Source organism: Chrysemys picta, chromosome 3 (genome assembly GCF_011386835.1).
Source record: "Chrysemys picta bellii isolate R12L10 chromosome 3, ASM1138683v2, whole genome shotgun sequence".
In the NCBI taxonomy this organism is placed as follows: domain Eukaryota; kingdom Metazoa; phylum Chordata; order Testudines; family Emydidae; genus Chrysemys; species Chrysemys picta.
In genome coordinates, this window is record NC_088793.1 from 177,650,987 (window position 1) to 177,713,933 (window position 62,947).

At 44.7% G+C, this 62,947-nt stretch overlaps 1 protein-coding gene across 5 annotated transcripts; it reads right to left on the reverse strand.

Annotated features, from left to right (window-relative positions):
- Positions 1 to 4,072: 4,072 nt before the first annotated feature.
- On the reverse strand, positions 4,073 to 52,851 carry C3H2orf73 (chromosome 3 C2orf73 homolog). Of its 5 annotated transcripts, none has more exons than XM_005307344.5 (6): positions 34,116 to 34,381; positions 33,572 to 33,635; positions 24,869 to 25,100; positions 23,010 to 23,163; positions 5,916 to 6,031; positions 4,073 to 4,850 (listed from the first exon to the last, which is right to left on the reverse strand). In XM_005307344.5, the coding sequence occupies exons 2-6, from the start codon at positions 33,628 to 33,630 to the stop codon at positions 4,422 to 4,424; spliced, it is 990 nt and encodes a 329-aa protein (XP_005307401.1). In that variant the 5' UTR covers positions 33,631 to 33,635; positions 34,116 to 34,381; the 3' UTR covers positions 4,073 to 4,421. The 5 variants fall into 5 exon arrangements, with proteins under 5 accessions (XP_005307401.1, XP_005307400.1, XP_065446770.1 ...); XM_005307343.5 differs by lacking the exons at positions 33,572 to 33,635; positions 34,116 to 34,381 and adding exons at positions 26,410 to 26,561; positions 33,120 to 33,489; XM_065590698.1 differs by lacking the exons at positions 33,572 to 33,635; positions 34,116 to 34,381 and adding an exon at positions 52,633 to 52,851.
- Positions 52,852 to 62,947: the final 10,096 nt, after the last annotated feature.

A 62,947-nucleotide genomic window follows, 5' to 3' on the forward strand; every position in this document is an offset into this window, starting at 1 on the left:
TGCCATGAAAAACCCTTGGCTAAATACCAAAGTAGGCAGATTCCAGTCTTTGGTGGTCCCATGCTCCTTTATTCTGCCATTTTGGATACCCTAGGGACATCTCACTTCCTCCTCCATGGACACAGAGGGCACCTGAGCTGCAGAACCAGTGTGGTCCCATTGCTCACGGGAGGGACTGGATGTAGAGTAGAGGACGGGGGGAGGATAGGGGAATGTGCTGGATAAGGATGAACCAGGGGAGGGAGATCCACTGCCAGGTGTATCTTCATGTTCACTGGAGAAGCCTCCCAGAAACAGGAGATTGGGGAGATTCATCTCATCCAGCACATGGCCCAGCTACTCAGGCTGGATACTGGGCTTTTGCTTTCAGCCTCAGTGTTTATTTAACAAAATAGGAGTGCCCTGCTGTTTATAAAATTCAAGGTGATGAACCAGTTCCTCATGAGCATTTATATATACTCCTCCTTATATTTTACTCTGACATATATAGGAGCCCTAGGAAAATGCTCCTATAGTATACCCCTAAGGGGAAGTGTACACATTATTTGTGTTTTCAGCTCAAGCACACAGGAATAGAAATGTCTAGGAAGTGTTGGATTTTTGTTGGGTTTTCTTTAAGTAACATCATGGGAAAGATTGCAAATTTGGACCTTTATTTTTAGAGATTAGATTTTGTTCTAGAAGGTAGAATTTATTTCAATAATGCTAACAAATCCAGACAACACATGAATAAACTTTTGAAGGTAACTTATCTGTCTGCACAATAAAACTCCTGAATAGGATACAAAACAGGATCAAACAGAGCGACTTCACTAATAACAGACATGGTTATGTCAGCCAATTGGTTAGACAGGACTAATCCATGTGTCTCAGGCCAAATTTATTCACCTCAGCTTAATATTCAGTGTTGATCACGGTGAGAAGCTATGATCCTGAGAGACACTTTCTGGGCATTTATGTGCATTACTAGTACTCTGCAGAGGGACAAATTAAATTCTGAAGAGTTTTTGGCAGATAAGGAAATGAAAAGAATAATGAGACACTTTTCTTATCCAGCAGTTATTCAGAGGTTCGCTTGCCTGTGGGATACATATTGTTTGAATTGCCTGTGTTGTATCTTGCTATTTAACTAATATTTTTATTGACTCTTATAGTTCTTTTGTATTGAGCAATCCTTCTACTGATTTCTAATATTACTTATGCTTTGTATGAGGCTAGTGCCTATCGGCCCCAGCTGAGATCAGGGCCTCATTGTATTAGACAAACCCATAAGAAGATATAGTCTCTCCCTGCCACAGAGCTCTTACAGATGGCCCGGACAAAGGGTGGGAAGGAAAAAGGAAGCACAGAGAGGTGAAGGTGAAAGTCAAACAACAGGTCAGTGTCAGAGCTAGAAAGAGAGCCTAGGGCACTTGAGTCACGGTCCAGTTCCCTAAGCTCTAGACTGCACTGCCTCAGAGATTCTGAGATTAATAGTATATTTGCTTTATTTTTAGTAAATCAATAAAGATTAAAAATAATATTGCTTCTGTTTGTACTAGCCACAGTCTTCAACAATGATGCAACAGGTTTCTGATTTAGGGAAAAATACCCTGGTACATTCTGCATTAGGGTAAAGAATGTGGCTTAACAGAAGCCAAATGTATTAAGCAGGATTTTGAGAGGATTTGAACTAAATGAAACTATTTTCTTGAGTAAGGGTAGCAGACTTGGGGTCTAATATTTTTTAACAGATGAATTAATGTATTTCCAGTACTCTACATTAGAACGTCCCAAATGTTTTCCACAATCAAGACCAGAGCTTAATAGAGAGGATGTCTCATGGATTTTTCCCCTCCTACACAAACCTCTTCCCCTCCAGTTCACAACAGCAGCAATTACAGACATTGGAAAGCTATATTAGGAATCTCCATGGATCATTGTTTCAGGACCATCACTTTGTACCAAACAAACATTCCTACAGGGATATATTCTTAATTCAAAGATTGGAGTTTTAGCCTGACTGCTCCCATTACTACAAATGGAAGCTACATCTCTGCATTGAGCTGAGACTACATTCCTCAGGGCTTTCCCTATACCGTAACCACTCACTTCCCAATGAACCTAACATGAGATCAGATGAAAACCACAATCCTGAGGGGTGATCAGAACATGTGATACTGTTATAGGGCCTGGGCCAAGCCCTGCTAAAGTAAATGGGAGCCTCTCCATAGATTTTAATGGGAATTGGAGCTAGCTCATAATTAAAGACCTACTGAAAAAGATTCATTACAGAATATTTTGACTTCTACTCCAGTGTCTTCTGTTCATACTAAGAACTGTGGTTTTATTAAAAATTTCTACCATCCATCACCCAATGCACACCGATAACACCACTCCATATGTTACAGAAATACAAGGATATTGCAGCTTAAGTGAGCATGTAAAATGACTACCAGATGTAACTCTTGGATACTGACGTCACAGGCTGCTTCATAGCTCTTCGCAAGTGACCATGCCTAGGGAGAGAGGTAAAGCATTACCTGCTCCATATGTGTAGTGGCCAGTCTTGCTTGGCCCAATGCAGTGGTTTTGCACAACAAAGAGCAGGGTAGGGGTATTCTGGCCATGCTTTTTTTCCTCTAGCCCCATTCTCTAGGTCAGTAACAAGAAGGGAAATGATTTAAGGAGTTTCTATGATGGCTGCACTCTACTTGAACATATGTCTTATACTGGGGTGATCCTTCTGGTGCTGGGCATGCTTCCTTTATAGCTAAAAACCACTGGCAGTGAAGCCCAAAGTGGTTGTACTGCAGTCCAGCAGCTGACCCTTCTGTATTAGCATTTTTAGAAAATGTTTCAGTTTTACCCCATTTGTTCATTTCTAACTAATTTCCTATACCCACATTTTGTTTGTCACTTCACTACAAATAGACAGTTCATCATATAAGCAATCAAAAGATGTAATTAATAGAAGTAGGACAAACAAAATTATAATATAATTATATTATGATACAGTTGTGACCAGTAGATAACTATCTATGTCCACAAATGTCAATATGTTATTAATATAGTAATGATGGTAGGTTCTGAATTACATGTCACTACTACAACTAGCATGTACATTAAAGAGCCAGACTCTGCCTCTGATATGGTAAACAGCTGCCACTAACACCAGTGGAAGTTGTGTATGCATATCTGAAGGCCAAATTTGGTCCCTAAAGTGTCAGCTCAAGCAAAAACAAGTAATCAGCACTATATAGTTCATTTTAACTTTTAGCTATAATATATGGGACCTGCCCAATCCTTGGTAAATATTGTTTCAAAATAAGTTCCAAAGAATATTTCCCCAGGTTTTTGCTATTATTCTTTGTGAAAAGAACATACAGGACATATAACATTGTTATAATATCTTCTCAGAGCAGAAAGCTGGACATTAAACTTTTACTGCTGTCACTGAAGTAAAATGCATACATTAACCTCTCCAGTATACAAGAGGAGCTGTTTAAGAACTACAGGTAATAACTTGCTTCACTGTTTGATGAATAACTGTAGGTTATAACTCAAGCCTAAACTTTCTGTGTTTCCCTAAGAGTGTAACTGGGAGAATTCTTGTTGGGAATCATAAGAAGTCGCAGCATGAAAAAAAATAGGGAAATAGTCCAATCAGTAAAAGTTTACCTATCAGTCTCTGGATTAATGGATTTTCTCTAGTATTGGGGAAAAGCGTACAGTAATTCAGATCTCTTCTGCATTTTTGATGTGTAACACACTCAAACAAGAACAGAAGCACAAGTCTGTAAGAAAATGCCTGTCCTCCTTGCTCCCAAAAAGAAAGAAAGGGTTTACTCCAAAATTGTCCTTGTTAACTGTTTAGAGTGGCAATACACATTATTTTTGCATTCCTGTGGGCTACAGCAAATTCTCTCTCTTGACTGCCATTGTTTCCTATGGAAGCACAATGGTTTCCATTTATCACAAGCTGACACCATATGGTGTGTGAAATCATACCCCACACTGCAGCATCCAAGGAGATAATGCATGTCACAACTATATATGTTAAAATAACAGCAATCAGCAATAAAACCAAACATTGTAACTAGTGTTTCTTTTATTGAAAGTACATTTTCAAGAATCATAATCACTTCCAGACCCAAAAGTGTTAATTAACTCAAAGTCAAACTTAATACAGAATATATATGATCAAGATGATTGCGTTCCTCCTAACAAGGAAATCAATTCCACCTTAAAAAAACAACCACCCATAATTCTTATAGGCATATAGTTTTCTACAAACATCAAAGTACAGTGCAGCTGTTGTTTTGTCAAAGGAGTACTGTGTTCCCGCTGACACCAGTGAATTGTTAGCTTGTGTTTAGTATTATTGATATTAGACCAAGCAAATGCATTAGCTTGCACAGTGATTGTAGGCTCTCTTCATTTTAGTTGCTGATGGTGATATCAGGGATTCGTATGTTTTTATGTGCGGGAGGTAACCTATCCAGAGATTTATCTAGAGGACCTTTCATTGCTGGACATAAAGACTCTTCCCCAGCAGGACGGATAACATCCACTTCAGTTGCCTGAGAAATGTCTGAACTCTTCTGTGCTCTCACAGGGATTCTGGGGTATGCCTTGGCTGCTTCTCTGACGTCTGGTTTTGATAAGTGAGTTTCACAGCCTAATGTCTCCTGGGAATTCTGCAGGCAGAGACTGGGTGAGGTCATTTGGCTTTCCACTGAGTTTCCTTTCTCTGTTTTTGGCTGTTCCAGTGAGCCTGACCCTCTAGCACTCAGGAATACTTCTGTTCCCTGAGGAACTATTGGCCCACTCACTGGTTTTATCTCTGTCCACACAAAAGCTCCATGTCGCTGGAAAGGGAAACAAGGTTGACGTTAACCAGGGGAGCATAAGCAGTTAGTAAAAACAGCTGTGATCTGAGTTCATTTATTAGCTCAAGTGCTGGCAAAACATCCACTTATTTCTTGGTCTCTCTACTGGCCATCAGCCTAGGTCCCCTCCCAATAGCTGCAGGCAATGGAATAGTGACTGGCCTGTTAGCCTTTTTTATTCATGAAATGGGGCATAGCAGGAAAACTTGGAGAGAAACAACAAATAAAAGAAAAAATGCATCTTATTTTCTCTGGTTCACAACCATTCTGTCACTCTGAGTGTGTGACTTGCATATAGCTCTCCTGTGCAAGTCTAATCAGCTCAGATTTCATTTCTTGCTACATGGGTTGCTATGGATACAATTCTAAACTGCTGCTTTTGTAGGCCAGGAGATTTATGATTGGAACCCAAATGACTTTGTCCATTAAGGTCGCACAGAAAGGTTCTCTTTTTTTATAAACAGAAGAGGGAACAAACAATAGGCTGTACTCTTCAAAATGTTTCCAACAATGGACTTCTGCATTTTGGGCCTGATTCAAAGCCTACTGGACAATGGAAGTCTTTCCACTAATTTCAATTGCTTTTGGATCAGGCCCTTACACAGTTAATTATTGATTTGTAAGAAACACACACACAAAAACTTGTAGGCAACAAAGACTGACAAAACTTTTGGACATTTACTTATGGAATGGCTTCAAAATACACATTGGGCCTGGTTCCGGTCGCACATCATTTTTACTCCACTGACCTCAGATGTAAGTGAGAGCGGACACAGACCTATTGGAAATCCAAACTGAGTCATATATCATTAGGGCATTTATCTATTATTATAGGTGCCAGAAACCACAGTGTTATGATGCACATAAACACAGAATGACATGTTTAAGTTATAATATTAATGACACTTTTTAATAAATCCTGGCAATTCTAAAGCGTGAGACAATATTTCTTACTTTTAAAACAGTTAGTCGGAAGTTTGTGAATAAACTTACTCCGCCAGCTTCCTGCACGCTATTAATCATACAGGATGCACATTGTCTTACCTTTCCTCGGATGGGTTCATTAGGAGATTTTCTGGCATTGTACTGATGAATAAAGGAGATCCTCTCCTGTAAAATTTTTGGAAGGCTTGTTGATGTTCTAGGAATTGCAAGTGGAACTGAGGGAAAAAAAACAATATTGTTGTAAAGTCAGGGCAATGATGTATGGTGTGGCCTCATGTTGTACAGCACAGAATCACTGTTGAACAGCACTCAGAAATGTACTAGATGTTGCACAGAAACACAAAAGGGGGGGGGGGGAAAAAAGACAGATGCCTGTCCTGAATTGCTTAAAAAATAAATGATGAGCTTGACAGACAAGTGAAGATGTAACACATATCAGGAAAGGGAGGGGCAAAGAGGGGCATGAATTAGTTACATGACTGTATGGACTCAGTTTTACATGCATACATACATCATGTTGATTCAAGGCTTTTTTGAGTGGAAACGAACTCATTTTTCATAGGCAATGCTGCATAAGTGTTTTGTTTTGTTTTGTTTTGAAATGAGTGATTTGGATGTGGTGGCAATGGAAGCCAGACAAATAAAAATGGGAATGGCATTCTGAGTATAAGAATTATCAAAGTCAGATATAGAAAACACTTGTTAGATCACCTAGTACGTACAGGACGGTTCCTGACAATACAGTTTCTAGTGCTTAATATTAAAAAGTCCCAAGTGAAGTTATAATTCTGTATCACAAGAACAATCTTGGGCACAGATTGCAACTGGCCTGCCTGTGGGTGGGTGTCAGGAGGGAATGCAAAGAAGCCTTCCTCCCCTTGTGAGTCCCCACAAGGGGGAAAAAAATGGACCTGCCCCTTTTCACACTGAAACACAGAGTGGGCCTGGCACATCCAGGAAGCAGTCAGCACCTTCTTAAAAAAAAAGTGCATGCTGTAAACTCCTCCTGTGCACCAGAGTACTAAGACCAGATCTCAGGGTAGCTGTTTAGACACTTGCCCACAATTTGATATATTGCTATTTAATTTTACTCTTTATTTAAAATCTTTTAGCCAGTTTTCAATCCAGATGACAGTATTCTGTCCAAGCTAAGTGGAATACATTTGCAGTTACTACTTCATGACACAGACTAAAATGCTATACTGAAATATGCTGCATGTGTACAGTATAAATACATAATTTTAAAGCATAATTTAAGCACACCCTAAATTTTCAAATAGGGCTACTGATTTTGAGTGCCCAACTCGATACACTTTAAAGGGGCCTGATTTTCTGGGAACAAATGCTTCATGCTTTCTGCAAATGAGGCTCCTTAAAGGTATCCCAAATTGGGCACCCAAAATCACTAGTCACCTTTGAAAAATATAGACCATACGTGCACAGTGTTAACATATCTAAATTGCTGCAGCAGTTAGGACACACATTTTGAAAATAAACACTGAATATGGGATCAGAGCTGAAATCTTATGTTTACAGCAAAGACCCTTATCATATGACTTGTACCATATGGGCAGATATGGACTTCATGCTATACGCTACAGGATCAAGGATCACCTAAATTTGGTGGAAATTCAATTATTCTTAAAGGGTATAAGTTAAAAATGATTTTATTCTTTGTGTTAAGAAAAATGTAAAGACAATTGGTTAATTAGCCCTACCTATTAATACATTTAGCTCTTATATAGCACTTTTTGTTTAATGATCTCAAATATCAAAATTTTACAGATGAGGAAACTGAGGCACAGTGGTGAGCTGGCTAGGATCTTTGTTGCACATCAAGTCGGTGGAGAGCTGGGAACAGAACCCAATATTTTCCCATTGTGCCAAGATGTTTGAAGTTGCTAATGTTCCATTTTCTATTTCATCCAGTTTTTACTTGGATATACTCCTAAGAGAACACAACGCATATGGAGGATATTTTAAATTATAACTGTATGATAAAACAGAATGATACAGAAGTTTCACAACAATAAAGGGCCTGATCAACTCCTTCTAACATCAATGGAAAGACTCCCGTGGACTTTGGCGGGAGCTGGATTGGGTCTTTAATCATTAAAAGGAAAACAGTAAAGGGCAGGCAAGGAATAAGGGGGGAAATGGGGGCTGAACTATCCTCTCCACCCTAGAGATGGTCCCTTCTCATCATTGTCCAAGCACACTAGCAGGGAAGTGTGAACAAGTTTATGCTAATGTTGCCAATGCTGTATCTGTTCTAGGGATAAACAGAGAAATTGAGTCTCCGGTGCTGTTAGCAAGGCACTGCTCATGAGCACTAAAATTCACATAAATACGCTGAGGAAATTGTACCCAAAAATGTCAGTACACCAATGAATACATCAATACATTCACCCTGAGGGCTTGTCTACATTACCTGCTGGATCGACGGGCAGCGATCGATCCAGCAGGGGTCAATTTATCACATCTAGTCTAGATGCAATAAATTGACTGCTGAGCGCTCTCCCGTCGACTCCACCTCGCCCTGGTGGAGTACCGGAGTCGACGGGAGAGCGTCAACTTACTGTGAAGACACTGCGGTAAGTAGATCTAAGTACGTCGACTTCAGCTAAGTTATTCACATAGCTGAAGTTGCGTAACTTAGATCGATCCCCCCCTCTAGCGTACACCAGGCCTAACTCAGAATACATTAACACAGTATACAAACAGTGTTCACGGGCACCAAACAGAGGCAAAGGGCAAATCAGGCACAAAGATGATAACCTACTGAGTTTTGGTAGAATCATATTTGAGGAAACAAGATACATCACTGAGTAGACATGGAAACAGAGGTCAATAATGTGTTCTGGAAGATCAGCATAAGGTGGATTTTGAGTCTATGTTTAAGTGCTTTTCAGATATAGCAAGTTTAGATCAATAGGCAGACCAGTTTGTAAAATTAATCTTCCAGTTTTTTTGCAAGTTGCAAACTCTTTCAACTAGTTTTTAGTTACTGGAGGGTTAGGATCCAGCTAGCATTTAGCAGTACATTGTTCTGGCACAAGCTAACAGTATTACATTTTGCTGATGTGTTAAAAGTGGCAAGTTAGCACTCAAAAGATTCTGAAGAGGAATCAATTGCACTATTTGAGGGAGCAGTTTCCGTGATTAAAACTTGGGGCTGGGAGTCTTGCTTGGTTGCTGGTTTGCTGTGTGACTTTGTGTAGGATATATAACCTCCTTAGGGTGACCAGACTTCCCAATTTTATCGGGACTGTCCTAATATTTGCTTGTTTGTCCCGCGTCCCGACCGATGTTAGGTTGGGACACTGGACAAACAAGCAAATGCTCCGGAGCCCGGAAGTGCTCACCCCCCCCACCTGTCCCGACTCTGCCCCCTTCTTCCCCCATTGGCTCCCTCCCCAAATCCCCGCCTCTTCCCCAGGCTCACCATTCCTCCTCCCTCCACAAGTGCTGGAGGGAGGCCCTGGAGATGCAGTGGGAGCGCGGTGCTGTGAGTGAGAGTCCGGCCTGGCCCCGAGCAGGCAGGACTCAGTCGGGCGGTAGGGAGAGTGGGGGGGGCGGCCCATGGGGCCAGGCGGCAGCTGTTCTCCTCCCCTGGGCAGCGGGACTTGGGAGCAGCCGCTGCTGCAGCTTCCACTGCCGTGGAGGGAGGAAGCGGCCAATGGCCAAGTGTGACAATGCGGTTCTGGTGGAACCCAACTGAGAGTGCCAACTCAGGACAAATTGCTCAAACAGGGCAGTTACAGCCCCAAACTGGGGGGTTTTCCACCTCTAAGGCAAACCAAACCAGCCAGACTAAGAGGACTTCGGTCTCACCCCCTGGCTAACCGCAAGTCTCACAAGCAATCTCCTTAGACACCCCAGTTTCCCAGTATTACCACCAGTGCCACTCGTTATGGGGACAAATGGTTATGAAAACCAATACCCCAGTAAAAGAAAAAGGTTCTCCTGATCCCAAAGGACCAAGCCCCAGACCCAGGTCAATATACAAATCAGATCTTATCCACAAATCACGCTGTTGCCAATCCTTTAGAATCTAAAATCTAAAGGTTTATTCATAAAAGGAAAAAGATAGAGATGAGAGTTAGAATTGGTTAAATGGAATCAATTACATACAGTAATGGCAAAGTTCTTGGTTCAGGCTTGCAGCAGCGATGGAATAAACTGCAGGTTCAAATCAAGTCTCTGGAATACATCCCCCGCTGGGATGGGTCCTCAGTCCTTTGTTCAAAGCTTCAGCTTGTAGCAAAGTTCCCCCAGAGGTATGAAGCAGGATTGAAGACCAGATGGAGATGAGGCATCAGCCTTATATAGTCTTTTCCAGGTGTAAGAACACCTTTGTTCTTACTGTGGAAAATTACAGCAACATGGAGTCTGGAGTCCATGGGCCAGTCCCTGCATACTTTGCTGAGTTACAAGGCGTATCTGCCTTTTCTCAATGGGTCCATTGTATAGCTGATGGTCCTTAATGGGCCATCAAGCAGGCTAGGCAGAGCTAATCTCAGCTTGTCTGGGATGTCACCCAGAAGCATAGCATAAATTTGCCATACAGACAGTACAAAGCCAATATTCATAACTTCGACTACAAAAGTGATACACACATATAGACAGCATAATCATAACCAGTAAACCATAACCTTGTCCTAGACACCCCATTTGACCCCCTTTATACAAGATTTGGGTGCCACTACAGGACCTTGGTTGCAACAATGATCTATATGGTCCCAGATTATATCAATAACGTCACACCAAGTTTCCTCCCTCTGGCGCCCGGGCCCGAACTCCCCGAGCCCGGGCCTGTTGCGGGGATCCAGCAGCGCGCACGCTGTGCCCAGCCCCTGGCCAGTCGCGTCTGGGCTGGCTGCCCAGCTGGTGCAATCCCGCGGCAGCCTGGGGCGGAGGCATCGGCAGCCCAGCCCCGTTTGTTCCCCTGTGGGACCCGAGCAGGATGGGGGGGCTGGGGCCTGCTGCCCCCACTCCGGGGTTGCCGCGGGATTGCAACAGCTGGGCAGCAGCCCAGACGCGACTAGCCAGGGGCTGGGCACATGCAGCGTGCGCGCTGGGTTGCCACAGCAGGCCCAGGCTCGGGGGGTTTGGGCCCGGGCGCCAGAGCCACAGCTGCAGCCACCGAGCTTGGCCATCAGCCGCTTCCTCCCCCTGCGGCAGTGGAAGCTGCAGCAGTGGCTGCTCCCCAGTCCCGCTGCCCAGGGGGGAGAACAGCTGCCACCTGGCCCTGCGGGCCACCCCCCTACTCTCCCTACTGCCTGACTGAGTCCTGCCTGCTCACGGCTCCGCGCTCCCCCTACGTCTCCGGGGCCTCCCTCCAGCGCTTGTGGAGCAGGGTTTTGTTTTGTTTTTTTTCTCCTCTGCCACCTTTTTTTTTTTTTTTGAACCGCCCCCCCACCACGCCCCCAATATTTGACCTGGGTGATCTGGCCACCCTAAACCTCCTGTGCTTCAGTTTCCCTAGCCACAAAGGGGGAGTAATGATACCTACCTTCCCCACAGAAACGTTGTGAAGCTTTGTGAATTGTCATTGTGGTTGTAAGGTGCATTGAGGGTTTGGGTGAAAAGAGCTATAGAAATATTACCATTATTTTTCTGATACATTTCACTTAAGAAGCCTGGAAACATGTTACTTTAGGACAATTGCAAAAATATGCATTAAAGTGTCTGTAATATATTTGTGGGGCATGTAGTGGGGTTGCAGTCATCTCTCCCCTTCTGGGTCAGAGGGAGGCCACACCACCTCACTACATTGTCATGATCGCTGCCTAATTTTGGAGGAAATTAGCAGACCAGGCGTTAGCATCCTGACTGGTCTAGTGGGGCTGAACCCCAAATAGTCTATAGGCTCCGGGCCCTTAGGCAGGGGCAGAGCAAACACCAGTCTATGGGCTCCAGCTCTCAAGCAGGGTAGAGCTAGCAAGTAGCCGGTCATTCTAGTTCTGGCAGATGGTAGGCGAACACCAGCCACCTGGCCTACAGTGGGGAGGCTGCCACCCTAAGGGTGGGGTGGCAGGGGCTAGGGGGACCCAGGCCCACCAGACTCCACTGGGTCCCAGCCCAGGGCCCTAACAGTGGCAGAGTGGTCCACCACTGGGTCAGTGGGGAATCCAGCTGCAATACACTGACTGTTTCAGGCAGCACTACAGCCAGACTGGAGTCGGCTGCCCCTGGGCCATTTCCTCCCCTTCCTTGGGGCTGTATCTGGATCAAAGGGGTGTCCTCCATCTCCCCAGGGTAGGTGGCCAGCAGCAGTCCCATCAGCTGCCCTGCAGACACAGGCTCCTCTGCAAGGATGGCATCTCTGGGCTCTGCAGCAAATCAGCAGCCTGGAGCAAGCAGGATGCATCTGTCTCCCTCACTGTTCCAGACCCAACTGAGTTAGAGGCTCCGCCTTTTATACTACTTGTCCCGCCTATCCACTTCCAGTGGGAGGGATGAGGCGGGTCTGACTCCGCCCACCTGGGCACAGAGGGGGATTCCTCCCCTTCTGGGTCAGAGGGAAGCCACAATGCCTCACTACAGGAACCCACACAAATACATCTGTAGCTATCCTCAGATCCCATGATTTTAAGATTGACTGGGGCACATTACAAGCTGCTATACTATTTTCTGTGTAATGCACCAGCAGTCTGTTCAGGTAAAGAATATAGGTATGAACTGCATATCTAGCTTCCACTTTAAGTACTTCATAACTGGATCTGGGAATTCTCTGAATGAAGATTTTATGGTAAGTCTGAAAAATAAACTTATATAAAGAATTACATCAGTTCATGAGTTTATTACTGGAATATAAAATAGCAGAAGCACATTCATATAAAATGTGACAGAAGCTGTGAATAACATTTTTAATTCTGTAGATTGTGTTCTTGTTACAACTGAGCAAAGGTTATATTAGTTCCCTGTAGAATTTCTTGCAAAGAAAAAAAAAGATTATCTCAATGTTTAATTTCTGGTCAATTAAATATGGATGGAATATTTTTATTGGAACCCTGAACAGTGGCATTTTCTATTGATAAGGTAGAATTTGAATTGGCCAAATAATTCAAATGAATATCTCCACTGATTTTTTTTTCTTGTCAATCCTCAAATAAATTAGTGAATATTTTTCTCAGTATTTGACCACCTCTTTAGGTGATCAATAATGTTTGTCAAATATTCACAAATTATTTCTGTAAATTGATGAATTATTCACAAATAATTTGGTGCAGCATAGTAAGTCTATCAATAAATTCAAGAAAGTGATATTAGTTCATGAGTTTTCTACTGGAATATTAGACAACAAAAGCAGACTCATAATAGATTCTATAATATTCCAGTAGAAAACTCAATAATAATGATCATCCCAATTTTTTTCTTCATGTGAAAGAAGAGAAGAGAACCAAATTTAAGACTCGCTTGTAATTTAGCAACATGTGATCTGATCCCACAAACACAGATATGCTTAACTTTAAGCAGGTGAGTAGGTCTGTTGCATGTGTGTAAGAATTCTGCGGGATAAGGGCCATGATGAGGATGACCATAGTATTTCTGTAAGGTGCTCAGATACTGCCATGGTAAAATGCCTAGACAAAGTTTTAGAATACTAAACCATCTACTGCTCTGGGTTTGTGAGCTATCCTAATATAACATGCCTGACAGTCATTTGATGGAGTCTTTGAGTTAGATCCCCAGCGAGTGTAAATAGGTGTACACAAATAAAATTCACAAGCAGGACAAATTAGCTCCAAAGTTATAAATTATAGCCAAAAATCGCTGTTGTCAACTACCTTAGCTGCCGAAATGGCTGTAGGGGGCGGTGTAAGGAGGAGGATCCTTACAAAGCTCAATAGGCAACAATTAGTGCAGTTATATAGCACGTAGGAATACGCTAGCTTTATTATTATTCTTTTAGGTGGCAAAACTGAGATATGCATAAAAATCCCCCCCTATTTTTTATCTCTGTAAAAGTCAAACAGAAAGGAACCGTACATTACTTCCCAGAGAATCTCTCAGCATTTATAACCTTTTAAAGGAATTGAGCCATTTAACACACCAATTCCAAGGCATAATCTTCCATCACTTATAGACGCCTGAATGCCAAAAGACAACTGGCTCAATCTCAAAATGGCAAACATGTCAACACATGGAAACCATCACTTTCCTTATTAATGGAATGGCATGATGTGAAATTAGATGATCTGGGTTTGTGAGCAATAGCCCCACAATCAATCATCCAAAATAAACTGCTTCATATTTGTATTTAAATATACAGGAGGAGTATTCTGAAGGCAGAACTCTAGGTCCACCTATGGGGAGAAGCAGAGGTACTGGCACTCCCCAGGAAGGAGAGAGGTTTCTGCCAGCACTGGCTCTTCAGGCCACATTAAATGTCCTACCTCGCCTGACCCTCTCTCTAGCAGAAGATTGCATTCCATGCACCAGCTCCGATGCTGCTCTGCTGTTTAACACAACCACCTCAGCAGTGAAAGTGGCTGAAGTGTTGGTTTCCCACCCTGCTCTTCGAGGCTTACACAGTGAGGTTCTGCCAGCTGCTTCTCAAAGTTGGGACTAAAGGGAGTCCCTACACATCAAGCATCTTAGCAAGTGAAGGGGGTAGGAGAGAAGGTTCAATAATAAATAATGGGGCCAAGCCTCCACTCTGTGACACTGGTGTGATGGCAGCGTTACTCCATTGGCTTTAATGAATTTACACTGATATAAAACCTGTGTAACCTCCTATTGTTAAAGCACTGCTAATACAGACATCCTTGTGCTTTGTCTGTATATAAAAGAGAGCAGAAGCTGCTAATGCAAGGACAAAGCCTTGTGATAAAACGACAGGGAAATCTCATTTTTTAAAACTGTTTAACTCAAACATGATGCTCAGCACTACAGTACAAGAAACAAAGGCAGCCTTTGCCCCAAAAAGTTTACAGTGTAAAAGGGAAGACTTGCAGTATCTGGTTCCGAACCCATTTACACCAGTAGTAACTCTGTTGCATTCAGTGGAGTTATTCTTGATCGACAGTGGTGTGAGCTCAGAACTTGGCTCACGCAGGATAAGGGATGAAAGCCTGACTCGACTGAGGTCATGGAGTGTTTTTCCATTGATTTCAATAGGGCTAGGATTTCACTCAGGAAGTACTGTGAAATCCAATTGTGGGGATGGCTTTGTATTTTGTTGGGTTTCAAATTCTAAATTCATTTCTTGTGGGCCTCACAGAAGTGAGTTTTTCATTTGAATGAAGACAAGGTAGAAGCACAGTCTGGCAGACAGAGCAACAAACAGTCATGCGATAAAGGATGGATGACTTTCAGTGGGACTTAGGCTACCGAATGCCTAAGTCACTTTTGAAAGTGGGACTTAGGCTCTTCAGTCACATTTAGGCACTTCTGTAAGAGTTAATGTTACCCAAAGTCTACTACCTCAAGAGTTTGTGCTATATTCACTCACTAAGGCCTTGTCTACACTACCAAGTTTTGTTGACAACAGCTGTCTTTTGTCAACAAAACAATGAATGTGTACACACTGTGATGCGACTTTTGTCAGCAAAAATACCCTGTTTCGGCGACAAAATACAAACACCCCGACAAGAGACAAATCTTTTTCCTCTAAATTTGTCTACAAGTGCCAGTGTAGACACCACGCTTGATTTCATCACTTTAATTAGCTTCCAGGAGGTGTCCTATAATATCCATCGTGACCACTCTGGTCAGCAATTTGAACTCCACTGCCCTGCAGCCAAGTAAACGACTATCTGCCCCTCCCCCTTAGATGCCCCAGGGATTTTTGAAACTCCATTTCCTGCTGGCTCGGCATGGAGAGGTCTCATCGCATCTTCCCAGGTGACCATGGCAGGTTATAGCAGCAAACACTCTCCTGCTCAGAATATGGGGAGGAGGCTGTGCAGTCATAGCTGCGCTTGAGCCATAGGATTTGGGATACTACAGGTACATTTCCTGAGGCTTGTGCGAGAAGGGCTATGATCTGGACACACTGCAGTGCACAGCGAAGATAAAGGAGCTGAGGCAGGCATATCATAAGGTAAGGGAGGCAAACGGTCACTCCTGCTAAGACCTGTCAGTTCTATAAGGAGCTGGATGCTATGGTGGTGACCCCACCTCCACCGCCAAGAGCCCCATAGATACTTCAGTGGGCCTGAAGACTGTGGAAAGAGGACCTAACCCGGAGGACGAAGTAACTGATGAAAAGGTGGAGTTAGATGCCAGTGGGACAGGCAGCCAAGAACTGTTCTCCACTCCAGAGTTGTCTAGCCAGTCTCAGCAGTTGCTCTCCGGCGAGCAAGAAACAGGAGATGAAACTCCTGGTAAGTGGATGTGGCTTGTGTTAGTGCAGAGGTGGGTTCAGGGCACAGAAATGTGGGATGCTGGATGTGTTTCTGTGAGCTGGACACTTCTCTGTGTAGCTAATCAGTACGTCAGAACAGGGTGTTGATGCATTCCAAGATCTCCCAGGAATCCTCCAGAGAGATCTCTAGGAAAGTTTCCTGGAGGTACTTGGTAATCCTCTGCCGCAGGTTCCATGGCAGAGCAGCTCTGTTCCTTCCCCCATTGTAGGAAACTTTCACGTGCCATTCGGCAATCACTTCTGCAGGGACCAAAGAGGCACGCAGGCAAGCAGCATAGGGAGCAGGCTGGAAGCCACAAGCATGGAGTAGATGTACCCTGGTTTCCCTGCTTACCCTTAGCAGTGAGATATCTGCTAGAATGACCCCCACCTGTGGAAGAGTGTGGGAGAATTTTAAATTTTTGTCCTTAGTCAGCTGTACCACAATCCTTACAGAGTGCATGTTCTTTTCCCCATGTGGAGCGCCCCACCCCCCACCATGCTTTGGGTGTTTGCAGAGTTTTGTGCTTGCAAAGGGTCAGTGAGAACGTGGTTGTTATGTTGCAAAAGGTGTATTTAACTGAAATGTTTCAAAGCTGTGCGTGAATTTAACAATCCTGCTTCTGTGCACTGTCCCTTGTGCTTCAGCAGATGTGGCCTTCAGGAACACCGCCCCCACACCAGCCGAGCATCTCCGCCAGATAAGAAAGTGCCCAAGACACAGCAAAGACAACATGTTTCGGGAGGTACTGCACTGCTCCAATGCAGAGAAAGGGAATGCAAGAAGTGCTGGGAAACCGAACGGCAGGACAGAAAAGAGAATCAGGAGTTGGCTTTAATCATCCTCTCGGTAGCGTCCTTAACAAACGCAGATGCTGAGGTCCTTAATAATGCTGCAGACTGAGTAGATCCGTGCCCACCCTCCCCTGCAGCACATTCAGAACTCTTTTCCATGCCGTTCCTCCCGCACCCCTCCTCCAACTCTGCCCGCACATTCCTTTCCACTTTCCGGGACTTCTCGGTTTCCCCTTCACTCCACCCACTCAGACAACTTTCACAATTATAGCTGGATCTACACACAGCTCTGAAAGTCTGCCCTTCCCTGGTTTCTTCTTTCCCACCAAGCATCTTTGTGTGTACTGTTTTTTGTGCAATAAAAGCAAAGTTTTTTAATGGTAACTCATCTTTATTTGTTTTCTACAAATTGAGATAGCAGGCACTACCAATACATACTCAGGCAGTTTATTCATGTGCTTGCTAGAATGTAAGGCCCAAATGTCACCATTACTTCCTAGGAAAACTATATATAATGTAACATTGCAGCACCAAACACAGAGATATACATTACTGCTTCTCATTTTCAAAGTGTTGCCTCAAAGCCTCCCTGATTTGAAGGGTCCCCCTTTGGGCTCCTCTGATAGCCCTTTCACCCTTAGCTTCACAGAGATTATACAACGTACACCACACAACTATGACCATTGGAATATTATCCTTATACAGGGCTAACCTGCCATAAAGGCATCGCCAGTGTGCCTTTAATCTGCCAAAGAAACATTCAACTGTCATCAGGCACCTACTCAGCCTGTTGTTGAACTGCTCCTTATTGCTGTCCAGGTGTCCCGTGTAAGGTTTCATGAGCCATGGCTGTAAAGGGTACGCCAGGTCTCCCAGGATCACTACGGGCATTTCAATATCCCACACTGTAATCTTCTGGTTTGGAAAAAAAGTCCCCACTTGTAGCTTTCTATACAGGCCAGTGTTCCCGAAGATGCATGCATCATGCACCACCCCATGTTGATGTCAGTGAAACGCCCATAGTGATCCACAAGTGCTTGCAACTCCATGGACAAGTACCCCTTCCTATCGACGTACTCCGTTGCAAGGTGGTCTGGTGCCAAAATTGGAATGTGTGTGCCCTCTATTGCCCTTCCACAGTTAGGGAAATCTATTTCTGCAAACCCATTCACTATTTCACGCACATTTCCCAGAGTCATAGTTCTTCATAGCAGGATGTGATTTATTGCCCTGCACACTTGCGTTAACACAGCCCCAACAGTCAACTTCCTGACTCCAAATTGATTCTCAACTGACTGGTAGCAGTCTGGAGTTGCTAGCTTCCACACAGCGATTGCCATACACTTCTCTACCGATAGGGCGGAGCTCTCATTATGGTGTCCTTGCGCCGCAGTGCTGGGGCGAGCTCCGCACACAGTTCCAGGAAGGTATCTTTCTGCATCCGAAAGTTCTGTAGCCACTGCTCGTCATGCCACACCTGCATGACGATATGATCCCACCATTCGGTGCTTGTTTCTTGAGCCCAAAAGCGATGATCTACCCTATGCAGCTGTTCTGTGAATACCAAAAGCAATCTAAAGTTGCTCCTATCCATATCACGCAGCATGTCAGGAGACTGGGAGTCTTTTTCAGTTAGGAACTTTACGATTAACTGCACTGCCATCCACAATGTCTTTATGAAGTTAACGGAGCACAGGAGAGCAGTGCAGGATCCGTCCCTTCTCACAAAGATACCAGGGTGCACAGCAAAGAAGAGCCGTTGAAAAATGCCGGAAAATGCTGGAAGCCCATGGAGTGCTGGGACAGAAAGCAATGCATCATGGCACATTGAACCTGGTCCCAAGATGTGCTGCGGGAAGGCGGAGTGGATTGCAACACCTAGGGACAGAAGGTGTCGAGCCGGACTGTGAGATAGGTACTCACAGTGCATTGCTCACACTATCAAATATAGTGCCCCAACTGTGGACGCCCTCTGCTGACAGAGGGAGTAAGTGTGAACAAGATATTCCGATTTTCATTAGGCCAATTTTTGAGTGTCGACATAACCTTTGTCGATAAAACTTGTTAGTATAGACAAGGTCTAACACACAACTATTGAATTCATTTTTGCTCTTTTTCTAAGGACCAGACCCACCAAGCTTAGGGCCACTTTGGAGGGACAAAAAGCAGATGAAGCAGGGCCCACGATCAAACGTTTAATCTAAGCTCTGTTGCCTTTACTTGTTTATTGTCTTTTACACTTAAGAGTGGAGTATCTTAATAATAAAATAACACCTTCATTTTTCATTTAATATTTGTGTTTGGACACTACCACTTGGAACTGAAGAAAGTGTACGTTATTTTATTAATGCAGTGGGGCAGATTCTCTGTCCTGATCTGGTCCCTTTGCACCACCTGGGAGCAAAAAATTCCCACAAGTTCCAGGCCTTGGGCTGGAAAGCTCCAGCAGTCCCCAGCTAGTTATGGAGAATCATAGTTGGCTGGTGTAAATTTGAGCAGCTCCCCAGGCTGCTTCTAACTTGTGCTGGGGAGAGCTCTAAATGGCTCCCTGAAGGTCCTCTCAGCTCTCAGCAGAAGCTGTATGCAGCAGAGACTCTGTTCTCAGATATTCCATCACACAAGCTAAACTATACACAGTAACCTTTAAAAGATTTTTAAAATAAATAAATCCCTTTATGATTTACTTTGGGGTTTGGATTCAGTGCAGAGCTGTCTACACAATCAAAAAACTGAAGCTGTCATAATGATAGGAGCTATCTGTCAACTTAACATCATGGTATTAAAATTAAGTCTATAATTTAAAAGTACCAAGAGCACTTGGTCAATTGTATTACCTTCAGTCATACCATCTTGGGCTGTGATCTTAGCTCTTATAAGCTAAGTATGGTCAAGTGGTCACTATTTGGATAGAACAACTCCAGGAACATCCACAGTGCTGGGGATACCACAGTTCCAACACAAGGCTAGGAGGAGATTCTTTCTTTCTTTTGGGTGGACACTAAAACTGAGGTCCTGAGCATCTATAGTCAACAAAACACCCATGGTGCTTTTTTGCAATAACAGGGGCATTAGTGGTCAAATTCTAATGTGGTGATAACAATATGCCTATCTAAATTAGAGTGCCTTTGCCATTTCCGTTGGATATATTATCTATTCTCATTTCCATTCCTGAAAGGTTGTATTACATTGCTGTGCTTTGTAATATAGCTACTGTTCCACACCAAAGTTGAATGCACTACAATGGTAGGGAACAGGGGTTAAAGTAGTTCAAACTAGTCAGAGAAACTCACCACTTCTGGTGGATGCCATCATGGGTTTTGATAACACTTGGGGATGCAATGCAGCAAAAAGAAGAGAATGGGGACAAGAAATGTATCCTAAAGGAATTCACATCTCAAGCAGGTACATAGCCAGCCAAAAAGAACGTGTGTGCATGTGTTTGCATGCATGACACACAGAAGCACCTCCATTTTCCTCCTACCCCTATTCCAACAGATGCAAGAGTTTAGACTTGACAAGGATAGAGAATGAGTACCAGAAACTAAAACAGAAGTTGGAGGTTTGGCAGCTTCTTGCCTCCAACAGTTTGCAATACCTGATGCCATTTCCTATAGTTTGAAAGTTGCAGGGATTTAAAAGATTTTGAATATATGTATTATGTGCTACTTCTCTATGCTTCCCCATAGGCGGAAGAAAGCCAGCAGTTGCAGGTGTCTTTCCCCCTCACCTTTGAAGGAGGAGAGTCAGCAGGGGCATAAATCTTGCTTCAGAGGAGAGGAAATATATAGGGAACTGGAACAGCTTCTTCCCTCAGGTGCTGTTGCTACTGCATGGGCTGCCAAAAAGATTGTGAGCACCAGATTCTGCCCAGCCAACTACCAGCTTCTACTGCTCTGACTTCAGATTCTCTTGCTGAGTGAGCCCCCCTCACCAACCAAAGAAGAGAGAGCCCCAAGTGTGCAGCACTGTCTCAAGCTAGACCAAAGAAAGGGAATTTTTCCTCTGCTTTTAACAGAGAAGGCGAGCTATGCTTGCCCCTGTTCCCATTTTTAATGCCAGGTAGAGAAGTGACACCTATGCATACAATAGCTACAATGCTTTGGAGTTTTTCAGCACTACATAAACCTAAGATTTTCTGGCCTGTTCTACTCTTTGTGCTACTCAGGCTGCATAGAGAACAGGAACTAGTTAAACTCTCCAACTGGGTAGTCCCCTTGCCACATTTTAAAAATTGTCCATGTCCGGGCTCGCTGTTGGCTTGTGGGAACTCAGTACAGCAGAGCATCTGGGCCAATATATTTTTATTTCAATGATATCATTTCACTAACTGTACCAATAATAGTAGAAGAAAAATGCTGGGTTGTTAAACAGAAAATACTTTGTTGCATTCGGTCATGTTTTCTGACATTTAAATAGTCACTATAGTGATAAATCATTTTTTGGTGGCGAACCATGTAACTCATAAGTAGTACACTGACACTACTATTCTTCATGACTGTTGCTAAGTTCTTGTCATTGCAGTATTCTTGGATACCAGAAAGTGGTAAGCAACAATCCTGGCATATCCAACAAGGGTGTTGGTCTGAGGACAAGTTGCCCCCTTAGAAGAAATATGTATGGAATCAGAAAATGCAGCACAGCAGCTGCTATTGAATGAATTATCACAGTAGCATGAGGGCAGCCCTGCTTGCTGGTACCACAGTTCAACAGAGCATGTAGAGACATCGAGGCACGAGACTATTACTAATGCAGATATCATGGCTAGTTAGCTCACTCCAGGCCCCTCCCACATATATGCACACTGCTGGTTGCCTCTCCAGGGCCGGCTCCAGGCACCAACCGACCAATCACGTGCTTGGGGCCACACCTTGGGGCAGGGCAGCGCTCGATTCTTTATTTCTTTATTTATTTATTATTGTGCGGCGTGGTGCTCAGAGGGGGGCGGGGGCTTCGGGTGGCGGGGGCTGGCGCGGTGCGGCGCTCGGAGGGAGGGTGGGGGCTTCGGGCGGCGTGGCACTTGGAGGGGGCGGGGCTTCGGGGGGCGTGGATTTCGTCAGCGCTCGCGGGCGGTGGGGGGTACGACAAGGCGGCTCTCTTCTTTTTTGCCTGGGGCGGCAAAAAATTAGAGCCGACCCTGTGCCTCTCTATTTGATTTTATGGAGGGTAAGAATCCTAAGAAACCCTGTTGCCAGAGTTAAAGTTCCAGTCACTATTATAACATTGCATGATGGAGGTTCAGCTCCCACTTGGGCAGTTTTAACAAATTTGGTGAAGGTTCACTTTTATTACTTTGTTCTACAACACAGCTGGGGGAAAGGTAAGGGAGTTATTTTACACCTGTTTTGGGGCACAGCTCAGACAATTTTCAATCTTATTCATTCTTTACCTGGCAACCTTTTTAACAAAAGAACATTCAATGAGTAGAAACACCGCCACTTAGGTGACCAACCACAAAACAAAGGGAGAACAGTCAGAGCAAACAGCTTCTTTCTGATCAAAAGTATTCACCCAAAATATCTGGAGAACAATTATGAATACCAAATACATTTACAACTGATGGGAATAGTTCAAGGATTGTTTGCAATTCACTCTCCAGCTATATTTAAAAATTAGACATTTCAATAATTTGTATAATCTGAATTTGTTTGCAAACTGCAGAAGAGGGGGAGTCAATAGGATGTATTATATACAGTGGTTGTTATTAAATGGACAACATTTACCAAGTGTTCAGACATCATAAATGATAAGTGCAAGAAAGATGGATGGGTAGTTAGATAGAGACTCAGCTCTTAGTCTGGATTTACAACAATGCAACTAACTCAACTGACTTTAATGGAGTTACTTCAAAGTACGTTGGTGCAATTGAGATCAAAACTTGATCCAAAGTCAGACAGCAAAAGATCCTGTATAAAAGTACCTGAATTACCTGTTATTGTTTATTCTAAATAGAGAGAAAAAAAACTACACCTGACTTGGTGTATGGGGCAGGGGGCGGGAGGGAAGAAGGGGAAGGGGAAAAAAAGAGCTTCCCTACAGGTTCTTACCTATTCCACAGGAAGGCTGTAGTTTACTGCTGTATTTAGTTGGAGAAGACAATGTACAGGTTGGCTTCTGGAAATCATTTCTTTGTGTGCTCTGTCTGTCGTAAGGTGGACTATAATGATATACACATGCTTCCCCACTTGGCCACCAATGATGCTTTAAAGTCAAAGGGAAGAAAAATGTCTGTCTATCCAAACACTTAGGTATAAAGCAAGTATTGATAGAATGCTTCTCCAATTCTCCCTCAGTCCTCCACAAGTTTTCAATTCCCCCCCCTCCATTCTACTCTCACTATTGCTTAGCACATTCTGACTCCTAAATAGGAGAAAAATCAGCCTAGTCTGAAGTTTGATTGATATGATTCCATTGACATCCAGCATCTTTCTTCCCCCTTCTTCTGTCCTGCACTGAAATTCTTCTCTTTCCCCCTCATTGTGTCAAGGAAAGGCTCCGGCAAGGGGGAGGCAACAGAGAAAGGCTCTGTCAGCAGGGAGTCTCCCCCCCGCTGCAGCCTTTACCTGCTGCTGGAGCCTTTTATTACTGTGGAGAAAGGCTCTGGCAGTGGGACATTACACTGCTAAAAATAGCCGTGTGGACACGGGAGGCACTACTTGGGTGTGTAGAGAACTATTTTATATCTATATCCTGGGGGTTCAGGCCTGTAGAGCACTGTACTCTAAGCCAGCATTTCTCAAATGCAGCCACTGTGGTCATGTGTGGCCACCAGGGGCTTTTCTTGCGGCCACAGCCTCCTGGGCTGTGATGGGTGGGGGAAGTAGCGGCCCCTTCCCCTCTCTGTTGCTCCTGGATGCACTGCCTTGGTATTGATTGCTGGGGCCACCATCAGGGGTTGTGCCCTGTCCCCCCCCGGAGACACCTGGGGGACAACGGTGTAGGAGCAGGCAGGCAGTGAGTTCCTCACCTTCCCAGAGGCAGTTAGGCTCAGGCTTTGGGCTTCAGCCCTGGACTGGTGGGGCGACAGGCTCCGTCTGCACAACTTCAAGCTCCATCCCGAGGCCCTGTCCCCTGGCTGACAGGCTTCAGGCTCTGGCTGTGGGGCTTCAGTCTCCAGCCTCCCGCTGCCTCCCCCAGCCCAGGCTTCATTTGTCCCCAGGCTTGCCAGGGCTGTGAAAAGTGATACTTCTATGTTTGTTAATATCACTTTTCACAAACAGACTTACTAGCTAGCAATAAATAAATTACAATGGATTTGGACATATATTATGTGCATATTTATTTGTTTTTTCCTAAAGCTAATTAAGTATTTTAGGAAAAAGTGTGAGAGCGGCCACCAGCAAGAATTGGTGGCCACACTCTGAGGCCACCAAAATATGTCTTGAGAACCCTTGCTCTAAGCTATGTCTCACTGTCTACACTGCTATTTATACTTGCGCTAGCTGGGCATGCAGCGTCTGCACTCTGCATGCCGCCACAAGTGTAGATGTAGCCATAGAAATGTGATATATAAACACCCTTTTTAAGGATCACTGTTCTCTTTTAATACTAGTATACAAAAAGAATCAAATTAAATTACAAACTACAGTGTGCTAAAGTAAATCCAAGAATCTGACTTAAACTTACAAAAGCAAGGACAATCAGAGTTTAGCAACTTGCCACTTTGTGCCTGGCTAATACAAGTATCCTCACACAGTGAATGATTTTACATGGCATATATGCTGCAATACCTGGGCACAACAGAGTAAGTTAAGCAGAGATTTTAAGGTGTAATACTCTATTTTCTTACTAGTGAGGGGTTCATTCAGATCCTAGGATTAGTTAATTGAGTTATTTTATACAATATACATGTACATATTATTTAGAATATGACCTTAATTTGAAAGATAATGCAAAATGGTCCTACCTTTTTAGCCACTGTGCCTTCTGTTTCCATATAGTATATTGGTTCATTTAAGAACCTTACGTTGGTGTTAATTAATTTTGCATAATGTGGTTGGGGATTATTGCGCCACTCTGGTAAATATGAGTGCTGGAAAGACTGTTTATTCTTTTTAGGTATACATTCACCGTTGATCTTTTCTATTCTCATGTTTACTTCTGGTATATCAATATTAAATATTCTATAAGTATTTGGGCTGAAAGACATAACATGACAAAGAGTTGATTATTTCCATACATATACTATCAACAAATATTGGTATATAATAGTTATATCACATAGAAAAGGATAATAAAATACCTGCTAAGAACTTAGTAGGCCTGATTCCACTCACTACTTCCCAAATCCAGAATAAAACTGATTTCAATGGAGTTACTCTAAATTCACATGGTCATAAAGGACAGCAGAGTTTAACCCTAAGTCCTGATTAGCATCTCTCTCACTACTTTTGCACTAATGTATCTACTACCTTCAATGGGGTTACTCATGATAAATACCCATGTAGGTGAAATCAGGATGAGGCTGTACAAAGAAAAAGAGCGAGGAGTACTTGTGGCACCTTAGAGACTAACACATTTATTTGGGCATAAGCTTTCATGGGCTAAAACCCACTTCATCGGATGCATGCAGTGGAAAACACACACACACAAAAATGGGTGTTGCCATACTAACTGTGGTGAGAATAATCAGTTAAGGTGGGCTATTATCGGCAGGAGAAAAAAACCCTTTGTAGTGAAATCAGGATGGCCCATTTCCAACAGTTGACAAAAAGGTGTGAGTAACAGGGGAAAATAGGTTTTACTTTGTGTAATGACTCATCCACTCCCAGTCTTTATTCAAGCCTAATTTGGAGTGGATAGGTCATTACACAAAGTAAAACCTATTTCCCCATGCTAATTTACGCCCCCACACACTGTTACTCACACCTTCTTGTCAACTGTTGGAAATGGGCCATCCTGATTATCACCACAAAAAAAAATTTTTTTCTCCTGCCAATAATAGCCCACCTTAACTGATTACTCTTGTTATAGTTAGTACGGCAACACTCATTTTTTCATGTCCTCTGTGTATATATATCTTCCTATTGTATTTTCCACTGCATGCATCTGATCAAGTGGGTTTTAGTCCACAAAAGCTTATGCTCAAATAAATTTGTTAGTCTCTATGGTGCCACAAGTACTCCTGTTCTTTTTACTGATACAGCCGAACACGGCTACCACTCCGAAAGCTGTACAAATAGCTTCTGCTGACTTGGCTGTTACAATGTGAGTTGGCATCCCAGGACTCTGATCCCCTGTAAATAAACTTGTATCAGACTTATGGATATATCTTACTTGACAATTGAGAGCTCAAGACCATTTCACATTCTGAATTCTTGGGTTGGGCTGCCTATTTTCAAATTCTTCCTCACAATGCCCAGCATTCTAGTCCTGATCCTTCGTAATCCAGTTTTTGCCCTGGACATTCTACCAACACAATCCTCCCTAGAATTATTAATGACTTACTTGTATCGAATTTCCAATATCTCACTTCTTTTCTGATCTTCCTTGACTTAGCTCCTTTTGGCACTGTGGATCCCTCACATCTCTATAACCTTGGCACATATGGTTTTTCTGACTGGATCTCCAATGCGTTTCTTCCAACTTATCTAAGAAATCTTTCACATCATACTAGGATAATAACCGTTTTTTCTTACATCCTCTCTAAGCTGGTGTCCCCAAGGGATCTGTTCTTAGTCTCCTCCTCTTGCCTTTATACTCTGCCTACATTATCTCTGATCACAGTTGACAATATCATTTGCACATTAATGACACTCAACATTTCTCCTTTCCTTCCTTTTCTCTTGCAATCTCTCATTCAGGCTTTTCTCCAGTTCCATAAAATGGAATAATAAGTTGAATATTCAAGTTACAAAGAAAACAGCACCCCCAATTCAAAATACCCAGACTACCTCAGAAGAATTTCTAAGTGAATAAATACTTTATTAGAAAAATAAATAATAAATAGAACTGATAATTAACATAAAAGATATAGCTAGTGTTTCAACAAACAGTGTCTTCCTCAGAACCAAACAATAGCTTCAAGTCATGAACAGGAAATAAACCACCACATAATACTACCAATGGATATCAATCACTTAACTCATACTAATAATTGCTGGATTCAGAGCAATTAACAAATAAGGAGTCATTGAGGAGCCTTGGCTTTGACAAGACACTTTTGTATGCAAACATTAATAATAACTTTATTAGCATGATAGTAATGCCTAGAGGCCTGATCAGGATAAGGACCCTATTGTGGGGAAGCTGTACAAACACACAGTAGAAAGACACAAATGACAATCTTTCCATTGACTTCAGTTGAAGTGGCTCAGCTCTCTGAGAAGTTTACAATCTCATTTTATGCTAAACATCATTTCTGTTCATTAATACAATAGTCTTTATTTCAAGATATTTTGTTGGACTGGAAAAGTAACTAAAGAAAAGGTAACTGTTACCTGTAGCAGCACTTGGCAGGATATCCCAGGATATTAGAGAGACTCTAGACTCAGACTCTAAGGTCAGAAGGGACCATTATGATCATCTAGTCTGACCTCCCGCATGATGCGGGCCACAAAAGCTGACCCACCCACTCCTGGAATAATTCTCTCCCTTGACTCAGCTGTTGAAGTCCCCAAATCATGATTTAAATACTTCAAATCGCTGAGAATCCTCCAGCAACCGACCCCTGCCCCATGCTGCGGAGGAAGGCGAAAAACCTCCAGGGCCTCTGCCAATCTACCCCAGAGGAAAATTCCTTCCCGACCCCAAATATGGCGATCAGCTGAACCCTAAGCATGCGGGCAAGATTCTCTAGCCAGACCCTCTGGAAAAAGTTCTCTGTAGTAACTTTTAATATCCCATCATTGACTATTGTTACTAATTACCAGCGATGGCACGTTATTGACCTATTGACTAAAATCACTTTATCCCATCAAACCATCCCCTCCATAAATTTATCAAGCTTAATCTTAAAGCCAGAGAGGTCTTTCACCCCCACTGTTTCCCTCGGAAGGCTGTTCCAAAACTTCACCCCTCTGATGGTTAGAAACCTTCGTCTAATTTCAAGCCTAAACTTCCCAACAGCCAGTTTATATCCATTTGTTCTCGTGTCCACATTAGTACTGAGCTGAAATAATTCCTCTCCCTCCCTGGTATTTATCCCTCTGATATATTTAAAGAGAGCAATCATATCCCCCCTCAGCCTTCTTTTGGTTAAGGTAAACAAACCGAGCTCCTCGAGTCTCCTTTCATACGACAGATTTTCCATTCCTCGGATCATCCTAGTGGCCCTTCTTTGTACCCGTTCCAGTTTGATTTCATCCTTTTTAAACATGGGAGACCAGAACTGCACACAGTACTCCAAATGAGGTCTCACCATTGCCTTGTATAATGGAACCAGCACCTCCTTATCCCTACTAGAAATACCTCGCCTAATGCATCCCAAGACCGCATTAGCTTTTTTCACGGCCACGTCACATTGCCGACTCATAGTCATCCTGCGATCAACCAGGACTCCGAGGTCCTTCTCCTCTTCCATTACTTCCAACCGATGCGTCCCCAGCTTATAACTAAAATTCTTGTTAGTCATCCCTAAATGCATAACCTTACACTTCTCACTATTAAATTTCATCCTATTACTATTACTCCAGTTTACCAGGTCATCCAAATCTCCCTGCAGGATATCCCGATCCTTCTCCGAATTGGCAATACCTCCCAACTTTGTGTCATCCGCAAACTTTATCAGCCCACTCCTACATTCGGTTCCGAGGTCAGTAATGAATAGATTAAATAAAATCGGACCCAAAACCGAACCTTGAGGAACTCCACTGGTAACCTCCCTCCAACCTGACAGTTCACCTTTCAGTACGACCCGCTGCAGTCTCCCCTTTAACCAGTTCTTTATCCACCTCTGGATTTTCATATCGATCCCCATCCTTTCCAATTTAACCAATAATTCCTCATGCGGTACCGTATCAAACGCTTTACTGAAATCGAGGTATATTAGATCCACCGCATTTCCTTTATCTAAAAAATCTGTTACTTTCTCAAAGAAGGAGATCAGGTTGCTTTGGCACGATCTACCTTTTGTAAAACCGTGTTGTAATTTGTCCCAATTGGCATTGTCCTCAAGGTCCTTAACTACTTTCTCCTTCAAATTTTTTTCCAAGTCCTTGCATATTACAGATGTTAAACTAACAGGCCTGTAGTTACCCGGGTCACTTTTTTTCCCCTTCTTGAAAATAGGAACCACATTAGCTATTCTCCAGTCAAATGGTACCACCTCCGAGTTTACAGATTCATTAAAAATTATCGCTAACGGGCTTGCAATTTCTCGCGCCAGTTCCTTTAATATTCTTGGATGAAGATCATCCAGTCTGCCTGATTTAGTCCCATTAAGCTGTTTGAGTTTGGCTTCTACCTCGGATACGGTAATGTCAACCCCCACTCCTTTATTCCCATCCGTCTCGCTTCCAGGGTAGGTGAGGTAATATATTTTATTGGACCAACTTCTGTTGGTGACAGAGAGAAGATTTTGAGCTATACAGAGCTCTTTTTCTGATCTGGGAAAGGTGAGCATCACAGCTAAATACAAGATGGAACAGATTGATTAGCATAGGTAGATAGCATGTATTCTAAGGAACCATTCAAAGTGGAAAGAAGAACAGGAGGACTTGTGGCACCTTAGAGACTAACAAATTTATTAGAGCATAAGCTTTCGTGGACTACAGCCCACTTCTTCGGATGCATAAGTGGGCTGTAGTCCACGAAAGCTTATGCTCTAATAAATTTGTTAGTCTCTAAGGTGCCACAAGTCCTCCTGTTCTTCTTTTTGCGGATACAGACTAACACGGCTGCTACTCTGAAACCATTCAAAGTGGAGTGGCCTATTAACTCCACCTTGAATGGTCCCTTGGAATATGTACTAACTACCTATGCTAATCAATCTGTTCCACCTTGTATTTAGCTGTGATGCTCAGGGCATATCTACACTACAAAATTAAGCCAACCTAATTTATGCCAGCATACAGTTGCTGCAGTAATTACATTTCTTGTGCATATCTATACTTTGCTCCTTGTGTTGGCAGTGTGTGTCCTCACGAGGAGCACTTCCACCATCTGAACTGTCAGTGTCGGGCACTGTGGGACAGCTTCTGAAAGCCAGCAACAGTTGATGTCAGTCTAACTCAGGGGTGGGCAAACTTTTTGGCCTGAGGGCCACATCTGGGTATGGAAATTGTATGGCGGGCCATGAATGCTCACAGAATTGGGGGTTAGGGTGCAGACTCTGGGGTGGGTCCAGAAATGAGGAGTTCAGGGGCTGGGGCGCGGGGGGGAGAGGGGAGGGCTCCAGCTGGGGGTGCGGGCTCTGGGGTGGGGCTGGGGATGAGACATTGGGGGTGCAGGAGGTTGCTCCAGGCTGGGACAGAGGGGGTTAGGGGTGCAGGCTCCAGGCAGCGCTTACCTCAAGCAGCTCCCAGAAGCAGCAGCATGTTCCCCCTCTGGCTCCTACGTGGAGGCATAGCCAGGTGGCTCTGCATGCTGCCCTGTCCGCAGGAGCAGTGCCAGGGTTTTTGCCGCCCTAGACGGCAGCGCTCCTCCTCTGAGCATTCGGCGGCGGGGGGTCCTTCCGCTTCGCGTCTTCAGGGCACTTCGGCAGCGGGTCCCGGAGCGAGTGAAGGACCCGCCGCTGAATTTCCGCCGAAGACCCGGAGCGGAAGGACCCCCCGCTGCCGAATTTCTGCCGAGGGCAACAAAATGCCACCCCCCAAATCCTGCCGCCCTAGGCAACCGCCTAGGGTCGCCTAGTGGAAGCGCCGGCCCTGCCTGTCCACAGGCACCGCCCCTGCAGCTCCCACTGGCCGCGACCACACAAGCCACGTTAAAGTGCTGCCACGGCTGTGCTTTAGCGTTGCCAGTGTAGAGTAGCCCTAACTCTGTAGTGTACACCAGGGCCCAGAATATCTTTTGCAGACCTGAAGATCTCAGTGTAGCTTCAAAGCTTGTCTTGTTCACCAACAGAATTTGGTCGAATAAAAGATATTACCTCACCTATCTTGTCTCTCTAATATCCTGGGACCAACACAGATACAACACTGCATACAACAATGGAAATTAAAAGGAACAATCAAAGGGTGAAATGCTGCAACTTGCATGGAAATTATTTAAAAATACCATAATAGTGGCTCAAATGAAATGTATACCCCCACAAATTAAAAAAAGCCACCATGGCTAAGCAGCAGAATAAAAGAGGTGTTTAGAGGCAAAAGGACATCCTTTTAAAATTGTAGTAAAATCCTACTGAGGAAAATAAAAAGGAACATAATTCTTCAGACCATAAGATTTAAGGAAGTGTAAAAGCATAATTAGGTAATCCAAAAAAGGACGTAAAGAGCAACTCGCAAAAGATTAAAATGTTTTTGCTGTTAGTTTTTGTAAGGACATCAGCGACAGGAAGCCTGCCAGCAATCAGTGGGGCTATGAGACAATCAAAGAGGTAAAGGAGCACTCAAGGAAGACAAGCTGTTGCAGAGAAGCTAAAGGTATTTTTTGCATTCGTCTTCACTGCAGAGGATGTGAGGGAGATTCCCACACCTGAGCCATTGTTTTTAGGTGACAAATCTGAGGAACTGAACCAGACCGAGGCATCAATGGAGGAGGTTTTGGAACAAACTGATAAATTAAACAGCAATAAGACTCGAGTACCAGATAGCATTGACCCAAGAGTTCTGAAGAAATTGCAGAATTGTGGTATGTAACCTACTGATAGCTAATGTAACACTGATTTTAAATAAGGCTCCAGAGGCAATCTTGGCAATTACAGGCTGGTAAGGCTAACTTCAGTACCAGGCAAATTAGTTGAAATTAGAATTATCAGACATAGATAAACGCAGTATGTTTAGGAAGAGTCCACATAATTTTGTAAAGAAACATCATGCCTCAGCAATCTATTAGAATTCTCTGAGGGTGTCAACAAATGTGAATAAGGCGATCCAGTGGATATAGCGTACCTGGACTTTCAGAAAGCCTTTGACAAGATCCCACACTAAAAGCTCTATAGCAAAGTAAGCAGTCATGAGGTAAGACTTAAGGCCCTTTCATGGATCAGTAACTGGTTAAAAGATAGGAAACTAAGGGCAAGAATAAATGGTCAGTTTTCACAACAGAAAGAGGTAAATAGCAGGGACCTGAAAGGATCTGTAACGGGACTAGTCATATTCATAAATGATCTGGAAAAGGGGGTATAAACAATGAGGTGGTAAAGTTTGCAGATGAAATTAAATTACTCAAGATTGTAACTCTTCAGTCAGCTTAGGATGTAACTAATAGATTTCACAGAACTGGGAGACTGGGCAACAAAATAGCAGATGAAATTCAATGTTGATAAATGCAAAGTAATGCACATTGGAAAACATAATCCCAACTATGCATATAAAATAATGGTGTCTAAATTAGCTGTTACCACTCAAGAAAGATCTTGTAGTCATAGTGGATAGTTCCCTGAAAACATCCGCTCAATGTGCAGCGGCAGTCAAAAAAGTGACCAGAATGTTAGGGACCATTAGGAGAGGGATAGATAATAAGCCAGAAAGTATCGTAATGCCACAATATAAATCTAAACACCTTGAACATTCTGTGCAGTTCTGGTTGCACCATCTTAAAAAGGATGTATTAGAATTGGAAAACGTACAGAGAGGGGCAACAAAAATGATTAGGGTTATGGAACAGCTTCCATATAAGGAGAGATTAAAAAGACTGGGACTGTTTGCTTGGAAAAGAAATGACTAAGGAGAGATATGATAAAGAGCTATAAAATCATGAATGGTGTGGAGAAAGTGAATAGGGAAGTGTTGTTTACCCTTTCACATAACACAAGAACCAGGGGTCACCTAATGAAGTTAATAGGCAACAGGTTTAAAACAAACTAGTTCTTCACACGCACACATAATTAACCAGTGAAATTCATCACCAGGGGTTGTTGTGAAGGCCAAAAGTATAACTAGGTTCAAAAAAGAACTGGGTAAGTTCATGAAGGACAGATCTATCAACAGCTATTAACCAAGATGGTCAGGGACACAGCCCTTTGCTATGCATGTCTCTAAACCTGACTGCCAGAAGCTGGGACTGGATGACATAGGATGGATCATGATCTCTTCATTTCCTCTGAAGGATACTGGGCTAGATGGACCCTTGGTCTGATCCAGTGTGGCATTATGTGTCTACAGCCTCCCAAGGCACACACATGATCGTAGGCACATAGCACAGGGTGCAGTGAGATAGAAAGATCAAGCAGTTCAGCTTGGATCCCATTCCTACAAGTATTTACTTATTTGAGGAATACTTGGCTCCCAATCAGAAGACTGCAGGAATGGTGGCTACTCAGGTGAGCAAAGGCTGGCAGCATCAGGCCCTGGGGACAGAAGGTCATCAAGGGCTCAGTCCCCAGGGCCCTGAGCCCATGGCAGGACAACACCCAATAGCACAGGACCAGGTGCTACCCCCTCCAGCACCCACTCAGGGCCAAGTTTCTGCAGGGACTGTCCCTCAGGGCTGGCCCCCTGAGGTTGCAAGGATTAGAACTTGGGCCTTGCACATCCAGAGAGCCCACAGCAAAGGCAGCACTTACAGCTGGTGCGGGGGCGCCTTCTTCCTGCAGTGCCTGCTGTCCTCTGGAGTCTGCCGCATGGTGCCTAGGTAGGGTGACCAGACAGCAAGTGTGAAAAATGGGGACAGAGGGTGGGGGGTAGTAGGAGCCTATATAAGAAAAAGACCCAAAATCGGGACTGTCCCTATAAAGTTGGGACATCTGGTCACCCTATGCCTAGGGGAAGAGGGGGAGCACGTGGGGAGGGGGCAGAGGGTGCATGTGGGGTAAAGGGGATGCACGTGGGGGCAGGAGTACGGGGCAGGGCACAACCAGAGGGTGCACCTGGGGGCAGAGGGTGCATGTGGGGGAGGGTGGAAGCACTTGAGAGCGTGTGTGGGGCAGAGGGGAAGGAAGGGGCAGAAGGAGTGTACGGGGGGCAACGAGAGGGGGCAGCAGGCAGGGGCGCAGCGGGAGCGGGTGGCGGTGAAGCAGGCCGGGGCAGCGGGAGGGGGCGCAGCAGGGGGTGCGCGGGGGACAGGTGCAGGGGCTACGCGGGGAGCAGCCGGAGGGGGTGGGGACGCACCACGCAGAGGCAACGAGGGACGCTCCGAAGGCGGCAGCTGCACTGCCCCAGCCCGGCTATTCTGTTGCCAAGTGGTTGCTAGGAGACGCGGGCGGGGGCACCAGAGCAGGGGCGACTCTTGAGCCTTCTTCCGCCCTGCGGCTCCGCCTTGGGCCCCGGCTGGGCCCCTCTCTCCCGGGGGAATCGCCTCCCTCGGCTCCCCGCTGGCTCCTCTCGCAGGCGCCGCAGAGTCCGGCCAAGCCCATCTCGCCCAGGCTCCTGCTCCCCTCCCCTTTTGCTACTGGGAGCGGTTTCTGCCACGCAGCGTAGCAGTTTGGTAAACACTCCCGGTCTGCTTCCTCTGGGGGGGGGGGGGATGGTTGCAAAACGGGAGGGATGGGGTTGTGGTGGAAAACACTCCCGGTCTGCTTCCTCTGGGGGATGGTTGTGAAACGGGAGGGATGGGGTTGTGGTGGAAAACACTCCCGGTCTGCTTCCTCTGGGGGGATGGTTGCGAAACGGGAGGGATTTGGTTGTGGTGGAAAACACTCCCGGTCTGCTTCCTCCTGGCTAATGTGCCAAGTTGATCTATTGCATGATTGAGGCATGCTGTTTCACTTTTTTTTGTGTGAATCCATGAAAAGGGAGGTAAGGTTTGGGGGAACGGCGCATGCCCCCGAGCCCAAGGTGAGACCACAGTGGCCCCTTTTCATTTTTTCCACTGGCTTCTCCTTGCTTAGTTCCAATGACTGGGCTGCTCATGCACCTGTCACTGGTCCAGGGATGGTTGCAAAACGGGAGGGATGGGGTTGTGGTGGAAAACACTCCCGGTCTGCTTCCTCTGGGGGATGGTTGCAAAACGGGAGGGATGGGGTTGTGGTGGAAAACACTCCCGGTCTGCTTCCTCTGGGGGATGGTTGCAAAACGGGAGGGATGGGGTTGTGGTGGAAAACACTCCCGGTCTGCTTCCTGTGGGGGGATGGTTGCAAAACGGGAGGGATGGGGTTGTGGTGGAAAACACTCCCGGTCTGCTTCCTCTGGGAGGATGGTTGCGAAACGGGAGGGATGGGGTTTGTGGTTGAAAACACTCACAGTCTGCTTCCTCCTGGCTAATGTGCCAAATTGATCTATTGCATGATTGAGGCATGCTGTTTCACTTTTTTTTGTGTGAATCCGTGAAAAGGGATTTTTTTTACTTTACTCTTCCAATTTGCATCATATACAAAGCAATTTTTGGGGCCACTTCCATTAAAAAAAAGTTGCAATACTCTAGTAACATGTATTTGGAAATGTAAAAAATAACCAGTGAAATACATTCAAAAATTAATTTGTAATAATTTGAAAATACACTAAATCCAACATTTGAAAACATTAAATGCTTTAATAGGATGTAGACATTTGCAGTTACATAATGGGCTCTCACTGGGTGATGGTGATGGTTGGTGCAAAAGGGCTGTCGCTGCCTGGGGGTGGTCTACAAGGACCCCTAGGTCCTTCTCCTCTTCCGTTACTTCTAACCAATGCGTCCCCATCTTGTAACTAAAATTGTTGTTAGTCATCCCCAAATGCATCACCTTACACTTTTCACTATTAAATTTCATCTTATTTCTGACACTCCAATTCACAAGCTCATTCAAGTCTCCCTGCAGAATATCCCTATCCTCCTCCGAATTTACAACGCCTCCCACCTTCGTATCATCCGCAAACTTTATCAGCCCACCCCTGCAATCGGTTCCGAGGTCAGTTATAAATAGATTGAATAAAATGGGTCCCAAAACTGAACCTTGAGGCACTCCACTAGTAACCTCCCTCCAACCTGACAGTTCACCCTTCAATACGACCCGCTGCAGTCTCCCCATTAACCAATTCCTTATCCACCTCTGGATTTTCATATCAATCACCATGTTTTTCAGTTTAACCAATAATTCCTCATGGGGTACAGTATCAAACGCTTTACTGAAATCCAGGTATATTAGGTCCACCGCATTTCCCTTATCTAATAAGTCCGTTACTTTCTCAAAGAAGGAGATCAGATTCGTTTGGCACGATCTGCCCTTCGTAAAACCATGTTGTAATTTATCACAATTGCCATTAACCTCCAGGTCCTCAACTAGTTTCTCTTTCAGAATTTTCTCTAGCACCTTGCACACTACAGATGTTAAACTAACAGGCCTATAGTTACCCGGATCACTTTTTTTCCCTTTCTTGAAAATAGGAACCACATTAGCGATTCTCCAGTCTAACGGGACCACCCCCGAGTTTACAGATTCATTAAATATTATCGCTAATGGGCCTGCTATTTCCCGCGCCAATTCCTTGAATATTCTCGGATGAAGATCGTCCGGTCCTCCCGACTTAGCCCCATTAAGGTGTTCGAGTTTTGTTTCTACCTCGGATACGGTAATCCCCCATCCTGAATGCCCCTCTGTAATGGTGCTAGTAACCCTAATACCTTCATTGGCCTCATTAAACACCAATGCAAAATATTCATTGAGATATTGCGCCATGCCTAGATTATCTTTAATATCCTCCCCGGCAATAGTCTTCAGTGGTTCCACTTCTTCTTTCTTTGCTTTCTTCCTATTTATATGGCTGTAAAACCTCTTACTATTGCTTTTAATTCCCCTCGCTAGGTCCAACTCTACACGGCCTTTGGCCTTTCTCACTCTATGTCTACATTCTCTGACTTCACTAAGGTAAGTTTCCTTGCTGATCACTCCCCTCTTCCAGTCTTTGTACGCTTTCTGTTTTTTCCTAATCGCCCCTTTGAGTCGGTCGCTCATCCAGCTCAGTCTAAATCTCTTGCTTAGTAATCTTTTTCCCTTTTTTGGGATACAGGCCTCTGACAGCTCATGCATCTTTAACTTGAAGTAATCCCAGGCTTCTTCTGCCTTTAGATCCATTAATATGTTTGCCCAATCCACTTCCCTTACCAGTCCCCTTAATTTGTTAAAATTGGCCTTTTTAAAATTATAAACCCTAGTCTTCGACTTAAATCTGTTACTCCTTCCATTTAGTTTAAACCGAATTAGCTCATGATCACTGGAGCCCAAATTGTCCCCTACTACCACTTCCTCAACGAGGTCCTCACTACTTACCAGAATCAAATCTAAAATGCCCCCCCCCTCGTCGGTTCAGCTACCACTTGATGAAGGAATTGATCAGCAAGCACATCTAGGAACATCTGAGCCCTATTATTGCTACTAGCGTTTGTTCCCCAATCTATATCCGGGAAGTTAAAGTCCCCCATAATTATACAGTTTCTATTAGTATTTACTTCTCTAAACACATTAAATAGTTCCTTATCCATATCCTGGGTCGATCCCGGCGGTCTATAGCACACCCCAAGCACTATCCCCGGAGAGGCTCTAGTAGTCCTTTTACCCAGTGTGAGTATTGCCCAGACGGACTCTGTGTTATCTATTCCATCGACTATTATTTCTTTACAGCTTATTTCACTATTGACATACAATGCCCCCCCACACCTTTACCTTTGTCCCGGTCTTTCCTAAACAGCGCATACCCCTCCATACCTGTGTTCCAGTCGTGACTGCCAGCCTGGCTGATTGCACCCCCAAGGGCCGGAGTTATCCTGCGCCAGAACAAGCTGTGGCTGCGCTGCCGGCTCAGCCTGGCAGACACAGTCACCTCCCATCAGGGCCGGGTATTGTGGCTGGGGGTTAGGGTGTGGGAGAGTAGGTGGGTCTGGGGGGGTGCTGTGCAGTGAGGGGTGGGAAGATCTGTGTGTGTTGGGGCACTGGGAAGTGTGCAGGGGTCTGGGTGGGGCACTGTGCAGTTGTGGCAGTGGGGCGGTGGGGGGCACTGGGCAGTGAGGGAATCTGCGGGGGGGCTCTGGGCGGGGAGGGGCAGGGCACTGTGCAGTTGTCGGAGGTCTGTGGGGGGTCTACAGCTAGGGGGCACTGGGCAGTGAGAGGATCTGGGGGGGTTCAGAGTGGTCTGTGGGAGGGCACTGGGCATGGGGGTTTGTGGGGGTCTTTTCACGTATTCACACACAAAAACGTGAAACAGTGCGCCTCAATTGACCAATAGAGATCAATTTGGCACATTAGCCAGGAGGAAGCAGACCGTGAGTGTTTTTGACCACAAACCCCATCCCTCCTAATTCGCAACCCCATGGACCAGTGACAGGTGCATGAGCAGACAAGTCATTGGAAATAAGGAAGGCGGAAGCCAGTGGAAAAAATGGAAGGGGCCACTCTGGTATGACCTTGGGCTCAGGGGCATGCTAGCCAGGAGGAAGCAGATCGATGAAAGGGGCCACTCTGGTCTCACCTTGGGCTCAGGGGCATGCTCCGTACCCCCAAAGCTTACCTCCCTTTTCACGGACTCACACACAAATACGTGAAACAGCGCGCCTCAATCTTACAATAGATCAATTTGTCACATTAGCCAGGAGGAAGCAGATCGACCAAAGGGGCCACTCTGGTATCACCCTTGGGGTCATGGGCCCGCCCCGAAGGGGAAGAAGCATGATGGGAGCACAGGGCCGGGATGGCCAGTGTGCGTCTGGCAGCTCCCGGTTTGTAAACAGTGCCATTGTACTGGGCTAGGTGGAGCAGGATTGTTCCTGCCGTGCCATGACCCATCTCCCATTGCCCCCGGCCAGCCCGTCGCTCTGAGGACTCTGCCCCCCATGCCCCATGTTCCCATTTCCCCCCTGGGGGACCACAAATATGTTTAGCACCAGGCCCACAAAAAGTTAATCCATCCCTTTTTGGGGTGCAGGCTCTGGGATGGAGTTGGGGTGCAGGAGGGTTGCAGGCTATAGGTAGTTTGGGTAGTTTGAGTGAGGGGTGCAGGCTCTGACCTGGGGCATGGGATTGGGGTACAGGAGGGGGTGCAGACATGTGGGCTCTGGGAGGGAGTTAGCAACTCAGCACGTTATATAAGAGAAATGAACTGCAGTGATTTCATATAGGCATAGAAACTGATAGAAGACACTTTTACATATTCAAAATGTGAGAGGCAGAGTTGGAGGGAGGGGGTGTCTGTACAATATTTCACCGCATTCAGTCTCCTGGCTGGATCAGTAACGTAGCCGTGTACAGGGCTGCCCAGAGGATTCAGGGGGCCTGGGTCAAAGCAATTTTGGGGGCCCCTTCCATAAAAACAGTTGCAATACTATAGTAACATGTATTTTGAAATGTAAAAAATAACCAGTGACATACATTCAAAAATTAATTTGTAATAATTTGAAAATACACGAAATACATTATTTAAAAACATTCAATGCTTTAATGGGATGTATACATTTGCAATTACATAATGGGCTGTTGCTGGGTGATGGTGATGGTTAGGATGGGGTCGGGGGGGGGGCCCACACCTTACCATGGCGCTTACCCCCTCTCCTGGAGCCTCAGTGTGCTGCGACCAGGAGCGGCCCCGGACCGCGTTGGAGCCACCGCGCTGCAGTGCGCCAGGGCCGCTCCCGGACGCGGCACGCTGAGACACCGGGGGAAGACGGAGGCGGGGGCAGCCTCCGACATATTCGTGGGGGCCCCTGCAGAAAATTGCCCCACTTGGCCCCCCCCGTCTGGGCGGCCCTGGCCCTGCTACACTTGTATAGGATAGAGAGGAGCTGCGTTGATTAATCTTTGACAGGCTAGGAATTGGAGGCCTGTGCCTTTAAGACCCCAGCCCCAGGAACCCGCCCCCTGCTCCGAGGCTGACATGCAGCGTCCCTGTGAGAACAACAAAAACAGCCTCTGCCCCCCCCACACCCCTAGATTAGCGAGCACAGTGTGTGGCTCATCCCACGGGGTCACTGTCCCCCCCCCTCCCCCTCCCTAAACGGGGGTTTTGTACCCGCACGGGGTCTGGCAGTGTCACCCCTCCCCCGCTTAACCCCGGCTCTCACCCCCCACCACCGATTTTTGCCCTTCAGCCCCTCTTCTGCCGCTAGCTACAGTAGCTTGAACCCCCCAGGCCAGTACAATTCTGCCCCCTGCTCAGACCCTGACAGCCCCCCCGCTGCGATTTGCCCCCTTAATACTTTTAAACCCCCCCAAAGAGGAGGGAGCAAATCGTTAGCAGAAGTAAGGGCAGAGAGAGGGCAGAGAGAGGGCAGTGGCTACAACGAAGGTTACTGAGCATGCTCAGTTGGACTGAGCATGCTCAGTACACCCAAAATAGCAAAACGGGAGCAGAGCATTTTGTGGGGCTACACCTCCCGCCCCGTTGTTGGCGGCGCTCTAATCGGGCCTGCAAAAACCTCTCCGCCGCCAGGTGCTGCAGCCTGGTTTGCAACGGGAACCCCACCCAGGCTCCCCAGTGCAGCCGGAGGGAATTGTTTTGTAGATTTCTGCAGTGTGGGCAAAGCCCCAGTCAGATCAGACCTGTCAAAAACAGAAAGCGCTGGGCTGGCCAGAGCATAAGTAGGTCCTGGCTAGGTTCAGAAACTGTTTTTTTTTTTTTAAACAGTATAAACAAAATGTTTTTCGTTCCATTCCCAATAATAATCCTCACTCAGTTTTATAAAGCCCAGCAAGAGCTGCGGTTGAAAAGGGCTCTAAACTAACTTATTTCAACACCAGTTCAAGGAAGCCCAGAGCTGAAAACCATTTTCCAAAGCCCTTCAATTGCCTGTCACTGGTGGGTGATAACAACACAACACCTACATGCGTCTGACGAAGTGGGTGTTATTCACCCACGAAAGTTTATGCTTCAATACTTCTGTTAGTCTATAAGGTGCCACAGGACTCTTTGCTGCTTTTAAAATGAGGGCATTCAAGTTTGTCTGCCTTCCTCTCCGAAAATTAAAAAAGTAAATTTTGGAAATTGTAAATCTGCACATATGAATTCAGTAACTTGACTTGATGGAGAAAGAGACATTTTCAACTGTGGTTTTTAACCATGAGTTAAAATTAAATTAAGAACTTTTTACGATTGTCTTATGAAAGGTTTTGGATATTCTGGCTAGACTGATACAGAGATTATTTTCTAAAGTCAAAGGATGATAGTAATGAGGTGGGACACTTGGTTTTCCAATTGTTTACTATAAATCCTTTCAAGAATAATTGGATTTTAGGAGTTATCTAGAGAAGGATTTTTCATTATTTTAAGTTTAGATATCTCCCTGAAACTAAATTAGGTAACAGGTAACACTGCATTTAGTTACCACAAAGTGGGTTAAGAAAGGGATAAAGTTGATTTAAATTTAATCCAAGAAAAGTAGACCACAGATCTCCTAAATCAACCTGCCTATGTCCTTAAACCAGTTTAATCTGATTGGTCAATTCAAAAGCTTCATTTTTCCCTTCCATGCATGTAAAACATTTTTTTTAAATCCTAATTTTAAATGTTTATAGTGAGAGGAATTATCTGATCTCTTAAAAATCATTATCTGCCTCCAGAAAAAAAAAAATCAAACTTTTACACAAAGACTTCCATACAGAACTGAACTAGCTCTAGTCAATAAATGTTAACTTCACTAATTTCAAATAGCTGGAAAGGCTGACTCTTCCTCGTGTGCCATTGCAAACAGTGCTCACACAACTCATCACTTGCAGACTTATTACCCAGCACTTCTCCTTATATTTACATAATTATAATTGTGGCGCATGTGCTGCTATAGCGATGGCCATGTCATCACTTTCCCTATAAACTTGGTGTTTAAAGGATTTATAAATTTGCCCCTGGATAGAACTTGCTCCACAAGGTCTCAGCCTGGGAGAAGGAGAATGTGCTCCATGCCACTGAATGTGGGAAGGAGAAGCACTGGTACAACTAGGGCTGTTATATCCCAGCATTTTCCTGTAGCTACAAGACCAGTGTGGAAATAAATAATGTTTTAAATATTCCTATGCAGGAAAGGACTTTAATGTGAAGGGAAAACAGCACTTTAGGATCAGTGAAGTTAACCCTATCTCCACCTACAACTTGTATTTTACAATGCTTTCTCTTTTCTGCATGCCTGGTTAAGAGAATCCTCTAGGGCCTTACACTGTCAGCGAACATATTTCACCTCCAAATACCCTCTGGATCAGTGGCAGTGCTAGCCCATTGGGGGCCCTAAGCAAGAATGTTCCCCCTGCCCCAACACAATAAAAAGTGAATAGGGGCCCCCTTTGAGCTGCTAGGGGCCCTAAGCAATTGCTTAGTCTGCTTAAGCCCAGCACTGGCTTTGCACTAGAGTGTAGCAGTAAAAGCAGGAACTCTATAGAGAAGCCCTGACTACATTTTAGTGAGATGCCAAAGCCACCCACTGTTGCTACAGCAGCTAGAAGAGAGGAAGGAGGGGGAAAAAGCCAAAACAAACAACCAAAAAAACCCCAGAAGCTGTGCCTGGAGCAGCATTATAGAAGAAGCTGCATCCTGATCAGCTGTGAAGCTTGAAATAAAATTCAGAGGCAAATCCCAGAAGGAAAGGAGAGAGCTGCAAGGGCTTCTGGGAGTTTGCAGACTAAAACTCTGGCTGACCTCAGACTCAAGGGACTTTAGAGAAAGTTGGTGGGAAGAGAAGTGCCTTGGCACAGGCAGTTGGGATGCTAACCCTTAAGTGGGGAGGGGGAAGAAGTGCCAAAGAGCTGAAAGAAGCCTGAGGGTGCTGAACATTCTGTCTTTTGGAATGATATGTTGTAGTTATCCATGTTTCCATTATGTGTAATAAGCTACCAGGGTCTGAGAACTCCCATCTGATTTCAGGGCTCTCTAATCCCCCACACCCAAGCTATACCTGTCACACTCTCTGGCGTGGCTCACAGCCATGAGTGCCAACCTTGGGGTAGAAAGTCAAAAAGCAGGGCAGAAACTCCAAACTGGTTGTATGGTCTACAATTAGATTTCACCAACCCAGTAACAGGTGTAAACTCCTAAAGCACTATAACAGTCTTACCATGGAGTCACAGACAGTCCCCTTGAGCACACCGGTCTATCTTGCCAACTAGGCAAGCTGGGCTATATAATAGTCAGTCACTTTAAACCAAAAATCATAACAATATTCAGAGACTAACAAATTTATTAGTTATGCATCCGAAGAAGTGGGCTGTAGTCCACGAAAACTTATGCTCTAATAAATTTGTTAGTCTCTAAGGTGCCACAAGTACTCCTGTTCTTTTTGCGGATACAGACTAACACGTCTGCTACTCTGAAACAATATTCAGGTTACTCCCACTCCCAAAGGACCAGCCATTTTTTGGAATATGTTGAGTCAGACATATGTAAATTATACCAGTAGAAAGAAAAGTAGGTGCTGCAGAAGTACAGCCTACTCCTTTATATAAGATATTGTGTGGCCAGGTAAAATCCTGTCTCTGAGTCTGAATCCAAATCAAGTTTCTGAGTGGCAAGCTATCACTTGCCTCTGTATGGTTAGGCTTAGGCATTACTGATCTTGGGCTCAACTGAAGTTTAAGTCCAGCCATATGTTGTGGGGCACAGGGGGTGGAGCTGCACCACATAGTGGAAGCTCCAGTGGGGATTGTGCCTCCCTGGATCTTCAAGGAAACTGGAGGAGTATCTTCTGCACCAGCCCTGAGGGTGCTGCAGCCTATTCCCCACCATGCACTGGGCTAACTCTTCTGGCAGGTGTTAGGTGGAGATATGTCCATGGGCCCACCTCCTCCCTGCCTCCACCCTGCCTCCACCCCTTTCAGAGGTGGCTAGTGTAGATGATCAGGAATGGACTGTCATAGATCTGGAAGGGGAAGAAGGATACCTACAAGCCAGTGGGGAGGGGTCTCCATTAAATAAATATATGCTTTCACAACACTTTGCAGAAGCAACTTCCTACAAATGCAAAGAATTACAGTTTACTAGGGTTGCCAACTGTCTAATCACACAAACCCAAACATCCTTGCCCCGCCTCTGCCCCTTCTCTGAGGCCCCACCCCGCTCACTCCATCCCCTCTCCCTCTGTCACTCACTCTCCCCACTCTCACTCACTTTCACCGGACTGGGGGAGGGCATGCATCCGAAGAAGTGGGCTGTAGTCCACGAAAGCTTATGCTCTAATAAATCTGTTAGTCTCTAAGGTGCCACAAGTACTCCTGTTCTTTTTGTATAGCTATAGTTATCCTAAAGCATAGTAGATATGACAGTAGAGTAATTTGGAAACATCAGGACAGCAGTTCGCATTAGATTTGTTTACCTATTTTTTCACTAGGCAGCGGTAAGATTTTTTCTGTCTTTGTTAATATTTGTTTGAATTCTTTTAATTGGTTGCTTCAGGCTATTTGTTAGCAGGACTTTATCCCAAGTAACTTATCAGATAGCTGTAGGTCCTGGATCTGTTATTTTCTTTATGTTTGCTGCCTTAATTAAGTCATTTGCTTTTTGACTATCACTTATGCATTCTTTTTTGTTGACCTTCTCTGAGGCTATTTGCCCTTATACCTATCTAGCTGGATGTATCAGAGCTTTCAGAATCTAAATATGAATACAATTGATTTTTTTTTGGCTGTTTCAGTAATTTACTCTCAACTCTGATTCCTAATTTCCTAAATTGTGATGCAGGACGAAATAACTATCATTTCCATCTCTTAGCAGCTCCGCTGCCAGATCTTGCAATTTTTTCTCATTGAATTCATTAGAAATCCAGCTTTCTAGTTCATGTTTTGATGAAATTTTGGTATTACCTCCATTCAGGGATCTCAATGAACTTTACAAACAAATTAAGCCTCAGAGTACCTGTATGATGTAAATAAAAAGTATTAACCCCTTTGGGCAGATAGTGCAACTGAAGCACAAAGATTAAGTATGGGATTTTCAGACACACTTAAGTGGGGAAAAGCCCACCCGATGTTACTTCTCCCCAAATTCCATGGGCCCTTTCATTATATTGTTCTACTGCTCACTTGGGACCAATTTATTGGAATTCTTTTCTTATTACTATGAGAAAAAAAACATGCTATGTGCTTTAAATCAGTGCTTCCCAAAGTGGGGCCGCCGCTTGTTCAGGGAAAGCCCCTGGCGGTCCGGGCCGGTTTGTTTACCTGGCGCATCCGCAGGTTCGGCCGATCGCGGCTCCCACTGGTTCGCCGCTCCAGGCCAATGGGGGCTGCGGGAAGTGGCGCGGGCTGAGGGATGTGCTGGCCGCCCTTCCCGCAGCCCCCATTGTCCTGGAGCGGCAAACCGTGACCAGTGGGGGCTGCGATTGGCCGAACCTGCGGACGTGGCAGATAAACAAATCGGCCCGGACCACCAGGAGCTTTCCCTGAACAAGCAGCGGCCCGACTTTGGGAAGCACTGCTTTAAATAACAATAAGACATGTCCTGTAGGACATCTGTACAACTAATTCTTACAGTTCTTTTGAATCTAGACTCAAAATTTCTATTTTAATTACATTTAGACAGCATTGTTTTGTCTGATGGGTATTTTTCTGCTATGCTACTAATTTCTTTGATGGCATTTATTTGTTACTAGACTTGTTTTGTTCCATCCTGATTTGTTACTTTGATGCCTGTTCCAGAAAACAATTAAAACCTCAAGCTCTTTTCTTGCTGTGCAAGCAAGTTTTCAGTCTGAGACTAAAAAGTATGTTGTTGGTTTTCTGATTCTTGTTTCTTTGGGGGGCAGCTCTGACAAGCAGTGAGGGAGTTTACACTCTGCCACAGGTATGTCTATACGTCCAGCGGTGCAGCTGTACCAATACACATCTGGTGAAGATGATGTATGCTGAAGCGACAGAGCTCTCCTGTTGGCATAAAAAACCCACCTCTGCAAGCGGCATAGAGCTTCTCCTATGGATGTAGCATCTCACCAACATAGCGGTGTGCATACAAACGCTTATGTCGGTGTAACTTATGTCACTCAGAGGGATGGATTATTCACCCTCTCGAGTGACATAAGTTTTGCCAACATAGGCTGTAGTGTAGACATAGCTTTAGTCTATCTAATTAAAATTATTGAGGGATATTTGCTCCCTGTGAACCAGATGTTGGTGTTTTGGCTGAGATTGCCAAAAGAGGGGATTGCCTGCAGGCTGCATCTAACCATCTCTGTTCAAGGACTGGTGTATGTAATGTAAAACAAACAAGCTGTACTAAGAATATATTCAAAATCCATGTAAAATTTCTCCTCCAAGGGGAAGCTGACCTGCAAGGCCATGACCTCTGTTACCGCTCAACAGAGAGGCTGCAATACAAATGCAGAAGAGTCCCTGCCCTGAAGGCAATTCCTATGTTCCATTGAATTTAATTGGAGTTTTGCCATTTACTTCAGAGGGAAAAGCAAGTGCTTCAAGAACTGAGATGACTCCACAAAGCAAGAAGTGCACAAGTAAATAGACACCGTCACAGAAGTTAGGGTTACCATATTTCAACAATCAAAAAAGAGGACGGGAGGAGCCCCGCCATAGCCCCGCCCCCATCCTGCCCTAGCCCCGCCCCTGCCCCTTCCACTCCCTCCCACTTCCCGCCCCCTCAGAACCCCCAACCCTCCCCCCCACTCCTTGTTCCCTGACTGCCCCCTCCTGGGACCCCTGCCCCTAACTGCCCTCCAGAACCCCACCCACTACCTAAGCCTTCCTGCGCCTTGTCCCCTACCTGCCCCCTCCTGAGACCTTCCCCACATCCTAACTGGCCCCCTAGGACCCTACCTGTCCCCTGACTGCCCCAACCCTTATCCTCACCCCCACCCCCTGACAGCCCCCGCCAGAACTCCTGACCCATCTAAACCCCTCTGCTCCCTGTCCCCTGACTGCCCCCTCCTGGGACCCCTGCTCCTAACTGCCCTCCAGAACCCCACCCACTACCTAAGCCTCCCTGTGCCTTGTCCCCTACCTGCCCCCTCCTGAGACCCCCCCACCTGTACTGATTGCCCAAAACCTTACACCCCCAACCCCCAGACAGCCCCCCCCCCAAACTCCTGACCCATCCAACCCTCCCCCTGCTCCTTGTCTCTTGACTACCCCCTCCAGAACCTCCCTGCCGCTTCTCTGACCCCCTGGCCCCCTTACCGTGCCGCTCAGAACAGAGTGCTGCAGAGCAGCGCGCTCAGCAGCAGGGGGAGGGGAGCAGGGTCGGAGCTCCAGACTGCCGGAGGCCCGAGGCAAACGGCCGGCCGGCGATCTGCGAATGCGGGGGGGGTGGGGGGCGGAGGGAGGGAGAGACAGGAGGGGAGTGGTCTCAAGTTGCAGGGGAGAGGAGGGGGAAGTGGAGGAAGGGCTCTGGCTGCCGGAGCCCCGTGCGAGTGGCACAATCCGGCTGGCTGCCCTGTAAGCCGCGCACGCTCTGCATGGGTGGGAAATCTGGACATTTACAAATTCCCCCCGGATGCTATTTTTAACTCAAAAAAGCCGGACATGTCCAGGGGAATCTGGACGAATGGTAACCCTACAGAAGTTAGAGGAAAAACTGACATGCAGTGTCTTTATCTTCTACTCTAGAAAGCTATCACTAGGATTCCAGTCATGTGTAACATTTGTCATAGCACCAAGTTAACCACCAAAGCCCACCTGGCCTATCGTGCAACCCATTGTAAACAAACCGGTTGACAGGCGCTATCTTAAAGTGTGTTCATCAAGAAGTAGGTGCAGGTTATGGGGTTGTTTAGTTAAGCAGTGGGAGCAGAGATCTGGGATTGTGTACCTGGAAAGTAGACACTGCTAGGAAGGGCTCAGGGGGAGGAGGCAAAACAATGTTAGGTGATGCACAGGTGGGGTGGATAGAGCAATAAGAAAGGTGGGGCAGGATTTTCAGAAGTACTGAACACCCACAATTCTACCTGACATCAATGGGAGCTGCAGGTGATCAACACTATTCAAAATTAGGCCCTGGGTTGAAAGGGTGAGCAGCAGAAACAAAATATGGTAAGAGGGCTAGCTTGAGAAGAGGATCTTAGTAAGACTGTTTTCAAGGCATTTTTGAGCTGGAGAAGATAGTCCCAGGAGCAAAGCCACTGGATATATGGTTGAAGTAGGCAGGGAGGGAGCAGTATAGCATATAAAATTAAAGAAAGAAACTAATAAGAGATACAGGCCTCTCAGTGTTCTGGGCATATTACACTCAGTGAACACTTAGGGCTTATTATAAGGTCCTTGTAATGTGCTATCATTTATCACTGGAATTTTGTAGTGGCTTTTTCCTCCAATTCAGACACAACTAGAGTCATAACATTCCCAGGGAAAATGGTGCTTAACTGTATAACTTATGCATGAATGGACAGTTTAACTACATCAGTTATTCAGGGAAATTCAGGAGGAAAATACAGTTGATTATGTGGCACATCTCTAGATTAAGAAAGTATTAGAACTGTAGCATCTTTTACCTATGAGAAATATCTGTATGCACATTAGCTAGGAAATATGTAGACAAAAAATTCTGCAGATGCAGTTAAAACCCAATAATGAGCCACTGTGTAACTCAAAGAGAAAAAACCTGTGCAGTTATCTAAGTTTGCTGACACTTTCAAAACAAAATGATGACTAAATAGTAATGTGTACTCAAAACAATGAGTGATATAGCACGATCAATAGGACTTTAGGCACTATTTAACACAGTAAAGCCATAGCCTGAATACCATAATGCTGATTACTTAAAATCATTATGCAGGCAGTATAATCCAGCAGTCAGTAATATGTCTGTGAGGAGGAAGACACTTATTCTATTGTTTTAAACTGAGTTTCAGGCAGAGTGATTTACAAGATCACACTTTTTCTAATTCCCCAGATAGATTACCTAAATTTGCTTGTAATTATATATTATTCATCTTAACTGAGGTTCATTAAACTGATTTTATTTGCCACTTGGTTAAAATGATAAAAGGCTCAGCTTTTGGCCCAATTTCAACCTCCCCTCTTTCAACAGAGTAATGGCATTGTCATGGTGTTGAAGGAAATTCTCACGACCTGGAAATAAGTGTAGATTTCAGATATACAGATATCCTTCTGAGCATCCACTGATTTCAGTTACAAATGTCACACCAAATCTGCCTTTCCTAGTGCCTTGATGCTAATAATTAAGTACTTTACCAGGGCCGGCTCCAGGCACCAGCCGAGCAAGCTCGTGCTTGGGGCGGCAGATTCTACGGGGTGGCATTCCGCCCAATCCTAGGGCGGCACGACTGCTTTTTTGTTTGTTTGTTTTGTTCGCCGCTCTGGCCGCCCTGTAGGGGGCGGCGGCGCGGAGGAGGGGAGCGCCCTGCTGGGAGCGGGCTGCGCGCTCCGTCTGCCCCAGCCAGTGCCAGGTCTGTAGCAAGCCCGGCAGGGCAGCCTGCATCCTTCCCTCCCTGCTGACCGGAGCGGCGCGGAGCCTTCCCGGCAGGCGGCACGGCGGTCGGGGCTGCGTGGCGAGCACCCCGCTGAAGCCCTGGTCGCCCCCCTTCTCTCTCTCTCTCCCCACTACCTCCCTCCCCCCCCCCCCCGCTAGCTGGGGCACGTCTGCAGCGCAGGGAGTCCCCCTGCACCCTAGCTCTGGCCGCCCCACGGGTTTTTTTTTCTTTTTGCTTTGCCGTTCTGGCCGTCCCAATTTTTTTTTGCTTAGGACGGCAAAAAAGCCAGAGCCGGCCCTGTACTTTACACTTACATAGTGTCTTTCATCTTAGAATCAAAGTGGTGTATGAGGGCGGATAAGCATTGTTATTCCTACTTTATACATGTGGAAGCCAAGGCAGAGAGGTAAAATGCCTCACCCACAGTTACAGTCTAGCCCTGGAAAGGGATCTATAAAACCATGCTGAGTTCTGCTGAAGTAGACGGGACTGTGCTCAGGCATAAGTGTCTACATGGTGGCTCCCTCTGCAGAATGTGGGTATAAGTCAGAGAGAGGACTGGAACAGAACCTAGGTGTCCCCATTCTTGTCCCTTGATTGAACCACTGTATGTTTGGAAACAGTAGAAACAAGAAAGTCACCATGGAAATGTAAGGCATGAATAAATATAAGCCCAGTCTCCACAGCCTAGGTATGTGCAAGGCACACACTGTTTGCTTCCCTTCTAGCAACCCCAGCCTGGTCCTGGAGAGAATATTTTTCTGTGGAGGTAATAGTTCCATTTCCATGGTATTTAATGCTCAGGCCTAAGTCTCTCTTCACTTACACATGATGTTTTTATGTATAAGACATTTGATAGACAACTTTAGCGTAAACTTGCATGGCATCATGACAGGGGAAAAGGGGACTGCACCAGCAAGCTCCTTTGCTCTTTTCTTTTTAGAAATTATAGTTGTTTTAGGAAAATAAAGATTTTAGGAAAGGAAGTCAGCCAGACAAGAAAATAAAAAAAAAAAGAAATCAGAGCTTGCAAGTTTCTTAGCTAAGAACAAAGACACTTTTAAAACACATATCTTCTGATTAAAGGTATGTAAAGGGGAAGCCAAAACAAAACAATGCTCCTTCTCTGAGACCTGCTTAAAGGGGACAATCTTAGCATTCATAAGGTCCTGACCTCAGACAGGGCCGGCTCCAGCATTTCTGCCGCCCCAAGCAAAAAAAAAAAAAAAAAGCCGCAATTGGCGGCCGCAGTTCAGCAGCAGGTCCTTCGCTCCTAGAGGGAGTGAGGGACCTGCCGCCCCCGAATTGCCGCAGGTGCCGCCCCTCTCCCTTTGCCGCCCCAAGCACCTCCTTGTTAAGCTGGTGCCTGGAGCCGGCCCTGACCTCAGAGCCCTAGTTCAGAACTCCTAAACTGAGAGGCAATAAGCAAAAATCTCTGGGCTCACCCAGGCTAGTCCCTCTGGAGAACACAAGCAGACCAGGCAACCTACATAGCCACTAACACCCTCTCTTAATCCACTTCCTTTTCCTGTTTAGATAGACCCGGCTTAAGGTGGGAGAGGGGCTTCCTTGATTACACTCAGGCTGTTTTGGTTGTAGGCTCCAGCATGTCCCTTAAAGGGTTACTACACTTCTTCACAAGGCCCACTGTCAACCTTAATTCTTTAAATAATGTCTAGATTTTAGAGGTCCACCAGTATAGAGCCACTTGCAGCACTGGAGCCTGAAAAGGGTTTGATCCATGGTTCTCAACCTATTTAGCATTGTGGGCCTCATATGCAGCTCTCTGTGTGTTATGTGGGACACACACACAATATTATATATATATATATATATATATATATAATTAGGTTTGCCAACCTTCTAATCGCACAAAACTGAACACCCTTGCCAGGCCCCTTCCCCAAGGCCCCTCTCCTGCCCTGCCCCTTCTCCAAGGCCCCACCCCCACTCACTCCATCCCCCCTCCCTCTGTCACTTGCTCTCCCCCACCCTCAATCACTTTCATCAGGCTGGAGAAGGGGGTTGGTGTATGGTAGGGGGTGTGGACTCTGGGGTGGGGCCAGGGATGAGGGGTTTGGGGTGCAGGAGAGGGCTCTGGGCTGGGGCAGAGGGGTTTGGAGTATGGGAGGGGGCTCAGGGCTGGGGCAGGGAGTTGGGGTGTGGGAGGGCTTGTGGGGTGCAGGAGGGGGCTCAGGGGATTGTGGTGTGGGAGGGGGTGAACACTCTGGGAGGAGTTAGGGTGCAGAAGGGGCTTTGGGGTGCAGGCTCCAGCCAGCTGGCATGTCCCTGCAGTCGCTAGGCACAGGGGCGGCCCGTGGGCTCTGTGCGCTGCCCATGCCTGCAGCTCCCATTGGCTGTGATTCCTGGCCAATGGGAGCTGCGGAGCCGGCACTCGGGGCAGAGGCAGCACGCAGAGCCCCCAGGGTTGCCCCTGTGCCTAGGAGCCGGACATGCAGACTGCTCCCAGGAACCGTGCAGAGCCAGGGCAGGCAGGGAGCCTGCCTTAGCCCCGCCGCACCAGTGACTGGACATTTAACAGCCTGGTCAGCAGTGCTGACTAAAGCCACCCAGTCTTTTCGACTAGAACCCTGGTGGCTACAAAAAAAAGTTTAGTATTTGTTATATGACAGCACTACCATTCAAATCGATATAGTACCTTTCAATTCAAAACTGGTAACTTTCTACCAAGAGCATTTTAAATTAGCAAAATAAGTCAAAACATTAACTGTTAAAATTAATTAATTTACTGTAAGGATTGTATTGCCACCCTCACTTCCATGCTGCTGTTGGCAGCGCAGCTGGGCAGAGCACAGCTACAGAGCCTGCCTGCAAAGATGGGGAGCCCTGCTTGGTGCAGGGTAAACCCCCAGCCAAGGAGTGCCCCCCATACATCCAGCCCCCCCCATGTACCTAGCCCCCCAGCCAGAGGCTGCCCCCCAGCCAGGGACTGTCCCCTCAGCCTCCCCAGCCAAGGGCTGCCCTCCATGCACCCAGCCTCTGCCCAGACTGCCCCCGGCCAGGGAATGCCCCCATCACACAACCCTCCTGGGACTGTCCTCCCAGCATTCAGACCCCCCAAGACTGGGCTAGCACAGGATGCCCTGTCCAGGGCAGAACAGCCCCCCAGGAACTGCCCTCTCCAGCAACCAGCCCCCCACCTAGGGACTGTCCCCCAGTTCAGAACCCAACCCCCTTAAAGACTACCCTCATCCAGGGATTGTGCCCCAGTATGGAGCCCCCCTCATCCAGGGACTGCCCCCAGCCACCAATACCCCACCTAGAGTCTGTCTCCCATGCACCAACTGCATCTTCATTCCCATGCCCCAGCCACATGCACCCTCCTCCCGGTGCCTGCTGGTCTCCTACCTTGGCTGCAGGTAGCTCAGCCATGCACCCTGTCCTGTGATACCAATGCTGGGGAGCCTGCTTCAGCCAAGGTCACCACAAACCTATTGGGGGTGGGGTGCTGAGCACCCTGGTCTCCTACCAATGCTGCTGGGGGGATGGAGCTGACACTGATGGGCCCAAGCCTGTTGGGGGCTGATACTGGGTCTGATCCTGCACCACTCCATTTCCCCTCTCCCTCAGCTCTGTGCCTGGAACAGATGCCCTTCTTGCCCTGCCCTGCCCTATTTATGGCCCTGAGGATATCACATGGGTCACAGCTGTGTGCTGATGGGGCTGCAGGTTGAGAACACGGACTTTGATTCTGCATTCCTTATTGAGGCCAAATTCACAGTGATTTTGCTCAAGTAGGGACTGCAGGACAAGTCTGGTCCTGCTTTCTAATACTCTACTAGATGAACTAGACCAGTAAAGTGTTTAGTTTCACTGCGCTTTCTTTCGGACAAGAAACTTGAAATCATCAGGGCTCTATGAAGGTGCAGAGACTGCTTGCAAGATTGGCCACCATGTGTAAAGGGAAGTCAGGAACTTTGAACCTTTCAGATTGTTCTAAAATATGAACTATTTCAGTGTTTGACACAAAGGCCAATTAATCCTTGTTGCGTTACAGCTGCACAACCAGCATCAGGTTAAACACAGTGGGGAAAATTCTGTTGTTATTTATATCTGTGCAACCCCATTGACCTCAGTGCAGCAGGGCAGAATGTAGTCTTCTGCCTTCAGTTTCTAGTTGGTGGTGTGCTCTATTCCCTAAACCATTTACTCCTGTTGATTAGTCACACACATTTTATCCTCTTCACCAAGGTAACTAGAAAGAAAAGTTAGAAAGGGCGAACAGAAAGGCTAGTCAAGCCCTGTAGTAAGTCTGCTGCTTCCAGCCTTTCTAGCAGCTCCACCGCTCAGCATCTCTTGTAGTAGTGCTCTTCACGTATTGGTTGCCTTTATGCTCTATTTATATAACATTTGTACAGTTGGCAGTGCAGTCAGGTTACGTGTGCACCACATGTGTGCACAGCTGGTCATTAAAGCAAAGGAAAACACACAGGAGAAAAGAATTTTTAAATGCTAAGTTGCCTTTTTTTTAACCCTAATGTTTCTATTTATTTATTTTCATTTTAAAAATACTGCCTTGAGCATGCACAGAGACTAATAGTCATAGTAATCTGAAATCGCGCTGATAAGGAACATAGTTGAATGTTGCTTAATACAAACTCGCCCCCTAACAAATATTGGAATAAATGTAACTCCCCTCTCATTCCACAGGTAAAATTCTGAATAAAAAGCTGGGCTTTGCGCCGTGCCCTGAAGGTTAACACACTCCCGCTCTGTTGGAGCAAAGAAGGAACAGATTCCAGCGTTTGAGAGCCTTCCACTGAAAATGGCCCTGAAGTATTGAATCTTAGCAATGTTAGTAAGAGCATATTAGCCAATGTCAGTGCCACTGTTACAGGTGTAAAAGCAGTTTTAGGGAGCCAAAGCTTAATTCTGCCAGCTTGAATTACACCTGAAAGCCAATAGGAAAGTCTATTGAGCATTGATGTAACATACTCTCAACTCTACTAAGCATTCAGGCCACTACAAGCCGCAGCAGCTATAGCTTCTGAGTACAGCTGGTTGGAACATTTTGACTAAATATATTTTTATCAAAATATGCTGTTCTGGCAAAGCCAAAACATTTTGTGGAGACTTATTGATTTCAGCAGAATCTTCAACGGGAAGGTTTCTGAGGTGTAGGGTGGAATAGCTGATCGCCTCTGACGAGAGAGAGAGAGAGAGAGAGAGAGGAATAAAAAACCTGATCATTTCCATCCAAAAATGGGCAGGTTGACACAATTCTATTTCATGAAAATGTTTTAAAAGGTTTTTTTTTCATTCCAGTGTGGAACAAAAAACAAATGTAGAAACTAAAAAGTAGTCACACAATGGATTTGTTGTTCCCCGGCCAGTTCTACTTCCGAGCAAGTACAAGAATCCAATCAAGTGTCAAAGAGACATCAGTAATTGTGGCAAGGTACACATCCAGGAGAAATGACTGAATTCTTCTCACCAAATACAGATGGAAATGTCAACAAGGTCTCCATCCTTCAGCGGAAAATGAATCACATACCATACAGTTTACGCATGGGAGTCTTTCAATTGATACCTGATGGTTTGCACAGTCATGGAAGATCCCAAAGTGCTTTTTAAAGAGCAGGTATTTGCCCCAGTGTCCTTAGACAACATTTCCCATTCCCCTTCATAAATGTTATCTAGTCTGAGGAGAATGGGAAATTGTGGCCAAGGACACTGGGGAAAATACCCACTTTTTAAAAAAGCACCATGGGATTTTCCATGGCTGGCGTACAAGATGGCTGCTATGCTCCATTCTAGAGGTGGCTGCATTTCAAAGCTGGTGCGTAGTTTATTGATTTGGAATACAAGGCACTATATATATAAATATAAAATATTGGTAGTAGAAGCAGTCTACTTGTGGAAGCAGACCGTTAACATGTTCACAAGTATCCAGGAGTTCATTCTTACCAGACTTGGATATTTACATAATTTTAAAAACTAGCAAGATCCCATGGTCCAGAAAACCAGCTACTTCATCATCCTTTGAGAACAGCTATTTTAGCCAAAATAGCTTTCTTCTACCATGACCTTGCATGGTAAACCTTATTCAGTTATGTTTGCATCTGTGCAATATATTCTAATTCTGAGGTAGGAATAATAGAACCACTTCTGACCCCTACAGTAAATGCTAGTGTTAGATACCTACCACACAAGGGTGTGGTGAGGATTAATTAGTTAATAATGTTTGTGTAGTGCTTTGAATATGCCCAGTGCTAAAGAAATGCTAAGTACAGTATTGCTATTCTGTACAGCATGCAATAGTTTTTGAATTATGGCCCCTTTAGAGCTGTTTCCTCTTTTCTTTCAGTACATGCCAATGTCCCTCTCAAATCAGTATCCACAGTACTTTTCAGCTTGTAGTAGTGTGCAACTATGTATTAAGCAGTAAGCTGTTTTGACTGATCTGGCTCTCTCTGACTAGTAAGAAGATTCTACCAGCAAACATGCATACAGTGTTCTAAGAATAAAGAATGCTGGGAAAGGCAGCTCCAAAGGACACCAGGAAAATAACAAGTGACAGATTGGTGTCACGTAAGAGAAAGTATGACAGTGAATACCATCATGCTTTTCTGTGTAACATGGCTGAAGACTGATTAGGTGCAACATAATATTCATATTATCTCTGATAATAGTACACAGTAAGGACTGACAATAAGCAGCATAATAGAAGATTACTCCATCTTCCATCTGCTAAAATGCTTTCTCATTTTGAGTCCAGAGCTCAATGGTGTTTGTTATTCCCTAATCCGGTATATCAACATTAGCTCTGTATTGGAAGTATTAATAGTGCCATTTGCACATCTATGGCTAACGTGACTGGTCGGCATTTCCATTTGTCACCCTCTTTTTTCAAGTGTTTATACTTTAGTAATGAGAATATTCCCTGAACTAAATTGTGCATATATATATATATATAAAAACTCTAAGGACTAAACTAAAAAATAAATTATGAGCTCTGTGTTAATATGCGCAGAGAGGTTTTTGTACGTTTGTGTGTGTGTTTTGGCTATTTAGCAGGATGCTCCCATTTTGATTAACACAGAGCTCATAATTTATTTTTTAGTTTAGTCCTTAGAGTTTCATGGTGCATACATTAATCCATTATGAAAGAACACAAATAGAGCTAGAGCCAGAATTATGTGAAGAAAATTAACACTTTGAGGAGAACTTTGCTGTAAATTGTAAATAGGGAGGGCAGACTTTAAAACAGTTCTAACAGCATTTAAATAGTACCAATTTTCAGGGTATGGAGATTTTTTAAAATTATATGTATATGTACTCAGTCATTATCTACTTTCTGGATTTTCAGAGCTGCTGAGAACCCATAGCTCACATGGCCAGTGACGGAGGTTTTGGGTGCTCAGAAGCTCTAAAAATCAAGCCTTATAATTTTTTATACGCGTGAATGGAATAGTGAGGAAAACTGGAATAGGCTCTTGAATTCTATGTATCTGATCTAATCTCATCTAATCTGTGTTTTATATCACTGCCCATCACTGCAATATCTGAGCAACTTATAAAATTGAGTAACAATAGTGAAGTCACTAAAATCCAGTTTCCAACTTACATGTAGGCTGCGATTTTCAAAAGCACTCAATGTTGGCCTAACTGCTCCCACTGAAGTCAAAGATAAAATTGCTACTGAAGTCCTTGGGAGCAGAGTTAGGCCAAAGCTGAACACTTGAAAAATCCTACCTGAACAGAGCCCTGGCAGAGTTCCAGTGATGGGCAACCGCCTCCTCAGGGGGCCCTCCTCAAGGTTCCAGTGATGGGCCACAGCCTCACAAGGGCGAGGAGGGAACCCCACAGCTCTTAGCCATCATGGTGGCAGGAGAAACCATGGAGCAGCAGCAGCAAAAGTCACAGACTGGTCACGTCTTCTGTGAATTTTTGTTTATTGTCCATGACCTGTCTGTGGCCTATACTAAAAATAACCATGACAAAATCTTAGCCTTAATAATAAGCTATGTTAACAAAGACAGAGAATTTTGAAAAATTGTTCTTTGGTAGGCCCAGCTCTTCATCTGGCGTAAACAGATGTAGCTCTATTGACTTTAATGGAACTATACTCACATCTGCTGAGGACCTGTCTGAAATATATGTCAAATTTCTTGTTGCCACATACAGCATCTTTATCAAACAAACTGTGTAACAATAAGCATTTATAATTTTAACTGAGTGTGATTCTAGGTCCATGCAAGTCATAAATAATAATAGGCCTTCGTTCAGCATTTGATTCAGTAATTAGCAAGTGTCCTTGATTTTCTGGGGTTCTCGCTGTCTCTGATTTCTTTGGTTCTCAGGGTCACTGCTGTTTTCAGTAACCCTCTGATTAATACAATGCAAGCCTTCTCTGGTATTATACACACACTGTATAGCTCATATATCTGAAGGTTTTGGAGGACTTCTGAAATATTCATACAATTCAGGGATTAGATAACCAAGATCTATAGGAACTATATATGGACACTGGGGGCTGTGACCGCACTTCGGATACCTGAAGATGTTGGTTAACTGACATGTGGAATAACAGGGTTTGTGTGACCCATTCCACTCAGTTTGGCTGCATAGACTACTACAAAAAGTAATCCAGTAGTCTGTAATTGTTACAGTAGCAGTAGCTTTCCTCCTTTCTCATAGTGCAAGCTAAGTAAGGGTGACAGGGAATGTTAGAGTTGTGAACTAGATTTATTAGGGCAACTTTTTGCATAGTGCAGTTAATTTTAATGTTTTTCACAGATTATGCAAATATTTTGTTAGCATCATGGTGTGCTAAGCAGGGTCCAGATCCACCAAAATTTTCCAGACTTTTCCAGCCGTCTGAATGGATCTTAGAATCATAGGACTAGACGGGCTCTCAAGAAGTTTTCTAGTCCAGTCCCCTGCACTCAAGGCAGGACTAAGTATTATCTAGACCATCCCTGACAGGTGTTTGTCTAACCTGCTCTTAAAAATATCCAGTGATGGAGATTCCACAAACTCTCTAGACAATTTATTCCAGTGCTTAACCACCCTGACAGTTAGGAAGTTTTTCCTAATGTCCAACATAAACCACCCTTGCTGCAGTTTAAGCCCATTGCTTCTTGTTCTATTCTCAGAGGTTAATGAAAATTTTTCTCCCTCCTCCTTGTAATAACCTTTTAAGTACTAGTAACACAGGGCCAGAAAGGGTTAAGCAACTTGCAGGCTAAATGACCCAAATTCTACCTTTAAAGACATATTAGGAAAGTATATAAATAGTAATTAGGGCAATTCCTTATAAATAGCTAGCAAAGCCATGTTAGATAGACTAGAGCTTTGAAATGTAGACTTGTATTGTTAAAGAATTGGAAGAAGATAGCGATGGTAGTAGTCTATGTTTACCTATATCTTATTAGAGGTTAACAATGTAACCAGACAGTTCCCGTCTGTCACTATGTTCTAGTGATTCAAAAATCAAAAGGAAATATTAACATTTAGATGAACTGTGAATGTAGTAATAGCATTTTCTTCATTTCTCTTCAAAGTATGTAATAAACTACCTGTAAATGGTGGGAGATGGGCAGTAGCCTCATGCTAATCCATGTAGCTAATTACGGGTGGTGCTGAGGAAATCGAAGGTCTTACTTCACGCCATGATGATTGCCTATTGTTCACCCAAGGACTGCATGCTGTCAAAAGGCGGTCATAGATCTATAAAAAGAACTCTTGGGCCCTGATCCTGTTATCTCAGATCTGCTTAAACTTCATCAGGGGAAGTTTGAGTCACAAGACTGAGCTTCCAGTTCCATTCTGGATCATCATGATATTGGACATTGGACTATAACCTGATGAACTGATTCTGGAAAGTACTCTTTGCAGCTCTAAAGCTTACCATCTCTACTATGAAACTGACCTAAGAACTGTAATTCATGTCTGTATGAATAATGATCTTTTAACCATAATCTCTCTCTTTTCTTTTTTAGTACATCTTAGTTTAGTTAATAAGAATTGGCAGTAAGCGTGTATTTGGGTAAGAGCTGAAATATTCTTTAACCTGGTGGATAATGTGTCCAATCCTTTGGGATTGGTAGAACTTTTTATATGATAAGCAAGATTTTCAGTAATCCTCATCATATTTGAGTTGGCTGTCTGGTGGGAGCCCATAGCTGGGTTGCTTTAAGGGAACCATATTTCTGACTTCTGGGTAACCAGGAAGGTATTGTAGAAGCTGTTTTGTTGCTGGTTTGGTAAATCTAATTATTAGACTAACCACCTGTGTTGAGGATTGTCTGCCCCATTCTTTGCAGTTTGCCCTGATTGAGCAATCTCAGTGTGGCCACAGTCACAGCACTTGAAAACTGTTATCAGGTCCCCCTTCAGTCACTTCTTCTCTAGACTAAACAAACCCAATTTTTTCAATCTTCCCTCATAGGTCATGTTTTCTAGACCTTGAATCATTTTTGTTCCTCTTCTCTGGACTCTCCAAATTGTCCACATCTTTCCTGAAATGTGGCACCCAGAACTGCACACAATACTCCAGTTGACACCTAATGAGCGTGGAGTACAGCAAAAGAATTGCTTCTTGTGGCTTGCTTACAACACTTCTGCTAATACATCCCAGAATGATGTTTGCTTTGTTTGCAACAGTGTTACATTGTTGACTCATATTTAGCTTGTGATCCACAAGCTCTTCCATCTCTAGAGTCCTTGAACTTAATATCACATGTGCCAGCTCAGCCAAACTTTGCAGGAAGCTAGTAGGCAGAAATTGCCACCACCTTGCTGCCTTGCCTCAGGCTTGCGGTTAAGTCTGCACCTGTTTTAACTATTGGCTCATATCTTAAACAGCCCAGTTTTGAAAACTATTTCTGACTAGAAGTCAGGGAACAGTAGTTATTTTAACAGTCTTTGGGTAGCTATCATGGAAAAGGTCAACCACCCAATTTAAAAATCAAATGGCAGCCCTCTTCTCCAAGCTTTTCAGGGTCCCCTAATAACAAAAGTTATACAATCTATTTTCCACATCATCCATTTATTCATGTTTAACTCCTGCACATAACCTTCAAGTTGTTCATCTTCCTGCATCCAAACAGCACTAGACTCCATTTGTGTGCAGACTTTCCCACAGATGTTAGGACTGAATCCTATTGGTTTGTTAACTCTGATATCTGATATCTTGGGCCAGATTTTCAAAGTTCCAGATGCTTATGTTTGTGCTTACCTACCATATATGTGTCAGTATCAGTGTGCACAAATATGAGGAAGTTAGCTAAATAGAAATTAAAAGGTACAGTGCCAAAAGTGAAATCCTTGCAAGCTACATGGAAACTTTTTAGACACCAGAATAGAGGTTCAATTTAAATGTATACCTCAAATTAAAAAAAAAAAAAAAAAAAAAGTAAGAACCAAAAAAGTTCCACGATGGCTAAACAAAAAAGCAGTGAGAGACAAAAAGGCATCCTTTAAAAAGAGCATGTTAAATCCTGTTGAGGAAAATAGAAAGGAGCATAAACTCTGGCAATGATGTGTAAAAATATAAGTAGGAAGGCCTAAAAAGAAGTTGAAGAACCGCTAGCCAAAGACTGAAAAAGCAATAGCAATTTTTTTTTTTAAAGTACATCAGAAGCAGGAATCCTGCTAAACAACCAGTGGGGCCACTGGACTATTGAGATGCTAAAGCACTCAAGGACGAAAAGGCCATTGTGGAGAAACTAAATGAATTCTTTGAATCAGTCTTCATGTCTGAGGATGGGAGGGAGATTCCCAAACTGGAGCCATTTTTTTTTAAGGTGACAAATCTGAGGAACTGTCCCAGATTGAGGTGTCATTAGAGGAGGTGTTGGAACAAATTGATAAACTAAACAGTAATAAGCCACCAGGACCAGATGGTATTTACCCAAGAGTTCTAAAGGAACTCAAATGTGAAATTGCAGAACTAATAACTGTGGTTTGTAACCAATCATTTAAATCAGCGTCTGTACCAAATGACTGGAGGATAGCTAATGCGATGCCAATTTTTTAAAAGGGCTCCAGAGGTGATCAGCCAGTAAGCCTGACTTCAGAACTGGGCAAATTGGTTGAAGCTATAATAAAGAACAAAATTGTCAGACATGTAAATGAACATAATTTGTTGGGGAAGAGTCAACATGGTTTTTGTAAAGGGAAATCATGCCTCACCAATCTAGTAGTATTCTTTAAGGGGATCAACAAGCATGTGGACAAGGGGGATCCACTGGATTTTTCCCACTCCCTCCAGACTGCTCCTTTTGTTAACTTTACACTCTGCTTATTCTTCTTTTTTAAAACAACTAACAAAATCATCCAAACACAGGACTTGGTGGTGATGGGGGACTTCAACTACTCAGACATCTGTTGGGAAAATACCACAGCAGGGCACAAATTATTCAACAATTTCTTGGAATGTATTGGAGACAATTTTTTATTTCAGAAGGTGGAGACAGCTACTAGGGGAGAGTCTGTTCTAGATTTGATTTTGACAAATAGGGAGGAACTGGTTGAGAATTTGAAAGTGGAAGGCAGCTTGGGTGAAAGTGATCATGAATGGTAGAGTTCATGATTCTAAGGAATGGTAGGAGGGAGAGTAAAATAAAGACAATGGATTTCAAGAAGGCAGACTTCAGCAAACTCAGGGAGTTGGTAGGTAAGATCCCATGGGAAGCAAGTCTAAGGGGAACAACAATTGAAGACAGTTGGCAGTTTTTCAAAGAGACATTATTAAGGGCACAAGAGCAAACTATCCCACTGCGTGGGAAAGACAGGAATATGGTAAGAGACCACCGTGGCTTAACCAGGAGCTCTTCAATGATCTAAAAATTTAAAAAAAAAAAAAAGTCCTACAAAAAGGGGAAACTAGGTCAAATTACAAAGGATGAATATAAACAACTAACACAAGTATGTAGGGACAAAATTAGAAAGGCCAAGGCACAAAACGAGATCAAACTAGCTAGAGACATATAGGGTAACAAGAAAATATTCTACAAGTACATTAGAAGCAAGAGGAAGACCAAGGACTAGACCCCTTACTCAATGGGAGGGGGGGGGGAAGGGACAATAACAGAAAATGTGGAAATGGCAGGGGTGCTTAATGACTTTTGTTTCGGTTTTCACCAAGAAGGTAGGTGGTGATTGGACGTCTAACATAGTGAATGCCAGTGAAAATATAGTAAGATCAGAGGCTAAAATAGGGAAAGAAAAGGTTTAAAATTACTTAAATAAGTTACATGTCTTCAAGTCACTAGGGCCTGATGAAATGCATCCTAGAATACTCAAGGAGCTGACTGAAGAGATATTTAAGCCATTAGTGATTATCTTTGAAAAGTCATGGAAGATGGGAGAGATTCCAGAAGACTGGAAAAGGGCAAATATAGTGCCAATCTATAAAAAGGGAAATAAGGACAACCCAGGGAAATACAGACAAGTCAGCTTAACTTCTGTACCTGGAAAGATAACGGAGCAAATAATTAAGCAATCAATTTGCAAATATCTAGAAGATAATAAGGTGATAAGTATCAGTCAGCATGGATTTTCCAAGAACAAATTGTGTCAAACGAACCTGATAGTTTTCTTTGACAGGGTAACAAGGCTTGTGGATAGGGGGATTGGGGGGGAGAGAAGTGGTAGATGTGGTATATCTTGACGTTAATAAAGCTTTTGATGCTGTCTTACATGACCTTCTCATAAA

Excerpts from the sequence above, each read along its gene's own strand:
- C3H2orf73 (XM_005307344.5), bottom strand. The coding sequence starts at position 33,630 with ATGCGGCAGACTCCAGAGGACAGCAGGCACTGCAGGAAGAAGGCGCCC. Across the intron at positions 6,032-23,009 it reads ACAGCCTTCCTGTGGAATAG|TTCCACTTGCAATTCCTAGA; the intron begins GTAAGAACCTGT and ends TTTTTCCCTCAG. Across the intron at positions 4,851-5,915 it reads ATGAACCCATCCGAGGAAAG|CGACATGGAGCTTTTGTGTG; the intron begins GTAAGACAATGT and ends TTCCCTTTCCAG.